This window comes from Theropithecus gelada, chromosome 2 (assembly GCF_003255815.1).
Source record: "Theropithecus gelada isolate Dixy chromosome 2, Tgel_1.0, whole genome shotgun sequence".
In the NCBI taxonomy this organism is placed as follows: Eukaryota; Metazoa; Chordata; class Mammalia; order Primates; family Cercopithecidae; genus Theropithecus; species Theropithecus gelada.
Genome location: NC_037669.1, coordinates 153,598,786 through 153,668,899, shown reverse-complemented (window position 1 = coordinate 153,668,899; position 70,114 = coordinate 153,598,786). Strand labels below are relative to the sequence as shown.

General features: G+C 41.4%; 2 protein-coding genes across 5 annotated transcripts in view; one reads left to right on the top strand and one right to left on the bottom strand.

Moving 5' to 3' along the window:
* The first annotated feature begins 10,237 nt into the window (after positions 1 to 10,237).
* Positions 10,238 to 35,143, top strand: FAIM (Fas apoptotic inhibitory molecule). Of its 4 annotated transcripts, none has more exons than XM_025376182.1 (6): positions 10,238 to 10,473; positions 20,869 to 20,928; positions 22,544 to 22,676; positions 23,662 to 23,890; positions 30,864 to 30,913; positions 34,707 to 35,143. In XM_025376182.1, exons 2-6 carry the CDS (start codon positions 20,885 to 20,887, stop codon positions 34,854 to 34,856), a joined length of 606 nt encoding a protein of 201 aa, XP_025231967.1. In that variant the 5' UTR covers positions 10,238 to 10,473; positions 20,869 to 20,884; the 3' UTR covers positions 34,857 to 35,143. The 4 variants fall into 4 exon arrangements, with proteins under 4 accessions (XP_025231967.1, XP_025231966.1, XP_025231968.1 ...); XM_025376181.1 differs by lacking the exon at positions 20,869 to 20,928 and adding an exon at positions 12,226 to 12,639; XM_025376183.1 differs by lacking the exon at positions 20,869 to 20,928.
* A 21,365-nt stretch (positions 35,144 to 56,508) lies between these two features.
* PIK3CB (phosphatidylinositol-4,5-bisphosphate 3-kinase catalytic subunit beta) overlaps positions 56,509 to 70,114 on the bottom strand; it is a 188,295-nt gene continuing 174,689 nt past the window's right edge. The window contains exons 20-24 of the mRNA XM_025377335.1: positions 66,685 to 66,852; positions 65,556 to 65,679; positions 60,494 to 60,639; positions 58,641 to 58,773; positions 56,509 to 58,023 (exon numbers count right to left, since the gene is read on the bottom strand). Of these exons, the coding sequence (XP_025233120.1) occupies positions 57,886 to 58,023; positions 58,641 to 58,773; positions 60,494 to 60,639; positions 65,556 to 65,679; positions 66,685 to 66,852 (709 nt within the window). The 3' untranslated portion in view covers positions 56,509 to 57,885. The remainder of the gene's footprint in view (positions 58,024 to 58,640; positions 58,774 to 60,493; positions 60,640 to 65,555; positions 65,680 to 66,684; positions 66,853 to 70,114) is intronic.

Genomic DNA, 70,114 nt, shown 5'->3' with positions numbered 1-70,114 from the left:
TTTTTTTTTTTTTTTTTTTTTTTTTTTTTTTTTTTGAGACGGGAGTCTCTCTCTCGCCCAGGCTGGAGTGCAGTGGCGTGATCATGGCTCACTGCAAGCTCCGCCCCTCGGTTCACACCATTCTCCTGCCTCAGCCTGCAGAGTAGCTGGGACTTCAGGCACCCGCCACCACGCCCGGCTAATTTTGTGTGTGTGTATATGTGTGTATTTTTAGGGGTTTCACCGTGTTAGCCAGGATGGTCTCGATCTCCTGACCTCATGATCCACCTGCCTCAGCCTCCCAAAGTGCTGGGATTATAGGCATGAGCCACTGCGCCTGGCCTAATTTCTCAACTTCTAAACTGATTCTTGAATTTTCTTCTGGGTATAGAACTGTCATATTTCTCCCTAGAAAAACATGAGTGTATCATATGTAAATGGTATTTCATGATGAATTCTCAAAGATTCTTCAACTCATAAGTTTTTTAGACTTAGAGTCCTTTATTACATGAATACATTTGTTTCTGCCTTTTCCACAAGAATTTGAATGTCTGGGAGCATGAACCATGTCTTACTAAACTTCATCCTGCAGCACAGTAGGTGCTAAACACAGCTTTGAACTACATTGTTAAATTTGAGTCAAATTTATTCAGGGCATTCACCTTCGGCAGTCATTTTCCAATGTGAAGGACAATACGCAAACAGCTCAGGCAAATATATTAATGACAAATGCTCAATAATCTATACAGAATAACAATAGTTATGTTAATTGGGCACTTAAAATGTGCTAGGCTCCGTGCTAAGCACTTTCATTTTCTAACTTGTTGAATCTTCACAATAACCTTAATATAAGTACTGTTATTATCTGTTTTACAAATGAGCAAGTTAGGAAATAGAAGCCCAAAAAATTTTTAAATGACTTGCCAAGGTCACACACTAGTATATGGCAAAGCCAGGATCTGAACCTAGCATTCAGGCTCCAAAGCCTATGTCATTAACCACTTGACCATACCAGTTCTTGTGATGGACATCTGCTTTACCATCAGATTGGTATATGCATTTATTGCAATTTGCAATTATTTGCTGTGTATTAGTTATTGCTAATGTCATTATTGCTAATATCTGTGTATTAGTTATCTATTGGTGTATAAAAATTACCCTAAAACACAGCAGCTTAAAATAAACATTTAGCATCACAACGTTTCTGTGGGTCAGAAATACAGTAGGGCTTAGCTGCATGGTCTGGACAAGATCTTTCATGGGGTTACAGTTAACCTTTTGGTCAGGGCTACTGTCATCTCAAGGTTCAGGTGGGGCTAAAGGGTTCACGTTCAAACTCGCTCATGCGGTTATTGGCAAACCTCAGTTCATTCCTCCTCAAGTGGGCCTTTCCCCAGGCTGCCTTAGTGTCCTCATAACATGGCAGCTTCCCACAGAGCACAGCCCAGGACAGCATGTGAGCAACTAAAACAGAAACTGCAGTCTTTTTTATAACCTAATATCAGAAGTTACATATCACTACTTCTGCCATATGCTATTGGTCACATAGACCAACCCTGGTAAAATGTGAGAGGACTACATAAGGAGATGAATACCATGAAGTGGGAATCCCTGGGGCCCATCTTGAAGAATGGCTACCACCATCTATTTGCACATATTTTTGTGACTGCCTCCTCCACTAGAATGTGTCATGAGTGGGAGAAATGATCAGTGTTGTTCACTGTTGTATTCCCTGCCACAGCACGTGCCATATAACAGATGGCCAATAAGTACTGAGTAAATAAGTGACATGAATTCCAAAGGATGAGCTCCCTATAATCCTCTCTTACTGACAAACAAATTCCCAGTTGCCATTCATGGTACCATTTAAAGCTATATATTTCTTTCAGAGACATGGTCTCGCTGTGTTGCCCAGACTGGTCTCAAACTCCTGGCCTCAAGTAGTCTTCCCACCTCAGCCCCCCAAAGCACTGGGATTACAGGCATGAGCCCCTGTGTCCAACCCGTTTAAATAATTTTTAAAAGCAGGAGAATATCATGCCCAAGAACACATTCATGTATATAAAATTATAGACTGTGGACTTGGAAGGAACACACAGATTAAAAGATCTGTTTTAACAGCTAATGAAGGCTGTTTTTTACTAGGAGGTCTAACATAGTTTACACACCAAACTCAAGGGAATGTTGGCCTTTTGGAAGGAGAAAAGAGTAACAGTATTGAGATTTTCTTCTATTAAAATTTTAATACTAAATCAATATTTAATGATGGTCAATTCTGGGAGGCAGGAATATGTGTATTATTCTCTGTATTTTTCTATAGCTGTAAAATTTCTCAAACAAGATAAAAAATGTTAAAAAGTCTCGACCAGACCGAGTGCAGTGGCTCACGTCTGTAATCCCAGCACATTGGGAGGCCAAGGCAGGCAGATCACTTGAAGTCAGGAGTTCAAGACCAGCCTGGCCAGCATGGTGAAACCTCATTTTTACTAAAAATATAAAAATTAGCCTGGTGTGGTGGTGCATGCCTGTAATCCCAGCTACTTGGGAGGCTGAGACAGGAGAATCACTTGAAACTGGGAGGCAGAGGTTGCAGTGAGCTGAGATCACACCACATTGCACTCCAGCCTGGGTGATAGAATGAGACTCTGTCTCAAAAAAAAAAAAGGTATTGACCAATTGGAACATGTGTCTGTACTGCCTTCCTTTGCCTCTGCTCTAATTAAGGCTGTACTGTAAATTCCAGTCTCCAGATAACTCAGATCAGTACCTATTTTCTCCTGAAATTGTCCAAGCTGTCCAAGCTTTTCTGGTCTGAAGTTCTACACAATCACCTTGCTTGGCTGCTTGTTCCCTTTCTGTATTTTTGTAGAGAGAGCCACAGCCTCCTTGTGCTGAAAGGGAAGTGCCTAAGCAGTGGCAGCCTGGCCAGCACTGGGAGACTGTGGTTACTAGCACTGGTTCTGACACACAACCCTCTAAGGCGGGCGCAGCAGCCAGAATCCTGGGTCCTGGGCTTGTTTCTGAAGTGCTAATGCCTCTTCCTTGAACACATAGCCAATAGTCATGCTAGACCAATGCTGGAAGGGCACATGGAAAATGTTAAATTTGTAGACATCAGATTAACTTTTCCTTTTTATTTTGGTCTCCATGCTGTTTAAAAAAGTAAGCTTGGAAAATCAACCAAGCTAAGGGAGGTGGTGCATGCCTACAGTCCCACTACTCAGGAGGCAGAGGCAGAAGGATTGCTTGAGCCCAGGAATTCAAGACTAGCCTGAGCAATATAGCCTGTGAAGAAGAGGAAGAAAGGAAGAAGAAGAAAGGAAAAAGGAGGAGGAGGAGAAGGAGAAGGAGGGAGGAGGGGGAGGAGGAGGGGGAAGAGGAAAAGAAAAAGAAGGAAAGGGGAAGAAGAAAGGAAGTAGAAGAAAGAAAAAGAAGAAAAGAAGGAGGTTGGGAGAAAGGGAGAAAGAGAAACAAAGAAAGAAAGAAAATCAGTCGATCCATTAACAATTTCCTTTTCAAAAGGAGGCCCAATGAAAACAGGGACTATTGTGAATGAAAGTGTTTTTAGCTGCTCTCTTAAAATAATCAGTGGTGTCTAAGGGGCAGTTGCTGATAGGCAGTTTATGAAGTCAGAACAGCATCTAGGTGCTTCCTGGGAAACAAGCTAACAATGTGAAAGTGAGATCACCTTCAAAAGCAGGATTAGCCTGAACAAGTATATTTTATATTCAAGTTCAATACCTTCGACAATGTTCTGTTCAGACTTTGTTTCTCTCTGTAACAGTCCTGCCTGTCAGGTAACAAGTTACTATTCCTACCTGATATGGTTTGGCTGTGTCTCCATTCAAATCTCAACTGAAGTGTATCTCCCAGAATTTCCACATGTTGTGGGAGGGACCTAGGGGGAGGTAATTGAATCATGGAGACCAGTCTTTGCTGTGCTATTCTCATAATAGTGAATAAGTCTCACGAGATCTGATGGGTTTATCAGGGATTTCTGCTTTTGCTTCTTCCTCATTTTCTCTTGCTGTTGCCATGTAAGAAGTTCCTTTTGCTTCCCCCCATAATTCTGAGGCCTCCCCTGCCATGTGGAACTGTTAAGTTCAATTAAACCTCTTTTTGTTCCCAGTTTTGGTATGTCTTTATCAGCAGCATGAAAATGAACTAATATGGTAAATTGGTACCAATAGAGTGGGGTGTTGCTGAAAAGATACCTGAAAATGTGGAAGTGACTTTGGAACTGGGTAACAGGCAGAGGTTGGAACAGTTTGGAGGGCTCAGAAGAAGATAGGAAAATGTGGGAAAGTTTGGAACCTCCCAGAAATTTGTTGAATGGCTTCGACAAAAATGCTGATAGTGATATGAACAATAAGGGCCACACTGAGGTGGTCTCAGATGGAGATGAGAAACTTGTTGGGAACTGGAGTAAAGGTGATTCTTGTCATGTTTTAGCAAAGAGACTGGTGGCATTTTGCCCCTGCCCTAGAAATTTGTGGAACTTTGAACTTGAGAGAGATGATTTAGAGTATCTGGCAGGAGAAATTTCTGAACAGCAAAGCATTCAAAAATGTGACTTGGGTGCTGTTAAAAGCATTCCGTTTTAAAAGGGAAACAGAGCATGAAAGTTCAGAAAATTTGCAGCCTGGTGACGCAGCAGAAAAGAAAAGCCCATTTTCTAAGGAGAAATTCAAGCCAGCTGCAGAAATTTGTGTAAGTAACAAGGAGCCTAATGTTAATCCCCAAGACCATGGGGAAAATGTCTCCAGGCCATGTCAGAGACCTTTATGACAGTCACTCCCATCACAGGCCCAGAGGACCAGGAGGAAAAAGTGGTTTCATGGGCGGGGCCCAGGGTCCCCATGTTGTGTGCAGCCTAGGGACTTGGTACACTGTGTCCCAGCTGCTCCAGCCATGGCTGAAAGGGGCCAACATACAGCTCGGGCTGTGGCTTCAGAGGGCGGAAGCCCCAAGCCTTCACAGCTTCCATGTAGTGTTGCACCTGTGGGTGCACAGAAGTCAAGAATTGAGGTTTGGGAACCCCTGCCTAGATTTCAAAAGATGTATGGAAATACCTGGATGCCCAGGCAAAAGTTTGCTGCAGGGGTGGGGCCCTCATGGAGAACCTCTGCTAGGGCCGTACAGAAGGGAAATGTGGGATGGGAGCACCCACACAGAGTCCCTACTGGGGCACTGCCTGGTGGAGCTGTGAGAAAAGGGCCACTGTCTTTCAGACCCCAGAATAGTAGATTCATTGACAGCTTGCACTGTGAGCCTAGAAAAGTCACAGACACTCAACGCCAGCCATGAAAGCAGCTGGGAGGTAGGCAATACCCTGCAAAGCCACAGGGGTAGAGCTACCGAAGACCATGGGAATCCACCTTTTGCATCAGCCTGACCTGGATGTGAGACCTGGAGTCAAAGGAGATCATTTTGGAGCTTTAAAATTTGACTGCCCAGGCCAGGCACAGTGGCTCACACCAGTGATCCCATCACTTTGGGAGGCCGAGGCAGGTGGATCACCTGAGGTCAGGAGTTCAAGACCAGCCTGGCCAACATGGCGAAACCCCGTCTCTACTAAAAATACAAAAATCAGCCAGGCATGGTGGTGGGTGCCTGTAGCCCCAGCTACTCTGGAGGCTGAGGCAGGAGAATCGCTTGAACACAGGAAGTGGAAGTTATAGTGAGCTGAGATCGTGCCATTGCACTCCAGCCTGGGTGACAGGGCGAGACTCCATCTCACACACACAAAAAAATAAAAATAAATAAATAAATAAATAAAAAGTAAGCTAGTTACTTCCTAGACACAATGATGGGGGTACAGTTATTGGGTAAATACAGCCGTTCCAAATGGGGGAAATTGCCCAAAACAAAGGGGTTACAGGGCCCATGCAAGTCTGAAATCCAGTAGGGCAGTCAATTTTTTTTTTTTTTTGAGACGGAGTCTCACTATGTTGCCCAAGCTGGAGTGCAGTGATGTGCAGAGGGGTTCCCAAGTCCTCTAAGAGTAGGCCTGGATTTTTCTTCACGCACAATCAATACTTTTCTAATAACAGGCTACGTTAACATAAACTTTTCCAATCCCACAGGCCTGGCTCCCCATCTTGGTCCTGCAACTTCTGAAGGGCTTTGGGCTTTGGGTCTTTTTGTAAAAGGAGGTAAATAGAATCATTGAACTGTTGTGAGAACTAGAGGCAATGGCATATAAGTCACATAACAAGCATTTTATGAATTATACCTTATTGGTCTTGTAAAAGATATCCAGATTCTTCAAGTTTTTAAGAAAATATCCTTCATTCAATAATGTCTTTGAGCTGCTCCCCAACCAGGGTTTCCTGGTTCTAGCCCAGCAACTCAGGATTGTTTCTCAGAAGAAATAATGACTAGAAGAAATCAGCTAGCTGTTTCTTGTCTCTGGGAATTTCCACTCTGGAGCCTTTTACCTTCCCCCCAATTCATTATTTCAACAACCATTTATTGCAAACTCTCTGTTCAAAACACTGCTGCAGCAGCTGGGGCTGGTGGTTCATGTCTATAATCCCAGCAACTTGGGCTGAGGCAGGAGGATTGCTTGAGGCCAGAAGTTTGAGGCGCCAGTGAGTTATGATCATGCCACTACACTCCAGCCTGGGTGACGGAATGAAACTCTGTCTCAAAAAAAAAAAAAAAAAAAAAGACAAAAAACACTGCTGTAGAAGAAAATACAAATATGAAGTCTTTGTCTTCAGGGAGCCCTCAGTACAGGGTAGCAAACAAAAAAGCAGTGCTAAGTAGAATCCTTGTATCATAATTTGCTTAGTAATCAGTCTTTATCACTTTGCAGACTGGTTAACCTCATCAGTGGGTTGTTTCCTATTGTCTCTTAACTACTTTCTCTCACATACTTGCTTAGCACCTAGAAACTGCACCTATCCTACAAACCCCAAAGATGAAACAGTCCTTTATATTAACATAAAGATGCAGAAAGAAGTTACACAATAGGGCCTAGATGTCCCTATCTTAAGTCCATTTTGGCTGCTGTAACAAAATGCTGTAACAAAATATTTGAAAGGGCTGGGTGTGGTGGCTCACGCCAGCACTTTGAGAGGCTGAGGTGGGTGGATCACCTGAGGTCATAAGTTCGAGACCAGCCTGGCCAATATGGCAAAACCCCATCTCTACTAAAAATATAAACATTAGCTGGGCGTGGTGGCGTGCGCCTGTAGTCCCAGCTACTCAGGAAGCTGAGGCAGGAGAATTGCTTGAACCTGGGAGGCAGTGGCTGTAGTGAGCCAAGATCATGCCAGTGCACTCCAGACCTGGGTGACAGAGTGAGATTCCATCTCAAACAACAACAACAACAATAAATATACAAGAAGGAAAAGGAGAAGGAGAAGGAGAAGTAGGGGAAGGGGAAGGGGAAGGGGAAGCAGAAGGGGAGGGGGAGGGGAGGGGGAAGGGGAGGGAGGAGGGAGGAGGGGGAGAAAGGCTAGGTACAGTTGCTCAAGCCTGTAATCCCAGCACTTTGGGAGGCCAAGGTGGGAGAATTGCTTGAGCCCAGGAATTTGAGACCAGCCTGGGCGACATAGTAGGACCCTGTCTCTATAAAAAAAATTTTTTTTTTTTTGAGACAGAGTCTCGCTCTGTCGCCCAGGCTGGAGTGCAGTGTCCGGATCTCAGCTCACTGCAAGCTCCGCCTCCCGGTTTACGCCATTCTCCTGCCTCAGCCTCCCACGTAGCTGGGACTACAGGTGCCCGCCACCTCGCCCGGCTAGTTTTTTGTATTTTTGTTTTTTTTAGTAGAGACGGGGTTTCACCGTGTTAGCCAGGATGGTCTCGATCTCCTGACCTCGTGATCCGCCTGCCTCGGCCTCCCAAAGTGCTGGGATTACAGGCTTGAGCCACCGTGCCCGGCCTCTATAAAAAATTTTTAAAATATTAGCCAGGTGTGGTGACATGCACCTACAGTCCCAGCTCCTTGAGAGGCTGAGGTAGCGGGATCGCTTGAGCCCAGGATGTGGATCATGGCTGTAGTGAGCTGTGATCATGCCACTGCACTCCAACCTGGAGTAAAACCTTGTCTCAAAAAAAAAAAAAAAAAAAAAAAAAAACCTTAGACTGGGTAATTTATAAACAGCAGAATTGTATTGCTCACAGTTCTGGAGGCTGGGACATCCAAGATCAAGGCTCCAGCAGAGTCATAGTCCACTGAGGGCTTGTTCTCTGCTTCAAACATGGTGTCTTCTCAGTGCATCCTCACATGGCAGAAAGGTCAAACAGGCTCCCTCAAGCCTCTTTCACAAGGGCACCAATTTCCCCCACAAAGGACTCATCCTTTTAATCTGAATGTGTTGGGCGTTAGGTTTCAACATATGAATTTCGGGGAGATACCAGCATTCAAGCCATAGCAGCCCCCAAATACGCTGGGCCCTCAAAACCCTCCAAAATCCCTTCACTTGTCTCTATTCTATGACTGGGCCCACTCTCCACAGGGACCACTCACTGCTCCTCACATGGCCCACTCAACAACTTTTCTCACTCTCTGTAGGCAATATTGTGTCCTCCTTAAATTGAAAATCAAGGCCACCTAAGACACTACCCAGGCCTGCTCTTCATTCATTCATTCATTTAATAAATATTTACCAGAGCTAATATGGGCCTGCGCAGTGCAGATGTGAGACATACAAGAATGAGAGCCAAGCGGCCGTGGTCTCTGCCTTCATGGATCTCAGTCTACTGTTAAGTTACACATTCAACAAAAATTACACAAATTATTGTACACCCTGAAAGGGGCTAGGAAGAAGAATCCCTGGTGCTGCAATCTTTGTGTTTTGTTTTTGTTTTTGTTTTTGAGATGAAGTATCACTCTGTGGCTCAGGCTGCAGTACAGTGAGGTGATCTCAGCTCACTGCAACCTCTGCCTCCTGAGGTCAAGTCATTCTCCTGCCTCAGCCTCCTGAGTAGCTGGCATTACAGAAGCATGCCACCATGCCCGGCTAATTTTTGTATTTTTAGTAGAGATAGGGTTTCACTACATTGGCCAGGCTGGTCTCAAACTCCTGACCTCAGGCAATCCGCACACCCTGGCCTCCCAGAGTGCTGGGATTACAGGTGTGAGCCCCCGTGCCCAGCTGTTTGTTTTTTTTTTTTTTTTGGGGGGGGGTTTTTTTTTTTTTTTGAGACAGTCTTGCTCTTCACCCAGGCTGTAGTGCAGTGGCGCAATCTCAGCTCACCGCAATCTCCACCTCCCAGGTTGAAGCAATTCTCCTGCCTCAGTCTCCCAGGTAGCTGGGACTACAGGCATGCACCACCACACCCCACTAAGTTTTGTATTTTTAGTAGAGACGGGGTTTTGCCATGCCTGCCTCAGCCTCCCAAAGTGCCAAAGTGCTGGGATTACAGGTGTGAGCCACTGAGCCCGGCTGGTTTTTGTGTGTGTGTGTGTGTGTGTTTTTTTTTTAAATGAAACAGGGTCTCGCTCTGTTGCCCAGGCTGGAGTGTAATGGTGCAATCACAGCTCACTACAGCCTCTACCTCCCTTTGGGGCCTAAGCAATTCTCCCACCTCAGTATCCCAAGTAGCTGGGATTACAGGCCTGAGCTGCTAATTATTTTCTTTCTTTTTTTCTCATTCTCTCGCTCTCTTTTTCTTTTTCTTTCTTTCTTTTTTTTTTTTTTTTTTTTTTGCCATGTTGCCCGGGCTGGTCTTGAACTCCTGGACTCAAGCGATCCGCCACTCTGCCTCCCAAAATGCCACGATTACAGGTATGAGCCACCACACCCAGCAATGCTGCAAAGTCTCATAGGCCAGGATAGTATAACCTAAGAAATGATATATGAAGAACACTCACAACAGGGAAGAGGTGAGGAGTGTTCAGGCAGAGGGAAGAGCATTTGCAGATGCCCTAGGTGAGAAGAAACCTGCATCCTTTAAGGACCTAAATGAAGCCAAGCAGACAGGGGCTAGATCACACATGGGGGCTTCATGTCCACCTTAAGTAGTTTGGGTCTTTAAAAAAGGAATGAGACTCCATAAAGAGGTTTTAAGGAGCGAAGGCCATAGCTGCCATGACCAGGTTTCCCTTCCCCATAGCTGCAGAGCAGGCACAGGGCTGGTTTAGCCCACCAGGTTGTGCCCAGCGCGGGGCCAGCGGCCGGCTCCTACCCACACTTGCGGGCGGGAAGACTGGACGCACTGCGGGACCTGGTGATGTCCTGGGTTGGGGCTGAGGAAGGCCTGTGTGCGGAGGGTGCGGCCTTTGGCTAAGGCAGAGGACCGGGGTTGGGTCCGTGGCGGCGGGAGGGGTGGCCTCCTGCACTGGGCGCCCCAGGGGACCTGAGGCGCGACAAACAGTCGGCGCGTTTGGTACTCGCGCCCGCAGAGCTTTCAACCTCCGCGCCGGCTGCGCCTGTTTCTCTGCGAGGGAAGCAAGGCCACGCGGCCTACGTAGCCGAGTCGGAACCAACCGGTTGTTTGGTGAAACCTACCCCAGAGCCTCCCACGGCCCACAGCGCACAGGTGAGGTAGCAGCCCGGGTGGGGTCGGGGTCGCGCCTGCGCCCGCCTGGACGCCTCGGGCCCGTCAGCTCCGCACCCTGGAAGCCCCTGCGCGCAGCCCCCGGCATCCCCACGCCCTCGGCCCTGCTGCGCAGGCGGCGGCCATCTCTGGGCGGCGGCGGCGGCGGGAGGTGTCTGCGCGGTCGGTGAGACCCAGGCGGGTGAGGCGCGGGGTGAGTTCCGGACGCTTCCAGCCGGCCCGCCGGTGATGCCAGGCCTCGGGGCGGGACCCGGCTCCCGCTCACCGCGGGTAAAGGTAGAGGTGCGGCGGGGCGCGGGGCCAGACCGGGGCGGTGCGGGGGCGTCCCTGCCTGGCCGTCCCTGCCTGGCCAGGCCCTGCCCCGCGACCTGCCGCACCCGCCTCCGTCCTGTTCGCGAACTCTAAATATATTTGTCACTGTCGAAAAAAAGAACAGAAAGCAACAAGGAAGCAAGCAAAGCAGCCGTGCCCGTGTTCCCCAGAGACAAGCTGGGTTAACATGAAGATGTATTTTCTTCCAGACGGTTTTTCCTTGTAATATGAGCGGGGCTTATTTTTGCAGAACCTGCATCATAAAGTGCTGAAACACGCTCGCTCGCTCTCGCTCGCTCTCTCTCCTTTGAGACAGGATCTCGCTCTGTCGCCCAGGCTGGAATGATGCAGTGGCGCGATCTCGGCTTACTGCTGCAGCCTCAACCTTCGGCCTCATTGTCTTAATAATACATCACATGCATTTACCCGTATCTTTAAATGTTTTTCTGCGTCCTTTTTATTGGCCACACTAGACTGTACATTCCTATGTGCCAGGTTGACTGCCTCATCTATCCCTGACTCCTGGCATGGCTTTGACTGGAATGTGATTTACTAAAGGTAGTTTCTCCCTGATTGTGAGCGCCCAAGTGGTTTCCAGTTTTTAGTTATTGCAAAAAGTAATTAACTGAGCACCGTTGCATCTGGGATTTTGAGCATGATCATTTGTGTAGAATGAATCCCACAAGATTCGTTCTAAAACAAGATAGAATCTACAATCTATACCACAAGGCTTCTGGTATAGATTGTGACATGAATAACTTCAGAAAAGTTATTCTCATTTTTGTACCTCCAGTAAGTAGCATTTGGGAATACTTGGCTCGAGGAGCTTCCTGACTGACTTTACTGGAGACCCCCCTCACTTCATACGGGGCCGGGCCGGGTATGAAGATGTCAACACTTAAGTGTGACTTGCATTATTGGCTGGTCATACCTGGGGCTTTTGTTGAAAAGGGAACTATGAGCATCCTAGTAACTACTATCATCTGAGTAATTTTTACACTGACTTCGGTTTGTCTTGAGCAAATCATTTCAGTCCCCAATAAGGATAAACCTAAGTTAAAGCAAAATTCAGGTAGGATTAGATGAACATGTTGGTGTTTAAGTCATGCTCTGAAACTTAGGTGTTGGGTTGCTAGGGAAGGGATTTTAAAAGATTGATGGGTAAGTATGAGATACTGAAAAAGCTTTCTTTGAAGTTTCAAGTGCTTGGCATCATCTCCATCAGTGAAAATAAGTGGAATATGGTTTTTCATCTTTTTTATTTACATTTTAATAACATATTTGCAAAAATAGATGGATTTTTTTGTATTTATCATTTTCCAGTTTGGTCATAGAATCTTGAAAATTAAGTACATGCATAAGAGTTTAAAAACAACAGTGGATTAATTTCTTGCTCCCAAGTTTTATTTTTTTATTTTTCAGACAGTCTCCGTCTGTCGCCCAGGCTGGAGTGCAGTGGCACGATCTCGGCTCACTGCAACCTCCATGTCCCGAGTTCAAGAGATTCTTGTGCCTCAGCCTCTGGCGTAGCTGGGATTTACAGATGTGCGCCACCATGCCCGGCAAATTTTTCTATTTTTGCAGAGACAGGATTTCACCATTTTGTCCAGGCTGGTCTCGAACTATTGACCTCAAGTGATCTGACCTCCCAAAGTGCTGGGATTACAGGTGTGAGCCATCACGCCTGGCCACTTTTCTCCAAAGTTTTAAACCAAAGCCTTCTTTGGCAGAGCTAGGACCCTTCCCATTCTGTCCTATGCTGCTTCCCTTTATAAGGACACTCCCATTGTTGTACTATAATCATCTCTTGGTCTCTCCAGACTCCCCCACTCTGAGGTTAGTGTCCTGCCCAGAGCCTGGTACATAAGTACCCAATAACTGTTGGTATGCGGGATGAACTTAGAATATGCCATGTGTTTATTAAATCGAATTTGTAACTTGGAGATCTATGTGACAGATATTTCTGAGTGAAGTGGAAACTGGGGACAAAGACAGATGTTATCTTTTGGTTTCAGGTGTAATTGCATCCCAAGAGACACTACGGCTAGGACACCTGCTTTTCTTTCTTTCTTTTTTTTTTATTAACAACTTTACTGAACTATAACTCACATACCACATAATTCACCCATTTGAAGTATACGCTTCTTTTTTATATAAATAACTTTTTGAAGTGGTAAAATATATATAACGTAGATTTGCCATTTTAACAATTTTTTAGTGTACAATTCAGGGGCATTAAGTACATTCACAGTATTGTGCGATCATTGTCACTGTTTGCCAAACTTTTCAATACCTTAAACAGAAACACAGTAACCATTAAGCAATAACTCCCTGCTATGGTTTGGATATTTGTCCTTACCAAATCTCATGTTGAAATTTGATCCCCAGTGTGGCAGTATTGGGAAGTGGGGCCTAATGGGAGGTGTTTGGGTCATGGGGGCAGATCCCTCATGAATACATGAATAATGCCCTCCTTTGGAGGTGAATGGGTTGTTGCTCTGTCAGTTCTCACTATAACTGTTTGATAAAAAGAGCCTGTACTTTCCCCCCCAACCCCCCCCACCCTACCCCACCCCACCCCCATCTCTCTTGCTTTCTCTCTGGTCACGTACTGTCTACACTGCCAGCTCCCCTTTGCCTTCTGCCATGAGTAGAAGCAACTTGAGGCCCTCACCAAATGCAGATGCCCAATCTTGAGCTTCTCCAGACATGAGAATCATGAGCTAAATAAACCTTTTTTCTTTATAAATTACGCAACCTCGGGTATTCCTTTATAGCAACGCAAAAGAAACTGAGACTTCTCCTTATCCCTTCCCCTTTTCCCAGGGAACATCTAATCTGCTTTCTGCTTCTATGAATGTCCCTATTCTGAGTATTTTATGTAAGTGGAATCGTATTTGTCATTTTTTGTCTGACTGTTTCACTTAGCATAAAATTTTCATAGTTCATCCATGTTATAGCATATGTCAGAATATCACTCCTTATTTTGGCTGAATAAAAAGGAATATCCTTTGTATATGTATGCATTTTATCACTTCTCAGCCTTTTGGCTAAGATCAAGTGTATATACCACATTTTATTTATTCTTACGTTGACGGACAACTTGGGTTGTTTTCATCTTTTGGCTATTGGAAAATGCTACAATGAACAATAGTATACAGGTGTCTGAGTGACTGATTTCAAAACTTTTGGGTGTATACCTAGCAGCAGAATTGCTAGGTCGTATAGTAATTCTCTGTTTAGGTTTTGAGGATCTGTCATATCATTTTGTATGACAGCTTCACCATTTTACAGTCCCACTAGCAATGTACAAGGATTCCAGTTTTTCCACATCCTTGCCAACACTCATTATTTTCTGTTTATCTTTAGTATAGCTATCCTAGTAGATGTGAAGTTGTATTTCATTGTGGTTTTGATTTGCATTTCTCTTGTGGTTAATGTTGTTTAGCATCTTTTCATATGCTTATTGACTATTTGTATGTCTTCTTTAGAATAATGTCTGTTGAAGTCCTTTGCCTTTTTTTTTTCTCCTGGAGATGGAGTTTTGCTCTTGTTGCCCAGGCTGGAGTGCAATGGCACGATCTTGGCTTACTGCAACCTCCACCTCCTGGGTTCAAGTGATTCTCCTGCCTCAGCCTCCCGAGTAGCTAGCTGGGATTACAGGTGCCTGCCACCACGCCTGGCTAATTTTTTGTATTTTTAGTAGAAACGGGGTTTCACGATGTTGGCCAGGCTGGTCTTGAACTCCTGACCTCGGGTGATCCATCCGCCTCAGCCTCCCAAATTGCTGGGATTACAGGTGTGAGCCACTGTGCCCGGCCCCTCTGCCCATTTTTAAATGGGGTTGTCTTTTGTGTTTTTGAGCAGTAGAGTTCTTTATATATTCAGAATGTGAAACATCTATCAGATATATGATTTCCAAATATTTTCTCTCATCCTTGTCTTTTCACTTTCTAGATAATGTCCTTTGATGTACAGAAATTTTAGTTTGTTTTTGTTTTTTTGAGACAGGGTCTATTCTGTTGCCAAGAGTGGAGTACAGTGGTGCAATCACAGCTCACCTGCAGCCTTGACCTTTCAGGCTTAAGTGATCCTCCCACCTCAGCCTCCCGAGTAACTGGGACTACAGGCATGCACCAGCATGCCTGGCTCGTTTTTAAATTTTTTTGTAGAGATGGGGTCTCCCTGTGTTGCCCAGGCTGGTCTTGAACTCCTGGACTCAAGCAGTCCTCCCACCTTGGCCTCCCAAATTGTTGGGATTGCAGGTGTGAGCCACCACACCCAGTCAGTTTTAACTTTTGATGAAGTCCAGTTTATCTGTTTTTTCTTTTGCTGCTATCCTTTTGATGTCCTATCTAAGAATCCATTGCCAAATCCAAGGTCATGAGGATTTACCTCTATGTTTTCTTCTAAGAGTTTTGTGGTTTTAGCTTTTATATTTAGATCATTGAGATAACTTTTGTATATGGTGTGAGATAGGTGAGGTTCAACTTAATTCTCTTGTGTATGAAAATCTAGTTTTCCCCATAACATCTGTTGAAGAGACTATTCTTTCCCCACCAGATAGAGTTGGCCCCCTTGTCAAAAATCACTTGGCCACAGATACGTGGATTTATTTCTGAACTCTCAAATTCTTTAAGGACAGAAACATTTTCTTCAGGCTGGGCATGGTGGCTCATGCCTGTAATCCCAGCACTTTGGGAGGCTGAATTGGGAGGATCGCTTGAGCTCAGGAGTTCGAGACCAGCCGGGGCAACATGGTGAAACCTCATCTTTACAAAAAATTACAAAATTAGCTGGGTGTTGTGGCACATGCCTATGGTCCCAGCTACTGAGGAGGCTGAGGTGGGGGGATTGTTTGAACCCAGGAGGTCGAGGCTGCAGTGAATCAAGATCGCACCACTGCACTCCAGCCTGGATGACTAGAGTGAGACCCTATCTCAAAAAACAAAAAAAGAAGGATTTTCTTCAAATTTCTGACAGCGTCTAGTACAGTGTCTCTTGATAGCAGGCTCAAATAAATGTTGAAAAAAACTGAAAGCTGGACATTTATCATAAGAAAACTTTTGTTGTGAAGGTACATCTCCCCTTGAGAAAACAAATAGAGCATAGCTGCTGTAAATCATACAAACCCATAGAAAATTTTAAAAGACATGTACGACCGTGTGCGGTGACTGTAATCTCAGCATCTTGGGAGGCCAAGTCAGGTGGATTATTTGAGCCCACGAATTCAAGACCAGCCTGGGTAACATGGTGAAACCTCATATCTACAAAAAATACAAAAATGAGCCGGGTGTGGTGGTGTGTACCTGTAGTCCCAGCTACTTGGGAGGCTAAGATGGGAGGATCCTTTGGGCCTGGGAGGTTGAGGCCAGAGTGAGCATTTAGTACACCATCGACTGCACTCCAGCCTGGGCAACAGAACAAGACCCTGTCTCAAAACAAAAACAAAAACATGTACAGATGCTTCTTGACTTGTGATGGGGTTATATCCCAGTAAACCCATTGCAAGTTTAAAATACTGTAAGTCGAAAATGCATTTAGTCCACCTAACCTATCAAACATCATATCTTAGTCTTGCCTACCTTGAGTGTGTTCAGAATACTTACCTTAGCCCACAGCTGGACAAAATCATCTAACACAAAGCCTATGTTACAATGAAGTGTTGGCTGTCTCATGTAACTTTTTGTACTGTACTGAAAATGAATGGTTGTATGGGTACTCAAAGTATGGTTTCTACCAAACACGTATCTCTTCTGCACCATCTTAAAGTCAGAAGATCATTGAGTCAAATCATTGTAAGCCGGTTACCATCTGTATGTGACTTTGGAGTGCTTTCAGAACATTTGGTGGGCATTTACGTATTTGTTGAATTAGTGAATTACATTTGCTCAGGCTGGTATTCCCATCCAGAGAATCACCAGTTGTGGAGGAAGTAAGTTTACTTTTGTATAGGGATATTCTCAAAATGAAAAATCAGCTGATGGTCCAAAGTATCTTAAAGTCTGTTTAAGTAAACATTGATCTCTGTGCTTTAGTGCCTGTTGAGGTTTTAGAATAATTATTTGTATTTACTTCCTTTCAGACATCTAGCCTAAATCTCTATTTTATTTCATGTTTCCCTAAAGACTCACTAGTGGGCATATTTTTATGTGCATTTGATGAGTTGACTAGTGGTTTTTAATGATTTTCCCTGATATGAATGGCCAAAAAACAGATGTCAGTCTATTAACCTGTTGCATTTGTGGCTATCAAGAGTGTTTTCTACGTGTGCTCTCCAGTTTTTGAGCCAGAAGAGCAATTTCAATTAAATTTTAAAGTGGTGAGATTGGAATGGAATGTATAAAGTGACAGAGATCATAAGACTAGTGAAACTGCTGGAATAGGAGATAGGAGAGAAGCCCAAAAGCAGGAGGCAGAGTTGATTTTGGACATTTTTCTTAAACATTAGATGGGATTTGTTGATGGGAATTACTATTTGCGGTAAGATCATTTGAAAAGTTTTCTTTACTCCATGTGCATTATTGGCACCCTCTACAGCTTTGTTAGAAAGTTGGATAGGTAATAATAACCCAGGACTGGCAGTGGAGATGGCACTTGGAGGGATGTGTGTTACTGATTTCCCCATAATGAAGGAGAGAGGCTAGACCAGGTGATTTTATTGTTCTTTGTTTTCCAGTGCTGAAAATTGTATGACTCTCTCATATTTTGGTTAAGGCTGTGTATAAGATAATGGTCACTTTAATCCTTGCATAGAAAGCAGTTTTTAAAGTTAATCTCTGCCTTTTAAAATTGTACAAAATTTGAAGTATTGCAGCTTTTTATAAGCTGAATATACTTTTAATGTTCCAAAGAATAATGTCTTTTGTTTGTTTTGTTGTTGTTGTTGTTGTTTTGCTTTTGGAACAGCGTCTTGCTCTGTTGGCCAGGCTGGAGTGCGGTGGCATGGTCATGGCTGACTGCAGTCTCAAACTCCTGGAATCAAGCGATCCTCTCGCCTCAGCCTCCTGAGTAGCTGGGACTACAGGCACATGCCACCACGCCCAGCTAATTTTTTTTGGTTTCACTGTGTTGACCAGGCTGGTCTCGAGTTCCTGGCTTCAAATGATTCTCCTGTCTCAGCCTCCCAAAGTGCTGGAATTACAGGGCTAAACCACCATGCACACTCCAAGGAGTAATTTTAAAAACATTTTATAATTATTAACCATTTATAAAAATATATTTTTAGTGTTTTGCTTAAAATAATGGATAGCATGAACAAGAAAATTGAAATATTATTAACTTTGTATTAAAGCAGCATTTTTCTTATTTAGTCAGAAAAAGGCAAAGAGAGTAACAGAATTTTATATTGATTTGTAACTTTAAGAAGAAACATAATTTTGATATATAGTTATATAAGTAGAATTAGAATGCTTCAAATTTGCTAGATAATTGCTTCAGTACTTACTTTTATCTTTGTTTATAATTCTCTCCTATCACGTGTACTTTTAATTATTGGAGAATGAAAAATTGCTATATTTTAGGTAGTCCTTCAATAATTGTTGAATGCCTGGATGATTGTTCATAGTTTAGAGAAGAAAAAATGTTTTAATGTGATCATGATTTCTAATCTTTCTTATAATTGGTGGTATTGCCTTTTATACTTCTCCATGAAAAGGTATTATAATTAAGATGTTGTATCTTAGTGTGATTTAGTAGTATTTGGAATTCCTTATAATAGAAAACAGAGCAATTATTTTAGGTTTGAATGCCTACATTACTGAACTTTCTGGAGTCTCTGAAAATTGTAGAGCAAAATTTGAGTAACACCCCTAAATACATTCTGATTTACAAAAGATGCCTTATCGAAGTTTATATTATGCTGTTCGGCTCATTTTATTTATATTATATGTATGTATAATATTTATATATTATATGTATATATTATCTAATGTATATATACTACATATAATATGTATATAAATATACATATTATTTATATGTACTCCAGCTTGGGCAACAGAGTGAGATCCTGTCTCAAAACAGATACGTATATCTATATATATCTCTATCTATCTATCTGTATCTATCTGTCTGTCTATCTATCTATATCTGTCACACAGGCTGGAGTACCTATAATTATACTGTCTTATCTATCTATAATATAGATATATAGTATCTATCTATATAAAATATATATATATGGTTTGAGACAGGGTCTCATTCTGTCACCCAGGCTGGAGTGCATATAATTACATTGTGTATATATATGTGTGTGTGTGTGTATATATGTGTATATATAGTATCTATCTATATTATATTATATATAATAGTATATATAGTAAATATATGTTATATATAGCATATATATAGAGATATCTGTTTTGAGACAGGGTCTCACTCTGTCATCCAGGCTGGAGTGTAGTGGCATGATCACCAGAGCCTCTAACTCCTAGGCTCAAGCGATCCTCCCACCTTAGCCTCCCCAGTAGCTGGGACTACAGGTGCATGCCACCATGCCTGGCTGGCTTATTATATTGCTGTGCATTCTTTTTGTTCTTATTGTTGAAGGATACCCTCTGGTTTCGTAGGGGATAATCCTTAAGAGTAGAAAAATTCACAAATTTGTGTGGTGCTAATTTTTAAAAAGAGGGATTTATTTTAGGTACAAATATTTACCTAGTTTTTATTCTAAAATCCTTAGCTTTTCTGGCCCATTGGATTGCTTTTATGAGTGCTAATGTCTTCTTTAATATCTTTTTGGCTGGGCGTGTGGTGGTTCATGCCTGTAATCCCAGCACTTTGGGAGGCTGAGACGGGTGGATCTCTTGAGACCAGGAGTTCGAGACCAGCCTAACCAACATGGCAAAACCCCATCTCTACTAAAAATACAAAAAAATAGCCAGATGTGGTGGCATGTACCTGTAGTCTCAGCTACTCAACAGGCTGAAACATGAGAATTGCTTGAACCCAGGAGGCAAAAGTTGCAGTGAGCCGAGATCATGCCACTGCACTCCAGCCTGGGAGACAGAGTGAGGCTCTGTCTCAAAAACAAACAAAAAACTTTTTAATAATTTGTGACTTCTGGCTGTTTCCAGCCAGAGAGGGTTAGCAATCTCCTATTTTTAACCAGGAGAGAGCATTCTTGAGCATGTATAGGAAACAGGCGCTAATTAAGGAAAGGGCTAAACTAGGGTAGATCTTGGAAGCAAAACATAGTTGAATTTAGGGTACTTTGGCAGGAGTGAAACTGTGAATCCCAAATCTTCAAATGTGAGGGTTTCCTATGTGAGGGTTTCCTATGCATGTGAATTTGTGTGCATTTCTGATTTTAGTACACCTTAATTAACACTGCGGCCCAGTTACTGTTTAGTTCATTGCATAGTACTGGACTCTAGTTCTGGGTTGGACAGTGCCAGTTACATGAGCCAGCCACATAACTTTTGTCGATTCATCATTGGCACTAGTAAATTAAATGGGCTTAAGTAGGGGGATCAATTAAGTTTGCTCTTTGAAAGCAGACCAGCATATCCCTGTCTGCTTCTTGCAAACTCATCAGTTCTTTGAAGTTATCTAAACAAAGATTTTAAAAATTATGTTCCACCATAGTGTAGCCTTCTAAAATAAAGATTACATTTTAAATTAGTTACCACTTTAACACTGATGCTCCCAGAAGATGCACTGTGTTTATCCTGGAGTTTGATGTATTCCCTGACTCATAGCCTTGGGGCTTCTTGTGCTTCAATTTGAGAAGCATAGGACCCAGAGGATCTCTTAGGTCTCTTGCAGCTCTGATATGCAGTAAATGAGAGTTTGTTCTTTAGTTTTGATAAAGTATACCTTTAAGAAATTATAAATCCATAACAGGGAGAAATATGACTGATTTGCATGATGTAACATCTTTCTCTGAAAAGTAAAGATTGCAGTTCTATTTTATGTGAAAGCTGTTTCATCGGAAACTCCATGTAATTTAATTAATGGATTGCAAAATTAGAAAAACCCTTTGTAGATGTCATCATTGTTGCTTTCAGTCTCTCTTTGCTGCAATTCTGCTTTTTTCTTTCCTGGCTGCTAATTGGATTAAAGACTGTTTTTGCCAACCATGGCATCTGGAGATGACAGTCCTATCTTTGAAGATGATGAAAGGTAAATGTCTTATATTGCAGTAAACTAGCCTTTGACATTTTCAAGATTGTTATCATTCAAAAGAGTGATTTATCCAAGCTACTCTGTTAAGAATACATTCTGTAAAATTTCAGAATACATGGTTCTACTTTTAAATGATTTAGAGCAGGAGTAGTAAATACCTGGCGTGGGGGTAGCCTCCAGTAACATGGCATCCATTTCGGTAGAGCCTTGTTATGAGGTCTCCTCTTTTCTCTCAGCACAGAGTTCTTGGCAACTACTTCAAAATGATATAAAATCCATTTACCATCTTCAATTTAGAGCATACAAAGGGGATTAGGGTGAACAAAGAGGAAGATGTAGTTAAGAGAACAGGCTTTGGAGCCAGAATCCTAGGTTTAAATCCTGCCTCTGCCACTTAATGTCATTGTAACCTTAGGTAAACACTTAGCCTCTCTGAGCCTCATCTGTAAAATAAGGATACTAACAGTAGCCATCTCATGGTGATTCTGCGAGTTAACATATTTAAAGCTCTTAGAACAGTGACTGGCACATAGTAATACTTAATACCTGTTAGCTATGATCATTATTACTGTAATAAATGATACTTCTGTCAAAGCTAAAAAGATACACCAGTATCAAAATATTAATTAGATATTATATATGTATTATATCATTCACACTCAAAAATATATGTTTAAGTATATGCCAGAAATTTCTGACAAACCACAATCCTTTATTTACTTCTTATTTTTGAGACAGTCTCAGTCTTTCACCTGGGCTGAAACATGGTGGTGCAATCATGGCTCACTGCAGCCTCAACTTCCTGGTCTCAGATGACTCTCTTGCCTCAGCATCCCAAGTAGCTGGGACTCCAGGCATTAGCCATCCTGTGTGACTAATATTTTTGTAGAGACAGGGTTTCACCATATTGCCCAGGCTGGTCTGGAACTCCTGGGCTCAAGTAATCTGCCCACCTTGGTTTCCCAAAGTGTGAGATTACAGGCATGAGCCCCTCACCCAGCCCAAAGTCCTTTATTTTTTAAATAAGGTTTCCTGTAATAATGCCAAGAATATTTTTCATAACATATTAAAATTATTTTTATCTTTATTATAGGACATTTCTTCCATGACTTTTTTCTGTCTCAGTATAATTAGAAACTTTTTGTTAAAACAAATCCCTAGTGTTAGTTTAAGTATGGGAGGTTTGGAGAGTTCTTGTTTTAGAGTGATTAGACCTGAAAAGGAGAATAAAATTAAATACCATGGTTTTTAAATGGGAGCTGCTGGGGGAAGAGTAAAGACTTTTTACTGGCCTTTCCATGCACTATACTGTAGCCTAACCTAAAATACTAACCAGGATAAACTGATGCTTTCTTAATCCTATTAATATTCAGGTGGCTTTTTTTAGAAGTAATCGGACTATGTACCCATATATAGTAGTTGTATCTTAAAGGAAGAGTGAATAAGAAGGAGAAAATAGTTACCTGTACTGTGAGTAGAATTTCTTAGGTACTGTCACTTTAATATTTTGACATTTTAGAGGTTTTAATCTAATATTTTCATCTTGGAAGGATTAATTGGTTATTTAATTAGTATTTAGGCCCTGTATAATTGCTTTATTTTATTCCTTTAGCCCTCCTTACAGTCTAGAAAAAATGGCAGACCTCGTAGCTGTCTGGGATGTTGCTTTAAGTGACGGAGTCCACAAGATTGAATTTGAACATGGGACTACATCAGGCAAACGAGTAGTATATGTAGATGGAAAGGTAGGAAGAAAATATGTTACTCTGTAAAATATGATGTATAGAGAAGCTTGATTTTGTTAAAGTAGCATCTTCATATGTGAATTTGGGTTTTTTTTTTCTTATAGTCATGTTTTTGATCTGTATCATTTTGCTGTGTAAATAGTTATAGAATTCATGGAATATAGCATGTAATATTTTTTATTTATTTATTTTTATTTTATTTTATTTTATTTTATTTTTGAGACGGAGTCTCGCTCTGTCACCCAGGCTGGAGTGCAGTGGCCGGATCTCCACTCACTGCAAGCTCTGCCTCCCGGGTTGGCGCCATTCTCCTGCCTCAGCCTCCCGAGTAGCTGGGACTTCAGGCGCCTGCCACCTCACCCGGCTAGTTTTTTTGTATTTTTTAGTAGAGATGGTGTTTCACCGTGTTAGCCAGGATGGTCTCGATCTTCTGACCTCGTGATCCGCCCACCTCGGCCTCCCAAAGTGCTGGGATTACAGGCTTGAGCCACCGCGCCCGGCCAGCATGTAATATTTAAACTTAAAGTGCTTTTATTTTCTAAAACCTTGGCATCATAAATTAATAAAATTATATCCTTTTTTTTTTTTTTGAGACGGAGTCTCGCTCTGTCACCCAGGCTGGAGTGCAGTGCTGTGGTCTCGGCTCACTGCAAGCTCCACCTCCTGGGTTTAAGTGATTCTCCTGCCTCAGCCTCCCAAGTAGCTGGGATTACAGGCACCCGCCACCACGCCAGGCTAATTTTTTGTATTTTTAGTCGAGACGGGGTTTCACTGTGTTGGCCAGGCTGGTCTCAAACACCTGACCTCGTGATCCGCCCGCCTCAGCCTCCCAAAGCTTGCTGGGATTACAGGCATGAGCCACCATGCCTGGCAATAAAATTATATCTAAATGGCATTGCCTTTGTTCACTTTACGTTATTTCTAAAATTAAATATTAATTTTTCTTCCGTTTGACTGTTTAAAATTTTTCTATTTTATTATGTAGGAAGAGATAAGGAAAGATTGGATGTTCAAATTAGTGGGCAGAGAAACATTCTGTGTTGGAGCTGCGAAGACAAAAGCGACCATAAATATAGATGCTATCAGTGGTTTTGCTTATGAATATACTCTGGAAATTAATGGGAAGAGTCTTAAGAAGTATATGGAGAACAGATCAAAAACCACCAATACTTGGGTATTACACATGGATGGTGAGAACTTTAGAATTGTTTTGGGTAAGTTAGTGCTGTTTCTGCATAACTTATTTTTTTATAATGTCTGTTTAATTCCTGTAACTATTCAGACCTTCTATGGAGGTTTGAAAATGAGAGGGAGTGTAAATGCAGGTGTATTTCATTTGTTTAAAAACATTTTAAAAAATCTTTTTGTTTCCCATCTGCTTGGGATTGTCTAGCAGGTGTGTATATTGTCCAGCAGGTGTATTTCTAATGTGTCCTGTGTAAATGAAGCATTCATTTAATCCACCATTTTATATGTAAGCTATCTTAAGCCAGGTTTTATGGTGATGGATTTGAGGATTATAAGTTTAGGTTTTAAAAAAATGTAATATTGCCAGGCGCGGTGACTCATGCTTGTAATCCCAGCACTTTGGTAGGCCAAGGCGGGAGGATCACCTGAGGTCAGGAGTTTGAGACCAGCCTGGTCAACATGGTGAAACCCCCTCTCTACTAAAAATACAAAAATTAGCTGGACATAGTGGCACATGCCTGTAATCCCAGCTACTCAGGAGGCTGAGGCAAGGGAATCACTTGAATCCAGGAGGTGGAGGTTGCAGTGAGCGAGATTGTGGCACTGCATTCCAGTCTGGGTGACAAAGCAAGACTCTGTCTCAAAAAAAAAAAAAAGTAATATTGGTGCAGGTTTTGATATTATTTGGTATTTCTCTTTATAAATATATCTTAAAGACAGTTGGAAATTTAGGATTTATCAGTAAGAAAGCAATATTTTCCTAGATAACAATAGGCTTAGTACTGCATCAGATAAAACTTATCAAAGTTTAGGACTTTTTGAAGAGTTTTGTTTGTTTGTTTTTCTAGGCTTTCCTGTTTGGGTTTCTCTTTTCTTATGGAAAGTAGATATATATCTTTTCTTTACCCATATTCCTATGTCTGTTAGCAGTTTTACTCATGTTCTCTATTGCTTGGAATTCTTTTCATTCTTTGATGTTTTTGAGACAGGGTCTCACTTTGTCGCCCAGGCTGGAATGCATTGGTGTGCATGAACATGGCTCAACTTTGTCTTCCTGGGCTCAGGTGATCCTCCAGCCTCAGCCTCCCGAGTAGCTGGGACCACAGGTCCACATCACCATGCCAGGCTAACTTTAAAAAACATTTTTGTAGAGACAGGATCTCACCATGTTGCCCAGGCTGATCTTGAGCTCCTGGGCTCAAGTAATCCTCCTGCCTCAGCCTCCAAAAGTACTGGGATTACAGGTATAAGCAGCTGTGACCACCCTTCTTTTCATTCTTAACAACAATATTGGGAGTCTGTTGGCTTCCTGTTCTAAATATCCAAGTCTGCTGCTTCATAGCCACCCTAGACTTTCTTTCATGGAACTCTTTTGTTCTTCTAGTTATTGAACCCCTTAACTCCTGCTTTCATCTTTGTTTACTGGAATATGTCCTTAGGTAATCTCCTGATAAAGGGTGTCTAAGAAATAAACATAACTTTGATCCTAATGCTAAATTGATAGTTTTGTTCAGTACAGAGTTTTAATTTCAAACTAATTTTCTCTCAGAATTTTTGAAACCCTTATTCCAATAGCTTTTATTCTCTGTTGTTTGAAATGAGAAGTTTTGTGCCAATCTGAATCTCATTTTTTTCTTTCCAGAAGGTTTTGGGAGCTCATCTTATCCCTTATATTTCCAAATTTCATAGTGATATATTTAGGAATATAGTTACTCAATCTGCAATAAAGTTTTAAAACCACTGGATCTCATTAATAATGGAAATTTTAGTTTTTAAAAGGATTATGATTAGTGTCAACACTCTTGAACATATGGGACTTTAACAGATGATGAAACCAGGCCTTTAGTTAATTTTAGGTACTTAATCAGCTCCTTCGCCAACTTGTAATACAATTGATATTGACTTTTCCTGGGAGAAATGGAAGAGACTACCTAAGCTATGCCTAGCATACAGTTAGTTCTCTTTTAAATGCCCAGGGGCCTGCTTATCTACTTGTGAATTATCTCCGGTCTTTCAAAAAATCTATTTTTCTCCTTTTACTCCTTGTCTGCCTTTACTCTTCCCTATCCATTTGCAATCCCTCATGACCCTGGAAATGAGACTGAGTTCAGCCCAGACTTGTCCCTTTTGCTGTTTGGAAGGGACAAGGGACCAGGGTCGTTTACTGAGGTAAAGGCAAAATTCCCTATGTTATTGATATTGCTTGCACCTCTACTTCCAAGATCCATCAAACTGTGGACTATGCTGACTACAGCCTACATTTTACAGATTAGTTATGAAGAATGCAGGCTCCCGGATCAGAGCTGTGCGATGGGCAAATTACTTAACCTCTGAGCCTTGGTTTCCTCATCTGTAAAATGGGGATAATACGGCGGCTCATGCCTGTAATCCCAGCACTTTGGGAGGCCGAGGCGGGCGGATCACGAGGTCAGGAGATCGAGACCATCCTGGCTAACATGGTGAAACCCCGTCTCTACTAAAAATACAAAAAAATTAGCCGGGCGCAGTGGTGGGCACCTATAGTCCCAGTTACTCGGGAGGCTGAGACAGGAGAATGGCATGAACCCAGGAGGCAGAGCTTGCAGTGAGCAGAGATCACACCATTGCACTCCAGCCTGGGCGACAGAGCGAGACTCCGTCTCAAAAAAAAAAAAAAAAAAAAAAAAAAAAGGGCATAATAATGGTAACTCCTTCACAGAGTTGTGGTATGAGCGAAGCTTAATTGATTTAGTACATGTAAAGTACTTAGCAGTGGTTCTCACATTGTGAATTCTTTAAAAATATTATTTGTCAGCCAGGTACAGTGGCTCACACCTGTAATCCCAGCACTTTAGGAGGCCGAAGTGGGAGGATCACTTGAGCCCAGGAGTTCGAGACCAGCCTGGGCAACATAGGGAGACCTCATCTCTGCAAAATATTTACATATTTGCTGAGTCACGTAGCACATGCCTGTAGTCCCAGCTACTTGGGAGGCTGAGGTGAGAGGATCACTTGAGCCCAGGGATTCAAGGTTGCAGTGAGCTAAATTGCACCACTGCATTCCAGCTTGGATGACAGAGTGAAACTCTGCCTCAAAATTAATAATTTGGCTGGGCATGGTAGCTCACACCTGTAATCCCAGCACTTTGGGAGGCCAAGGCAGGTGGATCACTTGAGGTCAGGAGTTTGAGACCAGCCTGACCAACATGGTGAAACCCCGTCTCTACTAAAAATACAAAAATTAGCTGGGCATGGTGGTGGGCACCTGTAACCCCAGCTACTTGGGAGGCTGAGGCAGGAGTATTGCTTGAGCCTGGAAGGCGGAGGTTGCAGTGAGCCGAGATCGCGCCACGGCACGCCAGCCTAGGTGATCAAGCAAGACTCTGTCTCAAAAATAATAATAATAATTAATTTAAAATATTATTTGTGGTTATTATTACTACTCATGGGCAAAGAATGGGCTTATCTAGGGTCTCCTGGTAAAAGTCACTTATATATATTATGTGGCAAGTTTCAAATGATAGTATTATATGGCTTTCTAAATTTTATATTGAGAAATTAGAGCAAGGCCACGAAAAAGCTTTGAATAACAAAATATTATGATTTACTGAGGTCATATTATGTGCCGGATACTATACTAGGCACTTTATATAAATTATTCCTAACCCTTATAACAACCTGTGGGAAAAGTGGTATCTTCATTTGCCCCTGAGGAAATGGAAGCTCAGAGTAGTGGTGACTTGCCAAAGGGTACTGCTAGTAAAAAGTGATGCTGAGACCTGACCTCAAAGATCATGTGCATTCTTTTTCACCACCCCAAAAATGTGAGGCATATAAGGGCAATGAAAACAGAGTTGGTTAGCATTCTTAGCTCTGGTAGTCTCCACACCACTGAATATCATGGGAGGAAAATAAAACTGGCAGGAGGAAAGTACGTATGAAACTTCATGTTGAAAGGAAATTCTCTTTCTGTTCTGAAAAGTTTCACTTCTCTGGTAGCATTTACAGAACATAACCTGCTCAGGACTCACCTGGGAAGTCCCTAGCTATTGTTCTTGTGGCTGAGGGAATCTGCAGGCAGGTAAAGAGGAGATGCTTCAAGACGAACATGGAACAGCACCTCCCATGAGTCACTGAATCCACCTCTGAGTCATGATAGATTTGACATTTTATCAGCCAGATATATCCTTTTATTAACATATCGTTTTGAATAGGTTACATACTCAAGATTCAGAAATCAAAATGCTCTTAAAAGACACAGTGAAAAGTCTTGCTTCCATCCCTGTTCCCATCTGCCATTTTCCCCCAAGATAACCATTTTTAGTGTCACTCTAGTGTTTCTTTATTCAGATTCAAGCAAATACACATATTATCTCTTATCACATAAAAGCATCTTGCTTTATTCACTTAGTACATTCTGAAGATCCTTTTATATCAGAACCTAAAGAACTTTTTCATGCTTTTTTGTAGCTACAGAGTAAATTTCAATAGTAAATATTTAGCTCATTCCCAACTGATGAATGCTTGAGCTGTTTCTAATCTTTTGCTGTTAAAAGCAATGCTGCATGAATAGCTTTGTTTGCATGCCTCTTGGAATACAGGACACATAGTATATTAGTACACATTTCTGGAAGTAGGAAAGTAGGACTTCTTCTGGGTCAAAGAATAATTGTATTTGTCATTTTAATCGATTTCTGCCCATTTGCCTTCTATAGTACTTTTACCATTGTGTACCCCCATTAGCTATTTTCCCCCAGGTTCTCCAGCAGAACATGTTGCCAAACTTTTGGATTTTTTGGCATTCTGCTAGGAGAAGAAATGGTATTTCAGGATTGTTTTTATTTGTCTTTTTCAAAAGTGAGGTTGAGCATCTTAGGTTTAAGTTTCTTTTGTGTTTCCTTTCTCATGATGCCTGTTCATGCCCTTTGCCCTATTTTCTTTTGGTTGTTGGTCTTTTTCTCCTTCATTTCTCACAGTCTTCACATTAGTAAGTTTAGTCCTTTGTTCGTGCCATGAGTTTGAAATATTTTTCCAAGTTTGTCATTTATTGCATAACTTGGCTAATGTGTGTGCATTTTTCTTCAGTTGTGCTGTGGCTTTTTTACTTTTTTTTTTTTTTTTTTTTTTTGAGACAGGGTCTCACTCTGTTGCCTAGTCTGGTCTGGAGTGCAGTGGTGCAATGTTGGCTCACTGCAACCTCCACCTCCCGGGTTCAAGCAGTTCTCCTGCCTCAGCCTCCCGAGTAGCTGGGATTACAGGTGCCCACCACTATGCCCAGCTAATTGTTTGTATTTTTAGTAGAGACAGGGTTTCACCATGTTGGCCAGACTGGTCTCGAACTCCTGACCTCGTGATTTGCCCGCCTCGGCCTCCCAGAGTGCTGGGATTACAGGCATGAGCCACTGCGCCCGGCCTTTTCTTTACTTTTATGTAGTCAAATTTAATACATTTACTTTCAGGGCTTCTGGATTAGTAGTGTTCTTCAGAGGCATGCTAATACGCTATTGTAGAAACTCTGAGTACCTGCACATGTTCAGTAAGTATAGCAAGTAAAATACGAGTTTCCACCACCATCGTGGTTTATCATGGCACTGTGCACACTGATCATGTCTTGGGACAAGTTGAGTTTACCTGCAACTGTGACTGTAGTGACTTTCTACTAAGGCTGCCACTGAGGTGACCCCTGCCCATATCTCCTGGACCCCTCTGGCTTTCTCTTTTTCCATCTAGCGCACCTCACAGGCTTTTCTCCCATCTCTAAGTGAGGCTCCCATCTCAAGGTGTGGGGATGGAAGGAACCCCCTTTAGACTGTGCTCCTGGAGCAGATGGCCAGGTAGTCAGACCCTGGACTGGTGCCTCAAACCTGACCCCCAGACTCCTTGTGCACATACAGGCCACACTTCCTTCTCTTCTTCGCTATAATACCCAAAGCTCATCTTCCGGCTTCTTGACTAGTGCAGTCTTCTCTCCTGATACTCCCAGGACACTAACATTCGCAAGGGGCTCTGGGGACTCCCCCACCCTAAGGTGAGCTATGGCAAGTTAACTGATGCATTTAAGTGTGTCGGGGCAGCATTTTGTTCCATATTGTTCCTTAGTGTGCAGTCCACCAGCTATACCTATTTTTTACTTGTAATCCAGTAATTTTTCTCTAAAGTGAAACCACTCTGAAAAGAAATAGACATTATTGTACTACCTAGTAAGAAGCTGGACTAGATTTCTAAAGTGGACGTGCTGTCTATCCTGTATAAACCCCGTGGCAGCTACTTTCGGTGGTCCCTCTGTGCCATTATCCAGTTGGGTGAGTGTGGGAGGCAGGGGAGTCATCTGGTCAGTACTGAAGGACATTTTGTGTGGAAAGGTCCCTGCTCACATTCATCTGTATGCATCCTTCTTTTTTGTTTGTTTGTTTGAGACCGAGTCTCACTCTGTCACCCAGGCTGGAGTGCAGTGGTGTGATCTTGGCTCACTGCAAGCTCCGCCTCCCAGGTTCGCGCCGTTCTCCTGCCTCTCAGCCTCCCAAGTAGCTGGGACTACAGGCGCCCGCCACCATGTCTGGCTAATTTTTTGTATTTTTAGTAGAGACAAGGTTTCACCATGTTAGCCAGGATGGTCTTGATCTCCTGACCTCGTGATCCGCCTGCCTCAGCCTCCCAAAGTGCTGGGATTACAGGCGTGAGCCACCACACCCGGCCTGTATGCATCCTCCTTTAAAGGTGGTCCTTTTGGATTTATTTTGTTTCATAAGGCTTCATCAATTTGTATTAGGACCATAACTTTCTCTTAAAAGATTGTTTTGTTTCATTATAGTTTTATGAACAAAGAACAAACACAGCTTCTTCAAATTTTAGGAGAGTCTCCAAGCCATGAAAGCCATGAAAAAGTATTGGGTTTTGGAATATTAATGGAGTTTTAGAGATCTGGTATATCAATCCTTTCCTAAAGTAATAAATAGGAAAAGTTAGCTTTATCTTTAATTCACAGAATTATAACTTAAAGTTTTTATGCTACTTTTACAGAAAAAGACACTATGGACGTATGGTGCAATGGTAAAAAACTGGAGACAGCAGTAAGTTGACTATTTGATGACTCTAAGTGCCATGTATCTAAGTTACCATTGAATTGTTGCTGGATTTCCTAATTATAGAGATTTTATAATGAACCAAGGCCCTGTTGATAAAAACAAAAAAGGGATTAAGTACTCCTGACTCCAGATTCTGAAAACCTTTGCCAGACAGTGCCTGGTGCCATGAGTTTGGAAACAACTTATGTTCTTAGCTGACACCAACTTCGTACTCTCCCTTTCCTGTCCTGGACCAGGCTCTAGCATAGCAAGTAAAATACCAGTAAAATACCTAGCAAGTAAAATACCTAAAAAGAGCCCCTAGTTAAAATTATATCCCCAAAGGTTGGTGTCCTCTTGTGTTTATCCATTTGAAGTGGTGCGTTACATATCACTGCTTCTCAAACTTGCATGCACAGAAATTGCCTGGGATCTCGTTAAAATGCTAATTCTAACATTTCCCTGGGTGCTGCTAGTGCTGCTGGTCCACAGAACACACTTTAGGAATGCTTTATACCATACACTCAAGCAGAGCGTTCTTTTCTGAAAGCGAGATTTTTGTAAAATGACTGATGCGGTATCAGATGACGCGAAGGTAGACGAACAGGAAAGGGCACTCTCACAAAGCCCAGAGAACGAGTGGAATTTTAGACCAGCAGTGCCGATGCAGGGAGAAAGAGGCTACCCCAGTCACTGTGGCCAGGCACACTGAAATCCCCATCTAGACTCCAGTGTGTTTGGCTTTTGCTGTCAGGTGCTTGGATTACTGTGGCTGTGGATGGGATGAATGTAGGAGTGAATTTCAAGGAGGAATGAAACAGTAGTAGTGCGCACAGGGGAGAGAGTGGGAAACAAAGCGTGGGACTAGGAGCTGAAATCACTGGGTGGTAAGCCCCATGTCTTATGGGATCTGCGGGCCAAGCAGGGAGTGCTGTCGCTGCGACCCACCTTCATGCTGGCTCCAGATGTGAACATCAGGGCTAGAGATAATGGGAAGCTGTCTTCTCTGGTCACATTTTGCATGTTGTAGTTGCTTTTATCTCATTTGTATAGTATAGGTATAAGACAGTGAGAAAAGGTGCTGTTGGTAGTTGGAGGAAAGGAGGTCTGGGATTAATTTATTCATAAGACCACCTAGAACCTACTTGGTCTGATAGCTGTTTCTGAGGAGGTGACAAAGCCAGAAATCAAAAATTACAAAGATGAAGCCACACGTGGTAGCACAGGTCTGTAGTGGCCTCCTACTTGGGAGGCTGAAGTGAGAGGAACCCCTGAGTCTAGGAGTTTTAGGCCAGCCTGAGCAACGTAGTGAGACCCCATCTCTAAAATAATTAATCAATAAATTGAAATTTAAAAGTCATAAGGATGAATGCTTTTCTGTTTCTGAGTCCTGAAGAATTTAATTTGGGCTCACTCAAAATTGAGTGCTTGAGCTGCTCTCTGGGTTAAATCTGCTGATAGAGACTTCTTTTATGCAGAGAGGCTTGGAGAGTGCTTCAGTATTTTATGGCCCCCTTTGGAAAAACTCCAGTTACCACTAACATAGATCAGATACCTACTCTGTGCCCAATGCCATACCTGGTGGTTCTTCCTGTTCTTTTTTTCCTAGCCTGGAATTCTCTAGATAGAGAATCAGCACTTTTGAATCTCATTTCCTCTCACACTCGAGAAATTCTCCAGTGCACATGTAAAGAGAATGCTGTTTTATGGTTTTGAGAGTGTGGTTGTACTGGTCGAGGTGACTCATGCATGTAATCCCAGCACTTTGGGAGGCCGAGGCGGGCAGATTGCTTGAACCTAGGAGTTTGAGACTAGTCTGGGTGACATGGCAAAACCCCTCTCTACTAAAAATACAAAAATTAGTAGAGCATGGTGGCGCATGCCTGTAGTCCCAGCTACTTGGGAGGCTGAGGTGGAAGAATTACCTGATCCCAGGGAGGTTGGGGCTGCAGTGAGCCAAGGTTGCACCACAGCACTCCAGCCTCAGTAACAGAATGCGAGACCCTGTCTCAAAAAAAAAAAAAAAAAAATGCAATTGTAACTTTGGGAGGCCGAGATGGGAGGATCACTTGAGGCCAGGAGCTCATGACCACCCTGGGCAGCATGACAAGACTGTATCTCTACACAAAACTTTTTTTTTAAAGTTAGCTGTGTATGTTGGTGTGTGCCTGGTCCCTGCTGCTCAGGAGGCTGAGGCAGGAGGATTGCTGGATCCCAGGAGTTCAAGGCTGCAATGAACTACAATTGTACCCCTGTACTCCAGCCTGGGTGGCAAGAGCAAGACCCTGTCACACACACACACAAAGAATGTTGTTGTGGTTGTAAAAAAGTGAAAATAATATTCATCCACATATCTTTGTTTTGTAGTAATTAACAGGAAACCACATGTGTTTGGAAAATAGCTGTTTATAACACAATTGCTTTCTCATTGTAACTACAACCTAGTTTGCAGGGCAGTTTGGGCAGCTCCATATCTGGGCAGCCTTCCCCAGTACTGTATGTACACACAACAAACTCATCCTGTTGCCTGTGAGTTACAGCTGATTTTCTCCTTTTTATCTCAAAGCATCGTGCCAAAATTATGTATTTGTCCAATTGCCAAGAAGCTGGTTATATAGATTATATTACCTAACCCTTGCCCTTTCCTCTGAAGTCCTTTTTTCAAGGCTCAATATTAAAAATGGGGACAGGAACACACTGCACCCAAGGACATGCTTGTGGTATTCAGCACACCTCCCATAAGGAGCCACTGGCCACATCCTTCCCAGAGCTGGGAAAAGACTTCTCTCCCTGAGGCGCCCTGTGCCTTCTTCGGCTTGGTATTGTTAACTGGGGGGCCTTGTTCTGTCTACTTTGGCTGCCAGGAAGCTCATAGCCAGGGTTTAAATCTGATTTTCTGTTTCTTTGCTTTCTAGCATAAATCATTTCTTATCCTCTAAGCCTCTTCTTCCTTCCTTCCTTCTCTGTGCTAATGTTTTTACTCTAGATCACTGCTACCCAATCAAAGTACCATATGAGGCACAGATACGACCTTCATGTGTAATTTTAACTTACCTAGTATCCACATTTGAAAACATTTTAGATGAAGTTAATTTTAATATTATATTTAATTTAAATCAATATATCAAAAATATTATTTAACATGTAATCAGTATGAAAAGTTATTTTATATATTTTTTGTTTCATACTAGGTGTTTCAAATCTAGTGTCTATTTATATTTAAACAGCGTATCTATTTTCAGACTAGTCAATTTCAAGTGCCCAATAGCCACATGTGGCCAGTGGCTACTGTATTGAACAGAACAGGTATAGATTTAGCGGTGTTTGGTTTTGTTGTCTGTATATTTTATTGTAAGCCACCTTATACCCAGAGGAATCAGATTTTCAGAGTGGCTAAGAACACTATCCCTGGCTGGATGCCGTGGCTCACACCTGTAATCCCAGCACTTTGGGAGGCTGAGGCAGGTAGATCACTTGAGGCATTTATAAATAACTTATAAATGTCATGTTTATCATTTTTATTTTTGAAAACATATGTTATAGACACATAGCCATGAGGTTTATATTCCTCCCCCAAGAATTTAAGATTCTTAAGGATTGTAGGGGTTATAAAAAGGAAACTTTCAATTCATAACAGAAATGTAAAAGCATCTAAGTACAAGCTTTAGACTTTGTTTTTCAAAGCTTATTGTTTAATACATTATTTTATTGTACTACTAGTACTTTTAGATGGTGTTAATGCTCTAGACAAAGAGAAATGTTGGTGCACCACTAATTCCTTCTTCTTTTGTTGATCCAGGGTGAGTTTGTAGATGATGGGACTGAAACTCACTTCAGTCTCGGGAACCACGACTGTTACATAAAGGCTGTCAGTAGTGGGAAGCGGAAAGAAGGGATTATTCATACTCTCATTGTGGATAATAGAGAAATCCCAGAGATTGCAAGTTAATGAATCTTAATCTTAAGAAGTAAAGATCAGGACTTTTTAATTACTGTGGTAATTAAATTGTTCAGTATGTACTTATCAGTACATTTAGTCTGCAATGTTTTTATTTTTTAAAAAGTTACATGAAACTGTAACATTCCAAGGGTCAGGAAAAAAACCAATTATGTATAGTCATAAAAATTACAATGTATGATGCAAATAATGTAAAATGTTTTAAAGACAAATGGAAAATAAGATATGGACCAAAGTCACTAATGTTTTACAACATAACCTTTACTATAATAAATACTGTAAACAAAATCTGCTTGATTTGTGTTTCTATGTATGGGTAAGTCTTTATGTGTTGTTAACCTGTGCAGATAGGCTGTCTCTCTAGTTTACAGCAGTTGGTACATAATGATACAATGAGTTTAACTGAAGAAAATGAGCAACTTTTTTTTATTTGGAAACATTAAGGAAACTTCAGATAGTGAGTGTCACAAGAATTTAATTTAAAATGTAGGTTTCTGAAAATGTGGTTATTTTGTTTAATTAACATGGTGAAGACATAAACCAAAAGGAAAAGAAGCAAACTCCTTTACACCAGATTGTATCAGGGGCTACCTCAGGTGGTAATTAAAAAGTGAGAGTTATGTGTCTGTACCTAGGTGTTGCCCCAGTGTTAGTGCTTCTGTGGCTGAATTGGCCTGTACAGGCATACTCACAAAGACCAGCCAAGTCAGTACATTAAGTGCCTGAGGGTTGTCATTTCAATACTCGGAAAGTCTTTCAAGGCAGGATACAGTTTAATAGTAGACCACATTGGGGCATTTCACATCTGTTATCACTGCTGATCTATGTGAGGGGGCATTCTCCATTTTTTGACTTGCTCCGTCCAATTTGGTTGCCATTAGTCACATGGCTATTTAAGTTAATTAAAATGAAGTACAATAAAAAATTCAGTTTCTCAGTCATGCTAGCTTCACTTCAACTGCTCAACAGTCACATGTAGCTAGTGGCTGTCATACCAGACGGTGCAGAGAACATGTCCGTCACCACACCAAGTTCTGTTGGACAGCACTGGTGTAGATAGACTGTCTCAGGTTGAGTGAGTTGCTCAGTAGTGTCATAGGATTTTAAATCCAGGTTTTTCTGATACTAAGACTTATGCCCTTTAGTACTGTCTCCCTGCCATTAACATATTTCGAAGAGACTTTGGGCAGAACAGAGGCAGAACCAGGTTCTAACAGCAGGAAAGAGAAATCGGACAGGAGAGAGTGAGGGAAGGTTTGGAGAGGCCAGGACCCGGCAGGCCACATGCAGGGTGGCAAGGTGGGTGTGTGGAAAAGCCTTGGCTCCTTCCTTCTTCTAACACCTTTTATTTTGAAGTCTTTACCACTGGCAGCTCAGCGTACTACCTTTACAAAAACGTTTACAAGGCTGGGCTGGTGATTCATGCCTCTCATCCCAGCACTTTGGAAGGCTGAGACAGTAGATTTGCTTGAGCCCAAGAGTTCAAGACTAGCCTGAGCAACATAGTGAGACTCTGTCTCTACAAAACAAAACAAAAATTTAAGTTTTTAAAAGATTTTTACCAAAAAACCTCTCTGCTCTTCCCATTCCACCCCCTAGTTTTGCTTCAATGCCATTGGAAGACCAGGAAACAATCTTAAGAGGGACTCTGAGGCTTGTTAAACTCACATTTGGGTTTGCTTTCATTTATTTTGGAGTTGTGGTTTATTTTCATTTTTCTTGAGTAAAAGTCTTCTTTTAATGGCCATATTTTATCTGCTAGAAAAATATTTTGTGCCATGTCCAAAAGCAAAGCAATTATTTTTAGGCGTTGGGCTTTGAGCTGTAGTTATTGGAGCTCAAAATCTGTGATTTGCAGTGGTTGTCAAGTACCTAAGCAAACACTTGGGAGTGCAGTTTGATTCTGTCTTTATGGAGACCAACCTCCAGGAATATAGTCTTGCCTTTGACATGGTAAATCCATGTTTGTTTTGTTTTGTTAATTCAAAGCAGCACAATAATGTGGAAAAAGTATAGCCTAGATCTGAAGTTTGGCACAGCAAGTTAAGTTCTTGAGCCTCAGTTTCCTCACCTTAAAACTTGAGGCTATTACTTGTCTTAGTTATTTAATTAGATATTTCAGATGTACAAAAAATAGAAAATATGACACAGCTGTATTAAACTAGGTGTACTGATTACCCAGTTTAATAACTAAAGCATTACCAATGCAACTGAATACCCATATACCCTCCCTGTTCTCCTTCCCCTCCCTTGTGCAACTAATAACTATTGTGTATTTGATGTTTATCATTCCCATGCAAGTTTATATTATTTTACTTTTGATATATATTTTTGATATGTATCAAAAAAGTACAGTATTATTTTAAAATGTGAATGTTATCACTTTCTGTGTATCCTTCCTACATCATGGTTTTCCCCCACTCAACAATGTTTTTTGATCTAGGTTGGTATGTGTATCTCCAGTTCCTTTAACTCTTGCATTCAACCATACAAATTTAGCTGCACATACCCCTAGTTTTCAGGTGATCATCAATACATCAGCGGCTCTAATGAACATCTTTGTGTATGCCCCTTGAGTTTAGGTTCAAGAGTTTCCCTTGGGCCTTGGTACTTTAAGTGTGGCCCTAGACCAACAGCAATGATACCACCTGGGAGCTTGTTAGAAATTAAGAATCGCAGGTTCTTCCCCAGGCCTACTGAAGGAGAATCTGTGTTTTAACAAGAGCCCCCCTGGTGATTTGTACATGAAAGATTTAGATTTAGAAGCACTGTTACAGGTCTATCGAGGAGCAGAACTGCTAAGTCAAAGGGTAGGTGCATCTTCAATACTATTAGATATTTGCCAGACTGCCCTCCAGGGCAGTTGTGCTGTTGAATACTTTGGCCAGCAGTAGAGTTATCTTTTCCTAATATTTTCACCCCACTTGATATACGGTCAGGCTTTTAAAGTTTTGCCAATCTGAGGGTTTAAACAATATTGCATTTTAATTTTATTTTTTCTCATTTTGTTTTCTCATTTCATTTTTTGAGTATCTTATATGTTTATTGTCGATTCAGGTTTCCTTTTCTGAGAATTGTCTTTTTATTTCTTTTGCTTATTTTTCTGTTGAGTTGTTTGACAATTTCTAATAGATTTGTAGTAGTTCTACATATATCACAGAACTGACCGTTTGTTGCCTTTCCCTTACAGCAATATGAAATGTGCAATATATCAAGTCTCCCAGGCATCCCTTCAATTTAACACACAGTACCTACTTCCTCTAGTGAGTTCTGAGGGTAGGGACCACATACCACTGTCTCCCCCAGGACCTGGCATACCCCTCACAGATGGCAGGCAGTGAGATTCATATTACTGCAGCTCAAAGGAGAGGGCTGGGCTGGAGATGTACATGTGGACATCATGAGCACATGCAGGAGATTTAAAGCTATGGGAATGGGTAAGTTCAACTAGACAGCTTGTAAAGAAACTAGAAACGGAACCTAAAATTAAACCCCAAACAGCTACAACATTTCTGACTGGCTAAGGCCAATAAAAGCCTTAATTAAGTCAGGAAATTTTGAAGCTGTAAAACAAAAGACAAACATATTTGACAATCTAGCAAGTTTGTATGGCAAAATATACCATTAAAAAAGCCAATATACAAACAATAGATTTGGGGAAAATATTTGCAATGTAGATGAAAAGAGTCAACATACATATAAAGGGCTCTTTTTTTAAATTTATTTTTTATTATACTTTAAGTTCTAGGGTACATGTGCACCAAGTGCAGGTTTGTTACATATGTATACTTGTGCCATGTTGGTGTGCTGCACCCATTAACTTGTCATTTACATTAGGTATATCTCCTAATGCTATCCCTGCTCCCTCCCTCCATCCCATGACAGGCCCTGGTGTGTGATGTTCCCCTTCCTGTGTCCAAATGTTCTCATTGTTCAGTTCCCACCTATGAGTGAGAACATGCGGTATTTGGTTTTCTGTTCTTGCGATAGTTTGCTGAGAATGATGGTTTCCAGCTGCATCCATGTCCCTACAAAGGACATGAACTCATCCTTTTTTATGGTTGCATAGTATTCCATTTGCCATTCTAACTGGCGTGCGATGGTATCTCATTGTGGTTTTGATTTGCATTTCTCTGATGGCCAGTGATGATGAGCATTTTTTCATGTGTCTGTTGGCTGCATAAATGTCTTCTTTTAAAAAGTGTCTGTTCATATATCTATAGAGTCTTAGAAGTCCACACAATGCACACTTTACAGGGGAGTTAGTGACTGGAAGGTGGCATGAAAGGAACTTCTGAGATTGGTAATTTTCTATTTTTGATCTGGGTGCTGGTCACAAAGACAATTCACTTTGTGAAAAATAAGCTATATTCCTATGTGATTTTTATGGTATGTTCTAAAAGAATGTTAAACTTCAATAAAGATTTTAAAATGTACTTACAATAAAGTTTTTAAAAATATGCCCCGCATACCTTCTTCCCTTGGGAATCTATTCCATGAGAAGAAAGGCATTAGTGTTAGTATATAAGGATATATACAAGGACGTTTATTGCAGCATTGTTCATAGTGGGGGATAAAAGAAACTGGAAATTGTAAATGCCCATCTACAGATAATTGAATAAATGATTATATATCACGAGTTACAACTCAGCCATTCAGAAGAATGAATTGGAGAGGTTTCCATGACGTATATTTGAGTCAAGAAAAGGTAAGCTGAAGAGTGGGTATAATGTAGTTCAATTTTATAAAACAATGGCAGAGCATCCTATCTAATGTATGTATGTGTGTCTTTACAGGTTTTTTTTCTGTATGTGATTATACAAGCATGGAGAGAAACAGAGGTCGCAAACAATTATAATGACATGAGTCGCCTGGTAGGAATGGGCGTGGGATTGATTGAGAGAGGTGGGGAGTAACCAAAATTAAAAAAAGAAAAAAAAGGTTTCACTTAAAAAATAAGCAGTTATGATCACATTTATACATTTACATAAAATTGTTTATAAGAAGCAAACAAAGAAAAAATTAAAATTGGATAAAGGAGAGAGTTAGTGAAACATTGAACCCAGGAGGCGGAGGTTGCGATGAGCCAAGATCACGCCATTGCACTCCAGCCTGGGCAACAAGAGCGAAACTCCATCTCAAAAAAAAAAAAAAAAAAGTCAAAATATAAAAAGTGTTGAAGGTATCATAAAGCTAAAAATAAAGCTAAATAGACAATCTAAGCCAAGACGTAGCAGAAGATGGAAAACCAGAGAGATGAGCCAAGCATTTGGAACCACTTAACCCTGAAAATGTTTGTTTATTCCAGAACAGGAGGTCAAGAGTCTAACCCTCTAAGCAGTACTTATAACAGCCTGAAGGAAAAAGGAGACAAAAATTAGGGTAAGGGAATGCCAAGGTTGGGATACTCCAGCAAAACTTACACATTTTTGGCAGGAACCCCCAAAGAACAGTACTTAAGGAATAAGAATAAACAGTTTATCTGCCCTCGAAATTAGAGTTATCATGGATGTAATTATCCAGCATAAATAAATAAACATGCAAGCAAATGAGACTGGACAACACAAATGGGGTCAGCAGAAATAATAGAAACAAGCACATAGGTTGTAAATTGAGAGTTAATTAGATGTACAGCTTAATGTAACTATGTTTGTTTGGTTCTTTTTTTGTTTTGTTTTTTGTTTTGAGACGGAGTCTCGCTCTGTCGCCCAGGGTGGAGCGCAGTCACGTGAACTTGGGTCATTACAAGCTCTGCCTCCCAGGTTCACGCCATTCTCCTGCCTCAGCCTCCCGAGTAGCTGGGACTATAGGCGCCCAACACCACGCCCGGCTAATTTTTTATTTTTTTATTTTTTAGTAGAACCAGACTTTCACCATGTTAGCCAGGATGGTCTCGATCTCCTGACCTTGTGATCTGCCCGCCTCGGCATCCCAAAGTGCTGGGATTACAGGCGTGAGCCATCGCGCCTGGTCTGTAACTATGTTTAAAATGTTCAAGATGATTAAAAAAAAAAAAAGGTCTGAGAATATCAGCATGGAGTAGTAAAATTTTAAAAAGGGCATAGCATAACAAAAGAACTAAAGAGAAACTATAGAGTCAAAAAGTACAATAGTGAAACTAAGAACTCAAAATCAGAGAAACAGTAAACTGGAATATAGGTGAGACATATGTAAGAAAAATACAAGAGATTATAGAGAAGAGAGTAGTAAATATAGGCTATATAGTTAAAAGTATGTGTAATTATAGTTCCAAAGGAGAAAGAATGATGCAGAAAAAGGTTTAAAGAGATAATGCCTTGGAATTTCCCAAATGATGAAAAGCATCAAGCTACAGATTTGAGCCCTGCAGACACCAACCAGGAAGAAGACACACAAAACCGTTTCTAGACATATCATAGTTAAACTGCTGAAAACCAAAGACAACAAGAAAATCATTAAAAAGTGGCTAGTGAGAAAAACACACACCAAAACATAAGGCTAACTTTTCCATAGAAATGACAGAAGCAAGAAGACAATGGAAAAATACCTTCAAAGTGCTGAATAACAACTAACTAAAATATCTACACCCAGTCAAACTACTGTTTATTACCAGGTAAAATAAAGTTGAGGAAATTCATCCAGAGCAGACCAACCAAAGGAAATATTAAAGGATATTCTTTGGTCTAAGAAGAAAAAATGATTTCAGATGAAAGTTTAAAAATGCAAGAGAAAGGATGAAAATGGTAAAAACGAACATAGATCTAAATGAACTGTGGCTGTATAAACAATCTCTTGTGGGGTTAACATTGGGAGGCCAAGGTGGGAGGATGACTTGAGCCTAGGAGTGCAGTCTAGGAAAAGACTATTTGACTTTGCCCTATGTTTTCTTCTAGTAGTTTTAGAGTTTCAGGTGTTTTTGTTGTTGTTTGTTTGTTTGTTTGCAGAGACAAGGTCTCACTATGTTGCCCAGGCTAGTCTAGAACTCCTTGGCTCAGGCGATCCTCCTGCCTGATTACAGGTGTGAGCCACCACACTTGGCTAGTTTCAAGTCTTATGTTTAACTCTTTAATCCATTTTGAGTTTATTATTGTACACAGTGAGAATTAGGGGGCCTACATTCATTCTTCTGCATATGGATATCCAGTTTTCCCAGTACCATTTATTGAAGAGGGATCCTTTTTCCCATGTAAGTTCATGGCACCTTTGTCAAAAATCAGTTGGCTGTCAACATGTGGAATTACTTCCAGGTTCTCTATTGTGTTTCATGGGTCTATAAGTCTGTTTTTGTACCAGTACCATGCTGGGTTTTTGTTTTGTTTTTTTGAGATGGAATCTTGCTCTGTCCCCCAGCCTGGAGTGCACTGGTGTGATCTCAGCCCACAAAACCTCCACCTTCCAGGTTCAAGCAATTCTCCTTCCTCAGCCTCCTGAGTAGCTGGGACTACAGGCCATGCCACCACACCTGGCTAATGTTTTTGTATTTTTATTAGAGATGGGGTTTCACTGTGTTAGCCAGGATGGTCTTGATCTCCTGACCTCGTGATCTGTCCACCTTGGCCTCCCAAAGTGCTGGGATAACAGGCATAAGTCACTGCGCCTGGCTGCTGTTTTAATTACTATAGTTTTGTAGTATATTTTGAAGTCAAGCAGTGTGATACCACCAGCTTTTAATTATTATTATTATTTTAAAGACAGGGTTTCATTCTGTCACCCAGGCTGGAGTGCAGAAGTATGATCACAGCTCAGTGCAGCCTTGACCTCCTGGTTCAAGTGATCCTCCCACCTCACCCTCCTGAGTAGCTGGGACTACAGATGCATGCCACCCACACTAATTTTTATTTTTGTGTGTGTGTGTATGTGTGTGTGTGTGGAGATGAGGGTCTTACTATGTTGGCCAGGCTGGTCTTGAACTCCTCAGCTCAGGTGATCCTCCTGCCTCAGCCTTTCACAGTGTTAGGATACAGGCATGAGATATCATGCCTGGCCAGTTTTGTTTCTTTGCTCAGTATTGTTTTAGCTACTTGGGATCTTTTGTGGTTCCATAAGAATTATAGGATGGTTTTTTCTATTTCTGTGAAGAGTGTCATTGGCATTTTGATAGGGATTGCACTGAATCTGCAGATGGCTTTGGTTAGTATGGTCATTTTAACAATGTTAATTCTTCCAATCCATGAGCATGAGATGTCTTTCCATTTGTTTGTGTCCTCTACAATTTCTTTTTACCAGTGTTTCATAGTTTTCCTTGTAGAGTTCTTTTATCTCCTCAGATAAACACATTCCTAGGTATTTTGGGATGGGGGATAGTGATTGTAAATGGGATTGCTTTCTTTTTTTTTTTTTTTTTTGAGACAGAGTCTCGCTCTGTCACCCAGGCTGGAGTGCAGTGGCCGGATCTCAGCTCACTGCAAGCTCTGCCTCCCGGGTTCCCGCCATTCTCCTGCCTCAGCCTCCCGAGTAGCTGGGACTACAGGCGCCCACAACCGCGCCCGGCTAATTTTTTGTATTTTTAGTAGAGACGAGGTTTCACCGTGGTCTCGATCTCCTGACCTTGTGATCCGCCCGCCTCGGCCTCCCAAAGTGCTGGGATTACAGGCGTGAGCCACCGCGCCCAGCTGCTTTCTTGATTTCTTTTTCAGCTAGTTCATTGGTGGTGGATAGAAACACCACTGACTTTTTAATGTTGATTTTGTATCCTGTAACTTTACTGAATTCATTTATCAGTTCTAAGAGCTTTTTGCTGGAGTCTTCAGGTTTTTAAAATATAAGGTTAATTTATATGCTAAGAGGGACAATTTAACTTCCTCTTTTCCAATTTGGATGCCTTTTTAAAATTTCTGTTACCTGATTGTTCTGGCTAGGACTTCCAGTACTATATATTGATTAGTAGAGGTGAAAGTGGGCAACTTTGGTTCCAGTTCTTAGAAGAAAGGCTTTAAGATTTTCCCTCTTCAGCATGATGTTAGCTGTGAGTTTGTCATATATGGCTTTTACTACATTGAGGTATGTTCCTTCTATGCCAAATTTGTTTTTATCATGAAGTGATGTTTAATTTTAGCAAATGTGATTGCTGCATCTATTGAGAAGATTAATATGGCATGGCTCTATGTCCCTACCCAAATCTCATCTCAAATTATAATCCCCACATTTCGAGGGAGGGACCTCTAATCCTCACATGTTGAGGGAGGGAGGTGATTGGATCATGGGGGTGGATTCCTCCATGTTGTTCTCATGCTAGTGAGTTCTCATGAGATTTGATGGTTTTATAAGCATCTGGCATTTCCCCTGCTTTCACTTCTCTCTCCTGTTGCCATGTGAAGAGCTTCTTGCTTCCCCTTTGCCTTCTGCCATGAATGTAAGTTTCCATAGGTCTCCCCAGCCATGTGGAACAGTGAGTTAATTAAACCTCTTTCCTTTATAAATTACCCAGTCTCAGGTTTATTTATAGGAGTGTGAAAATGGACTAATAACGAAGATCATATGGTTTTTGTCCTTCATTCTGTTGGAAATGATGTATCATGTTTATTGATTCATGTACATCAAACCATCCTTGCATCCCTGGGATAAATCCCACTGGATCATGGTATTATCTTTTGGATGTGTTGCTGGATTCAGTTCGCTAGCATTTTGTTGAGGATTTTTGCATTTATATTCATCAAGGATATTGGCCTGTAGTTTTATTTTTTGTTTGGTTTTGTCTAGTTTTGTATCATATTTGTATTTGGCTTTATAGAATGAGTTAGGAAGAATTCCTTCCTCTTTGATTTTTTGGAATAGTTTGATAAAAGTTGGTGTTATTTCTTTTTTTGTGTGATTTAGTTTTTATTTCATAATCATAAACTTAACTCTGGAATCCAACTAGGCATGGAAGGGAACAAGGAAAACATGGAACCCAAAGGGAAATGCAGCGAGAGCACAAAGATTATAGGATACTGTGAGCAAATGGGGTGGAGGGGTGCTCTCCTGAGCTACAGAAGGAATGGTCTGGTGGTTAAGATAAAACACAAGTCAGCTGAGCACGGTGGCTCACACCTGTAATGCCAGCACTTTGGGAGGCCAAGGCAGGTAGATCGCGAGGTCAGGAGATGAAGATCATCCTGGCCAACATGGTGAAAACTCATCTCTACTAAAAATATAAAAATTAGCTGGGTGTGGTGGTGTGTGTCTGTAATCCCAGCTACTTGGGAGGCTGAGGTAGGAGAATTGCTTGAACCAGGGAGTCAGAGGTTGCAGTGAGCCGAGGTTGCACCACTGCACTCCAGCCCGGGGACAGGGTGAGACTCCATCTCAAACAAAACAAAACAACACAAAAAAGATAAAACACAAGTCATTAGAGTCCACAGTCAGCAGTGGTGATATTCTTGCTGGTCTTGCCATTCCAGGACCCAAAGTCCACCGTGGCCTCCACAAATATTCATGCTTTTTTTTTTTTTCTGAGACAGAGTCTTGCTCTGTCGCCCAGGCTGGAGTGCAGTCGTGTAATCTGAACTCACTGCAAGCTCTGCCTCCTGGGTTCACGCCATTCTCCTGCCTCAGCCTCCTGAGTAGCTGGAACTACAGGCACCCACCACCACGCCCGGCTAATTTTGTTTTTGTATTTTTAGTAGAGATGGGGCTTCACCTTTTTAGCCAGGATGGTCTTGATCTCCTGACCTCGTGATCCACCCACCTTGGCCTCCCAGAGTGCTGGGACTACAGGCATGAGCCACCACGCCCAGCCATTCATGGCTTCTTTCACCTTGCCAAAGACCACATGCTTGCCATCCAACCACCTGGTCTTGGCGATGCAGATGAAAAACTAGGAACTGTTTGTGTTGGATCCAGCCTTTGCCATGGACAAGATGCCAGGACCTGTATGCATCAGGATTAAGTTCTCATCATCAAACTTTTCCCCGTAGATGGACTTGCCACCAGTGCCATTATGACGTGTGAAGTCACCACCCTAACACATAAATCCTAGAATAATTCTCTGAAAGCAGGAACCGTTATAACCAAATCCTTTCTCTCCAGTGCTCAGAGCATGAAAATTTTCTGCTTTGGAAACTTGTCTGCAAAAGGTTCAAAGGAGACACACCCCAAGGGCTCACTGTCGATGGCGATGTCGAACCGACAGCTCACCATCGATGGCAATGGTGGGGTTGACCATGGGTGGTAATATGGGGCTCCCGGTGGCGACATCTGCAAAGTCGGTGTTATTTCTTCTTTAAAAGTTTGTTAGAATTTAGCAGTAAATCTGGTTCTGGGCTTTTCTGTATTGGGAGAGTTTTTTATTATTGCTTCAATCTTATTACTTGTTATTGGTATCTTTGAGTTTTCTGTTTCTTCCTGGTTCAATGTTGGTAGGTTATATGTGTCCAGGAATGTATATATTTCCTGTAGGTTTTCCATTTTTGTTATTGTATAGTTGCTCATAATTGTCTCTAATGATCTTTTGTATTTCCGTTGTATCCGTTGTCATGTCTTTTTTTTTTTTTGAGATGAAGTTCTGCTTCTGTTGCCCAAGCTGGAGTGCAATGGTGCGATCTCAGCTCACCATAACCTCTGCCTCCCGGGTTCAAGTGATTCTCCTACCTCAATCTCCCAAGTAGCTGGGATTACAGGCAAGCACCACCATGCCTGGCTAATTTTGTATTTTAGTAGAGACAGGGTTTCTCCATGTTGCTTAGGCTGGTATTGAACTCCCGATCTCAGGTGATCTGCCTGCCTCGGCCTCCCAAAGTGCTGGGATTACAGGCGTGAGCCACCGCACCCAGCCATGTCTCTTTTTTCACTTCTGATTTTATTTGTTTGGATCCTCTCTTTTTCTTGGTTAGACTAGCTAGTGGTTTATTATGGTGTTTATATTTTCAAAGAACCAATTTTTCATTTTGTTGATTCTTTTTATTTTTTTTCAGTTTCTATTTCATTTTGCTTTGCTTTGCTCTGCTCTTTATGCTTTCTTTCCTTTTACTAGTTTTAGGTTTAGTTTGTTCTTGCTTTTCTAGTTTTTTGAGGTGGATTTTTTAGGTTGTTTATTCAACATCTTTCTACTTTTTAGGTATAGATGTTAATTGCTATAAACTTCCCTCTAAGCATTGCTTTTTCTGTGTCACAAAGGTTTTGGTATATTTTTCCATTTTCATTTGTTTCAAGAATTTTTACTTTCTTTCTTTCTTTTTTCATTGACCCATTGGTTATTCAGGTGTATGTTGTTTAATTTCCACATATTTGTTCCCAAAGTTCCTGTTGTTGATTCCTAGTTTTCAGTGTGGTCTTAGAAGATACTTGATATGATTTCAATTTTTAAAACTTTGTTGAGGCTTGTTTTATGGCCTAACATATGGTCCATCCTGGAGAATGTTCCATGTGCTCATGAGAATTTATTTTCTGTTGCTGTTGCATGAAATGTTCTCTAAATGTTAGATCCATTTGGTCTAAAGTGCAGTTTAAATCCAGTGTTTCTTGACTTTCTGTCTAATCTATCCCATGCTGAGTGTGGGGGTGTTGAAATACCCAACTATTGTGGTATTAGTCTCTCTTTTTAGCTCTAATAATATTTGTTTTATATATCTGGGTTTCTGATGTTGGGTGCATAGATACTTACAATTGTTATATCCTCTTGCCTAATAGATTCCTTTATTATAATTTTCTTGTTTCATGTTTTTTTTTTTTTACTTAAACTCTCCTTTCATGTAAGTGTAGCTACTCCTGCATGCTTTTGGTTTGTTTGCATGAGGTATTTTTTTCCATCCTTTCATTTTCAGTCTATGTGTCTTTATTAGTGAGATGAGTTTCATGTAGACAGGATATATTTGGGTCTTATTTTTGTTAGCCATTCAGCCAGTCTGTATCTTCTAGTTGGGGGAGCTTGAACTTTTACATTTCAGCTTGTTATTAATAGGTGAGGACTTCCTGTCATTTTGTTGTTTTCTGATTGTTCTGCATATCCTTTCTTCCTTTATTCTTCTTTTTACTTTCTTTTATGATTTGGTGGGTTTTTTTTAGAGTAACAACATTCCTATTCCTGTTTTGTGTATCTGCTCTGCCAGTGAGTTTTATTACTTTTGTAAGTTTTCATGACGGTAGATGTTGTCCTTTTGTTTCCCAGTGTAGGGCTCCCTTAAATATTTCTTGTGGGGCTAGTCTAGTGGTAATGAATCATCTCCATTTTTGTTTTTCTGGGAAAGACTACTTTCCCTTCATTTTTGAAGGATAACTTTGCTGGACATAGGATTCTTGGTTGACAGTTTCTTTTTTTCTCTCTCAGTACTTTGACTATTTCATTCCTTTCTCTCCTGACCTACAAGGATTCTGCTGAGAAATTCATTGTTAGTCTGATGGAGATTCCCTTATATGTGGTTTGATGCTTTTCTTTTGCTGTTTTTAGAATTATCTGTTTTTGACTTTTGACAGTTTGACTACCATTTGCCTCTGGGAAGTCCTCTTTAGATTGAATCTATTTGGGACTCCTTGAGTTTCCTGTTTCCAAATGTCTATGTCTCTTGCAAGACCTGGGAAGTTTTCAGCTATTATTTCATTAAATAGGCTTTCTATACCTTTGCCCATTTCTTCTCCTGGAACTCCCCAAATTTGAATTTTTGTGTCCCATATGTCACACGGCTTGCTTTACTGTTTTTTATGTCTGACTTGGTTATTTCAAAAAATATGTCTTCAGTTCAGAAATTATTTCTTCTGCTTTATCTTGTCTTATGTTGTCTTCAATAAGATAAGGTTATGTAGGTTGTAGTGGGACTTCACTGGGGATAGGGACACCAGGTGAGCCAGTCCTCCAGCACCAGTGGTGGCAGCAGAAGGGTAGGTGGGCCAGTCCTCAGTTGCCTGGGTGGTGTACTTCACGTGGCAGGCTCAAGTGCTGGCAGTGGTAGTGGCAGGCCAGGCAGGTGGGTCCTCGGGGCCCTGGGTAGCAGTTGTGGTATTGACAGTGGCAGTGATGTCAACAGGCTGGCCCTCAGGCCCCTGGGTGGTATGCATGAGTGCCAGTGGAGGTGTCAATGGGCTAGCCAGTGCAGTCCCTAGGCTCCTAGGTAGCATGCATGGGTGGGTGTTGGCAGTGGCAGTGGTGGGTGGGTTGGGCCTGTCCTCAGGCCCCCAGAAATGCATGCAGGCACGGACAGCAGGAGTGGACTTGACAGGCCTGTCCTCACACCCTTGGATGGTGAGGGAGGGAGGATTGTTCCTTAGGTCTCTTCACAGCATGTACAGGTATGAGGTGGCCCTGCTGCTGGAAGGGCAGGATTGCAGTTGGTGGCAGCAGTCTCGGGCAGTCAGCTGCCAGGCTGCAGGGATGTACACTTTGGCCCCGTTTATCCTTGGGGCAGCCTTCCTGATGTACTTCACCACCCATTCTCTAGGGTGTAGGATACTATGTGGGCTAGAGTGCTGAAGAACTGGCCATAGCACTGGGTCCAGCTGGCATTGCAATGCTGCAGTCCTCTAGGTGGTTGTGGGAGGATGTCAGTGGGGCTCCAGGAATGTGGAGTTGCAGGGGCTGTTGAGTCCCAGGGCAGGATGTAGTCTGGTGGGGGCTGAGCCCTCATAATGGCACCATGCTGCAGTTGCTTCGGTGTTGGGGGTGAGTGGGATCCAGTGTGAATTCCCTTTCTTGAACAATGCAGTTTTGTGAACTCCAAGCAGCTCCCTGTACTAGGCTCAGGGCCTGTTAGGGCCAAGGGGCTCTCCAGTGGCTAGGACTGCAGGCATCCCTGGTGGGAATGTGGACTGCTGGGAATCTTCCCCTTACCTTTTCCTAGTAATGGCAAGTTCATCCCAGCTCTGAGCCAATTCCAGCTGGACTAGGTGCTTCTTTGTTTCTCTCTCCTTCTGTACCTCAGAGGTGCCCTGTCATTTTCCTGGTGAATTCTAGTGTTCTCTCTTAGTCTACTTGACGTGTGGTTATCTACTTGCTGCTTTGGTCCCGCTTTGTGGAGAAGGTGAGTGCCAGGCACCTCAGCAGCCATGTTGGTTACATCTTCCCTAAAAGAACTTGACACAGATCTTAAAAGGAACTTACGGGCTAATATCACTGATTAAAAAAAAAAAAAAAGATGCAAACCCCTCAAATATTGGCAAATCAAATCCAGGAATACACATTTAAAAATACTTCACAATCAGCCAGGCACATTGGCTCATGCCTGTAATCCCACCACTTTGGGAGGCCAAGGCTGGCGGATCATTTGAAAATCAGCAGTTCAAGACCAGCTGGGCCAACATATTGAAACCCTATCTCTACTAAAAATACAATAAATAAATAAATAAATAAATAAGCCAGGTTTGGTGGCAGTCACCTGTAATCCCAGCTATTTGGGAGGCTGAGGCAGGATAATCACCTGAACCCAGGAGATGGAGGTTGCAGTGAGCTGAGATTATGCCACTGCACTCCAGCCTGGGGACAAAGCGAGACTTCCTCTTGAAAAAACAAACAACAAAAAAAAACAACAATCAACTTGGCTCATTGCTGGAATGCAAACTTCGTTTAATGTTGAAACATAAATATAACTCGCCAAATGAGAAAAACCTTAGGATCACTTGAATAAAATGCAGAAAAATCATTTGATAAATTTCCATATCCATTAATTATTTTTTAAAAAGTCCCTTAGCAAATTAGAAAGCTAAGGTAGCTTCTTTAGTCTCATAAAAGAGATCCACCCAGGTATTAAGCCCAGTACTCAATAGTTATCTTTTCTGCTTCTGGGCTTAACACCTGGGTGATGAAATAATCTGTACAACAAACCCGTGACACAAGTTTACCTGTGTAACAAGACTTCACATGTACTCCCAAACCTAAAAGTTAAAAAAAATGTTTTTAAAAGAGAAAAAGAGGAACACAAAAATGCAGTATTAAATCATAACTGCATAAAATTAACTGTAGCACATGATGTACTACTTAAATATTTGCAGCCTCTCTCATCGCTATTGTGGTGAGTTCAAGTGTTGCCAGTATCTGCTTAAAGTGCTGTGTGATGGTAATCATCTCTGTGTGAGTAGTTTGTCTCTCCACTATTTAGTGAAATTATGTATCATGGTGAAAAAAAAAGATATCCACAAAAAAAATCGACAGAGAAAAACCATACTTAGTATTGAAAACTTACCCTTCAGCAAAAGGTTGAATATCACCTCTATTCAACCTTTTACTAGAATTCGGAACCATTGCAGAAGGGCAAGAAAAAGAAATAAAATGTTGAAAGGAAGAAATACAGCCATAGTTACTTTCAGGTGATACATGCAAAATCAAAATAATTTATACAGGCTGGGCTTAGTGGCTCATGCCGGTAATCCCAACACTTTGGGAGGCCGAGGCGGACAGACTGCTTGAGTCCAGAAGTTTAAGGCCAACTTGGGCAACATGGTGAAATCCCGTCTCTTAAAAAATAAAAAAATAAATCAATAAATTAGCTGCGTGTGGTGGTGCATGCCTGTGGCCCCAGCTATTCAGGAGGCTGAGGTGGGAGGATCACCTGAGCCCAGGAGACAGAGGCTGCAGTGAGCCGAGAGTGCACCACTACACTCCAGCCTGGGTGACAGAGTGAGACCCTGTCTCAAGAAAAAAAAAAAAAATTCATACAAATAAATTGTTAGGATTAATTAAAAAGTTTGGTAAGTCTGCTAAATACAAACATCAAATGTATTTGTATGGACCTTTGCTCTGGAACTTTATTAAAATACAGGTTTGGCTGGGTGCAGTGGCTCATGCCTGTAATGCCAGCACTTTGGGAGGCTGAGGTAGGTGGATCACCTGAGGTCAGGAGTTCAAGACCAGCCTGACCAATATGGCGAAACTCTGTCTTTATTAAAAATACAAAAATTAGCTGGACATGGTGGTACGTACCTGTAGTCCCAGCTAAACTCAGGAGGCTGAGACATAATTGCTTTAACCTGGGAGGCGGAGGTTGAAGTGAATCGAGATCACACCACTGCACTCCAGCCTGGATGACAAAGCGAGACTCCATCTCAAAAAATAAATAAATTAACTAAATTAAATACAGGTTTTAGGGCTCTACCCCCATTTCTAAATCAGTAGCTCCAGGGCAAGGCTCAAGAATGTGCATTTCTTTTTTTTTGTTTTTTGGTTTTTTTTTTGAGACGGAGTCTCACTCTGTCACCCAGGCTCGAGTGCAGTGGTGTGATCTCGGCTCACTGCAACCTCCACCTCCTGGGTTCAAGCGATTCTCCTGCCTCAGCCTTTTGAATAGCTGGGATTACAGGAGCCAGCCACCATGCCCAGCTAATTTTTGTGTTTTTAGTAGATACAGGGTTTCACCATGTTGGCCAGGCTAATCTTGAACTGCTGACCTCAGGTGATCCCCCGGCCTCACCCTCCCAAAGTGCTGGGATTACAGGTGTGAGCTGCCGGGCCCCACCAAGAATGTGCATTTCTAGGGGTATCAAAAAATAGTAAGAATGAATAAGATCTAGTATTTGATAGCACAATAGAGTAACTATAGTTGATAATTTAATTGTTGATCTTAGAATAACTAAAAGAGTATAACTGGATTGTTTGTAACACAAACGATAAATGCTTGAGGTAATGGATACCCCAATTACCTTGATGTGATAATTACATGTTATATGCCTGTATCAAAATATTTCATGTACCCCATATATATACCTACTATGTACTCACAAAAATTAAAAATTAAGAATCTGCATTTTTAATCAGTTCTCTCTGGTGATGCTGATGCTCTTCATCAGGGGACCACACTTTGAGAATGATTGCTATAGATTAACAACAATGAAATTTACAGTAAAATCACTTACCCAGGAATCTAACAAATGATGTATAATATGTAAACACAGAATACTATAAATCACTGTGGATATAAATTAAAGAGAATCTAAATAAATGGGTATTCCACTTACATACTTTGGAAAACTCAATATTCTGGAAGTGACAATTTGTCTCAACCTAAAATGCAATTTGATTCAAAATTTCCATAGGTTTCTATTTGTGGAACCCAATAAATCTGACATGTATATTGAGACATTGTGAGTAAAGAGCACAGATAATTGAAACAGGCTTCTTACTTCCTGGGTTTGAATACTGGCTCCATCAACTACTCTGTGACTATGGACACGTTACTTAACCCTTCAAAGAAAACTGAGGAGGCCGGGCGCGGTGGCTCAAGCCTGTAATCCCAGCACTTTGGGAGGCCGAGACGGGTGGATCACGAGGTCAGGAGATCGAGACCATCCTGGCGAACACGGTGAAACCCCGTCTCTACTAAAAATACAAAAAACTAGCCGGGCGAGATGGCGGGCGCCTGTAATCCCAGTTACTTGGGAGGCTGAGGCAGGAGAATGGCGTAAACCCCGGAGGCGGAGCTTGCAGTGAGCTGAGATCCGGCCACTGCACTCCAGCCCGGGCGACAGAGCGAGACTCCGTCTCAAAAAAAAAAAAAAAAAAAAAGAAAACTGAGGAATGATACAATTTGGTGCCCATATGGGAAAAACAATTGACTTGAACTTCACACTGTAAAGAGCAATTCTAGGTAAACTACAGATCTAAATGGGATGGGTAAAAATATAAAGTGTGTGGAGGATAATCCAAGAGAATATCTTCAAGATTTCAGAGAAAAGAAATCTAAACACTTACACATGGGTACTAACCCCCCCAAAAAAGAATGATACATTTTACAACATTAAAATTAAGATCTTGTGTTATCAGAAGAAACCATTAGGAGAATGAGAAGGAAAGTTACACACACAGTGGGAAAGGATTTTTAACACCTATGACTGACGAAAAGCCTGTATCCAAAAGAATATATAGAACTTCACAAAACAAACAAAAAAGCAAAATAAAAAAACCCTTCTTCAAAACAACTAAAACCAAAAACCAACAACCCAAAAAGCCAAAATGACAAGTAACCCAATAAAGAAATGGACAAAGAATTTAAACAGGAATTTCACAAAGGAGAAAATCCAAATGGTCAAAAACAATAAAAAACCCTTAATTTTATTACTAATCAAGGAAACGAAAATCAATTGATTCTATACTCCAGAATGGCTGAAAATTAACTGGGTTTTGTTGAGAATGTAAAGCAACAAGAATTCTCATGTACCACTGGAAGAGGAAGAAATTGGTACAACCACTTATTGTAGCATTACCCAGCCAAGATAAACATACACATAATCCTGTGACATCCAAAGTATATACATCCAAAGAAATATGTACATATGTGAACCAGGAGATAAACTATAATGATAGTGGCACGTATTATTCCTAATAGCCTCAAACTAGGAACAAACTGTATGTATCCTAACTGTAGAAAGGGTATAAAATTATGTGACAGCCACAAAATGGAATGCTATACAATAAATGAGTACAGCTACTTGCAACTATATGGCTGAATCTTGAAAACACAACACTGAGTGAAAAAACCTGACTAAAAAAGTAGGCAGCATAAATTCTAACATAAGGAAATAAATAATTGCCATAAGAGAGGGTATAGTGATTTCCTTGGCAAGGGGGAGGGACTCCTGACCAGAATGGGAGCCTGAAGGACTTCTGAGGTGTTGGTAATGTTCTTGACCTGTGTGGTGGTTACATGGCTGTTTGCTTTATACATTAATGTTATTGTTAAGTGTCTATGCACCTTTCTCTATACTTTATTTTTCATAATTAAAAAAAGGTAGGAGAGAGGAAGATAGAGAGGGAGGGTCTGGAAGGCTAAAATTTCTAAGTTGTTGAACCTAGGCTTTGTCAAAATTGAAAAGGAATCATGGGTTCTAAAATGTTCGTATACATCTTAGAGTAGGAATAGCTCAGAAGATAAGTCAGATAGATTTTCCATCATTGGGGATAAAACTGCCAAATACAGAAGGAGGAAGCAACTCCATGAGGATGGGGCTAGCTAGATCCCTGAGAAGAGGTGTAGTATTCTGGAGTAGAGGAATGGGAAGGCAGATGGAAAGAAACAATTGTTGAGCATGTTAGTGCCCATGAATCCCGCTTTTTCTCACCTCCAAGCCTGCATATATGCTGTACCTAGCCAGCTCTTCCCATCACTCTTCCCCTCCAAGGAACTCTAGCCCTTGCCCCCGCCTTTCTAAGAGCTGCTCATCCCCACTCGGCAGGGTTACATGGCATGGTACCTATCTGCTCTCTATTCCACAGACCAATATTTCACCTTCTGTAGACAAGTGACCCCTATGTTACAGGCTGTCTGGCCGAGGTCTGGACAAGGAAGAACTAAGAATACCCTGGAGGGTCTCCCCAGAGAGGAGACAAAGATAGAACACTGGATGGGGCTTTCCTCCCCAGAGTTCCTTCCCTCAGTAGTCTTGGAGAGGGGTGAGCAAGGAAAGAAGTGAGTTTGAGTTGGGGCTCAGCACAAGTTCCTATCCCTACTTTTAACCCAGGCCCTCCCTACCCCAGAGAAGTTGAGTGGGGTAGGTATTAATAGTCTCATTTTATCAATTAGGAAGCATAAACCCTGAGAAATTACTTAAGGGTAACAAAGGCAGAGTTGGATTACAAATATTGGTCTCTGGAGTCCAGGGTCTGCCTATAGACAGGAGGTGAGCACTCCAGAATTACTTTAACAGTCATCTTCTGCACTGCCTGCCCCTTCCCAGCCCCTACACCCACCAGATACTGTAGACACAGATGCTATCCTCAAGTATGGAAATGTACAGTTTCTAAGACCTTGTTTCAGGGGAACATGGGAAAGGCTCAAAAGACAGGAATTAAAGTGTTTTGGGATAATATCCATTGTTGGTCAGAGTGCTCAAGAGGCAAGACATGGGGTAACCAATCCTACATAGGAAGCTGTTCGCGCAGTCTGGAGTCCTAACGTCCCGGAGCGTAGCTATCCTTCTGCCTTCTACCTTTTCCTCTCTGGCCCCACCAGAGCTCCTGAAAGTCACAGACATGCAATTCAAAAAGTCTGTAGGGAGTGCTTGCTAGGAATGCTCAGTAGCTACTAAGCAACGCAGTCCTGGCTACACTGGAGTGGGGGCCTGTAGAAGAGGTCAGAGGGGAGAGGGTCAAGAGTTATCCTGGGTTCAGGCCCAGGACTGTTTGGGGACACACATAGAAGTTCATTTCCCTTTCTTGCTCTTAAAGACATCCACATTCACTGATTTGGCATGTATTTATCAAGGCCTTCCTTTTGGCTGAGGAGACCCCTCTGGAAAGAATGGTATCCATTTCTTCCTGGCAGTGTTCACCATTCTCCAAACCACTGACCTGCGGCCTGGTTCATGAAGTGGTGGGTGGCTACTAGACAAAGATCTCTGAATAAACCTGTCCTTCCACAGTCCTATTCCTGGAAGTCTCAGTGAGTCTATACCAGCCCTGGAAATGAGGAATCCAGAGGCCAACTCCCATCCTCAGCTGAGTTATTTCCAAGGAACTGGACTGCTCCGGCATCTGCCCTGTGAACAAGAGCTCCAAAGCAGCACAGTCTGGCCTTGGTTCAGGTGCCAAGTAACTACCTAGACCTCAGGGCACCTGCCACATGCATGGCTTCTTACCTCAGGCTCCCACCAAAGTCCAAAGGGCCTCCTACACCATGCCTGATGAGGCTGGAAAACAAGGGGAGAAGTCAGGGAAGAGGCCATAATAGGCCTTAGCCTATTCCTGAGGTTGGTTTGTCTACCGACTTGGCCATTTCTTGGAGTTCCAGTGCAAAGTTCCAAAGGCCCACTCTACCCATAAAGAAGAGGCTCACCCATCCCAAGAACAGCCGAAACCAGCTCACTCATTTATTTGACTGAGAACATTAAGAAGGACAACAAAATTAAACATTCTTTAATAAAATTCCTATAGAAAACTCAGTCATAGGGCAAATACTCAGTTCTCTTTCCCATATCACTGAGGATTGAGAGCTCCCAATATTCTTTGGAGAATAAGCAGTAGTTTTGCTGGATGTTGCCAGAACTCAGAGAGATCATCCATTTACACATTCAAACCAGTAGTTCCTATTGCACATATTAATATTACTTGCCCCTAGCACCCTAAATATATGGTACCTCAACAAATAACTTAAAAGATTTCCATGTGGCCTGAAACCATTTCAATTTGAACTAATATTCTTGAAAAAAATCACATTATTACAAGTTTTAATAAATACAGTTAAGAAGAGCTGGCATTTTTCTAAAATATTGAATTTCAGATCTGGAGTTTATTCCATAAATAGGTTCCTTTTCATTTGCTTGCTTTCTTGGATACATTTGCTCAAGTATTATTCTCTATGAAGTGAACTCTTTCATAGATACCATATAAAAACTGTATTAATATGTGCCTCATTATAGAAGCAGCTGGAAGAACTGGATCACACAGTTACCTAACTGAAAAGTAACTTAGGAAAAAGCTCTGCTTTTTGTAAAACTTTAAATCACAGGCTGAAGAATACCAAAGAAACATTTATATAGAACTCCCACTAGAAATTTTATAAATATATATGTAGCATATTTATATATATTATATTTGCCTCACCAGTAGATTTTCAGCAAGTCTGGCTGGAATGATGCTATCATGGAAATAAATATTAACAAAAGAATTAATGAGTATCCACAGGTTTACAAGATTTCTTCTGGAAAATAATCAAAAATTCAAATTATATTATAATTTGCAGTTTACACAATTTTAAAAGGGAAGAAAGATGCCTTTCTTTTTAGCCTCATTTGGAAAGTAAGAACAGCCACCAACCCCCAGGTGTGGAAAAGTTGTTGGCTGAGTGACAATACTTGGTCACAACATTGAAAAGAAGTATTTACACCATTCTGGGAAAGTACCAAATATTAGAAAGAAACAAACAAAAACAGAAACAATCTCTAGTAGCATTCCTTGGCGTGCAAAGTCAGCAGGAAATGATTATCCATTGACAGTTTTCATGATAAGTCTTGGAAGCATTCAAAAAGCAGAGGGAATCATCGGGGATTGTTCAGATTAGGTTCTGTGGGATGCCTTGTTCTTAATTTAACTCTGAGTTTCAGGATTTCATTCCCTTTATTACATCTCTGACAGGGTCATGTTCAATTTAGTGCAAGTGCAAAATGAAAACGAAATGAAACCAACAAATACATTAGGAGCGAAGGCTGATCGTTAAGATCTGTAGTCTTTCCGAACTGTGTGGGCCATCCAGTTCACTTTAGTAGTCCAGCTTTCCCTGAGCGCCTCATCAAATTTTTGCTTAAACTGTTTGAGTGCTTCTTCTTCACTCTTCCCTAATGCAAGAGAGTCCTAAAATGGAAGGGGAAAAATATGATTTTATATAACTTCAGTAGAGATGTGCAAATAATAAAGTCTGCAGGAGGCTGGATTAGTTGTGCCTCCCCAGCCACCATCAGGCAGCACGCTTCATGTTCTTATTTAAATATCATCTGCAGGAGGCAGAACCCCAAGATAGGGAGATAATATGACTCTTTCCAAAAGGTTTTTGAAGATGAAAATAATTTATAATTACTGCAGGACACACAGCTGCTTGCCACTACCACCCAAATCCAGTAAGATGACTCAAGACCTACTAAGACCCTGACAAGAAAAAGGCAGGCTGTTGAAAATCAAGGTGCCAACCCGCGCCTGATCTGCGGTCTTTCAGTAATGTGAGTAAGAAGGCTATAGCCCAATACCAGTCTACTTTATGCCCCTTCTACTGATGGGAAAATCTTCTGGGTTACAAGCTACTCTTCAAAATTCCTCCTTTATGTGAACTTCCCAGATTCTTTCCCTCCTGACTAAGAACCATCTTAGAGGAAATGACTTTGTTCTACTCCCTTCAGCCACTTGAATAAAACAGGCAGCTAAAACTGAGCTCAATGCCCACAAAGTCCAAGACAGAAGGAAAAGTGGTTTTATACCTTAAGATACTGTATATCCTTGACTGATGTGAGCTCAGGAAGCCCTGCAGTCAACATCAGCGCAAAGAGAGTGATGAAAAGATTCCCATGCCGTCGTAAAATCAGATATGCATCCTCACAACACTGGCGGAACCTTTGGGTGATGCAGCAAATCACATGAGCACAGTGTTAGAGGGGAGACAGCACATTTCATACAGGAAACTAAGAAAACATAGCTAGATTTTCTATTAGAATAAGAAAATTCCTACTGAACTAAAGGTTCATTTCTGATTTTTACTTCTGTGAAAACTGTCCCAGGACTAAAATCTACATAATACAATCAATCTCTCTAACATCACAAATATATTTTTCAAAAACACAACTAAATAGAAATTCTATGATGAAAAGCCATTACATTTTTATTAATAATCTAGACATTTTAATTCTATGAGACGCAAGAACTGATTATTAAATCAGTTATAATTATAATCCACAAGGATTTCTGAACATACTTCTGGTTTCTGTATTTGTGGTCTGATTCCAGAAACTAATTTTTTTAATGTACCCCCAATCAGTGTCAGTGCTTTTACTCCTTCCTGTCATCCTGCCTTCCCTCTCTCTTCTCTTCAAGATGGTCCTTCAAGAGGATCATCCAATGTTGTTTTTTTGAGATGGAGCCTCACTCTGTCTCCCAGGCTGGAGTGCAGTGGTGTGATCTTGGCTCACTGCAACTTCTGCCTCCCAGGTTCAAGCAATTCTCCTGCCTCAGTCTCCTGAGTAGCTGAGATTACAGGCATGCGCCACCACACCTGGCTACTTTTTGTATTTTTAGTAGAGATGGGGTTTCACCATGTTGGTCAGGCTGGTCTTGAACTCCCGACCTCCAGTGATCTGCGTGCCTTGGCTTCCCAAAGTGCTGGGATTACAGGCGTGACCTACCATGCCAGGCTGAGGACCATCTTATTTTGCCAAAGAGAAAACCAGACCCACTGAGGTATATTCTGAGGAAACCCAAACAGAACTATAAAGGATAGTGACAATCATTTGTTAAGTACGTGTGGGTTACATGATATGTCTCTAATCATCACAGTAGCCCTTAATTTTATATTTTTGTCCCCATTTTAAGATGAAACAAAGGCAAAAAGACAAGTATTATGCTTGGGAACATGTAGGTAGTCAGTAATAGATCACAGATTTAAAAATTTGCCCTGAGGCCGGGTGCGGTGGCTCAAGCCTGTAATCCCAGCACTTTGGGAGGCCGAGACGGGCGGATCACAAGGTCAGGAGATCGAGACCACCCTGGCTAACATGGTGAAACCCCGTCTCTACTAAAAATACAAAAAACTAGCCGGGCGTGGTGGCGGGCGCCTGTAGTCCCAGCTACTCGGAGGCTGAGGCAGGAGAATGGCGTGAACCTGGGAGGCGGAGCTTGCAGTGAGCCGAGATCGCGCCACTGCACTCCAGCCTGGGTGACACAGTGCGAGACTCCGTCTCAAAAAAAAAAAAAAAAAAAAAATTTGCCCTGAATCCTGGTTCCCTTACTGTACTCCATACACAATGACAGCAGATGTCTTTTCAGCATTTTCCTATCAACTGTCTTAATAGTTTCAGAGAATGTTCTGAAACAGGTAAAAGGTAGTATATTATTGGAAAAAAATACAATAACTATTTTAAATTTCTAGCATTCTGTTTCTCCTCTCTGAGAATTTCTGAACCAGCACAATAATCTGACAGGCAAATTCCCCCAAAAGCTTCCTATAATCAGACTGAATATCTCCCAGATCCACATATACTACAGCTAAGAAATGCTAGACCAGGTGTTCAGATGAGAAAATGTTAGAAGTGTTCAGCCTTGGCACAAGGGCAGTACTCACCGGCCAAACTTTTCTGTATTTCCTGTTTTTCCTTGTTGAATGACATGGATGAAATCATAGGTAAGAATAAAAGGCACTCGCTCCCTTTTAATGCCAAACTTAGATTTGAAATTTCCAAGAATATGTCCAAAGTCAATGTGGAAGAGCTGCAAAACAAATGGGATTTAATTTTCTTCATTTTTCTGGTGGGTTCCAAATATAAAGGCAAAACCTCCACAGTCCTAGACCCCCAGGAACTATACCCATCCTCATCTGAGCCCTTCTTCCTCTGTTTATAGTCCACTGAGCCAGGTGAGAGCAGAGCATATCTAACACTCTTAAGACTTTTACAATCAATAATAAATAACCCTGATATTAAACTGTAGATATCTAGTGGAAAAGGAGACTCTTTAGAAAGAAAAATACATCCAAAGAATTAAAATTCTGATTTTTAAAAAGTAAAATAGTTCTATAAAACATAACAAGAAAAGAGTACAGGTTGGGTGTGGTGGTTCACGTCTGTAATCCCAGCACTTTGGGAAGCTGAGGCAGGAGGATCATTTGAGCCCAGGAGTTCAAGGCCAGCCTGGGCAACATAGCAAGACTCCATCTCTACAAATGAAGGAAAAAATTAACCCGGCATAGTGGCACACACCTGTGGTCCCAGCTACTCAGGAGGGTGAGGTGGGGCAATTGCTTGAGCCTGGGAGGTCGAGGCTGCAGTGGGCCATGATCATGCCACTACACTCTAGCCTGGCTGACAGAGTAATGACCCTGTCTCAAAAAAAAAAAAAAGTACATCCTTGCCCTACTAGCTCCCCACATCGAGTGCTACTCTTTAGAGGTAACTTCTTACTCTTCTCACTAGGTGTTTTTCCTGGTGTCTACCTCCATTTTTCTAAATAATATGTTTATACTCATTTTTGCTCCCTAATTGTATATTACTATTCTTACTGTGGAAGATAAAGATTTAGTACTTTTATGCTAACATAATGCTACACACTGTGGCACATTATGTCATAATTTCTGGTTACATCAATTTCAGTGTTTTTATTTTTCACATGTTGTTCACCTTTTTTCCTTGAGAAAACTGTATGCATGTATTCATTCATTCATTTAGCTTAGTGTCCTATGACCTTAGCATTAATTCTTCCCAAACTCTCCTTAAAAATCTACAAATCAAACAACAACAACAAATCTACAAATCATTTTCAAAACTGTTTTCAAGACAGTCAGGTAATCTACTGGTTTCTAGCTGGGATGGTTGTTCTCTGGTGCTGCTGCAGAGCCATCATCCTGGGCCTTCCCTTTCCTCTTCTCCCATTTGGAGCCTGTTTTCTGTGTCCCCCATTACATTCTCTTTTGGTTGAGACCGGGGCTTCTCAACACTGGCACTACTGACATTTTAGGCCATATAATTGATATGGGGTTCTGTCCTCTATGGGTGTTTAGCAGCATCCCTGGCCTCTACCCACTAGACTACCCCACCCCCCAGTTATGACAACTAAAACTGTTTTCACATGTTAACAAATGCCCCTGAGGGAAAAATCACCCCACTTGAGAATTATTGGTTTAGGCTCGTTTTGGTAGATGCCCTTATTCTGGCAGTCTCTGAGAAAAGATGCAGAGGAGTGACAAGTTTTGTGACCCTGCAAGTTGGAAAAATGTCTTCATTCTACCCTTTATACTTGATTGGGCATGGTAGCGTGTGCCTGTGGTCCCGGCTGCCTGGGGAGGCTGAGGCAGGAGAATCGCTTGAACCCAGGAGGCGGAGGTTGCAGTGAGCCGAGATCGCGCCACTGCATTCCAGCTTGGGCCAGAGCAAGACTCCATCTCAAAAAAACAAAAAACAAAAAACAAAAAAAAACCCACTTTGGTTATCCAATTTTAGGTTAGAAATCATTTTCCCTCAAAATTATGAAGGCTAACGTGCACTGTCTTATAATTGCCAATGTAGCTATTGAGGAGCCAAGTCATTTTGACTTCTAAACTCTGTTATGTGGCCTGCTGTGTCTCTGGGAAAGTTTTAAAACTTTCTCTTTATGTCTGATGCACTGAAATTTTCATAGTGCAGGTCCTTAGTAAGGGTGTTTTTCTTCTGTTATCAGATAATTTTTGTGCTATTTTGACTAGATATTCATGAACATTGGCTCTGGGAAATGGCTTAGTATTATTTGCTTAGTAAGTACCCTCCCTTGTTTCCTCTTCTCTTTTACTTCTTCTTTTTTTTTTATTTTTTTGAGACAGAGTCTCGCTTTGTCACCCAGGCTGGAGTGAGTGGCGTGATCTAGGAGGCTCACTGCAAGTTCCACCTCCCGGGTTCACGACATTCTCCTTCTTTCTGGAATTCCCATTAGGCTGAGAGTATACCTCCCTAGACTGAGTCTCTATTGTTTCTGGATCTTTTCTCTATTTATCATATTTTTTTGGAGACATTAAGGCATGGCGGATTAAAAAAAAGAATATGAGCCAAACCGCCAGGGTTAAAATCCTGACACGTCTATTCTCTGTTGCTTTAATATCCTCACTTGTAAAATGGGGCTAATACCACCACTCTATAAGGCTGTCATCAGGCCTGAAGGCATTAGATTATATATAAAGCACTTACAACTATGCCTGCTACAAAATATTTACACTATTACTATTTTAACTTTTTGTTTGTTCCTATTTCTAAGTTTCAAGACCTCTATGTTCTGACTATAAAAGACAGAATCCTATTATTACTTTAAAGATACAACGTATTTTTTTGCTTTGATTTTTAAAATCACCCTCTGTTTACTGCAGTTACCCTGTTTTCCCAGAGTTCTTTTCTTTTCTTCCCTATTTTGCTTATTTGGTTTCTATCTTTCATGGTAGAGGCTTCCCTTAAATGTCTGTTAATCCAGTAGAGAGTAGAATGGTGGCTGCAGGGGCCGGGGAGATATTGGTCAAATAATACAAAATTTCACTTAGATAGGAGGAATAAGTTCAGCAGATCTGTCTTACAATATGGCAACTATAGTTAACAACAATATATTGCATTCCTGAAAACTGCTGAAAGACTAGGTTTTAAATGTTATCATCACAAAAAAGATAAGTATGTGAGGTAATACACAGGTCAGCTCAATTTATCAAGTCCACAATGAAGAGATATTTCAAAACAATATGTTGTACATGATAAACAAACAATTATTGTCATTTTTTAAAAGTATATTAATCCTTAACCATTCATATTTAACAATGAATCACTAAAAAGCTGAATGAGAATTCTATGTACGTGGTAGGCTTGCTTGTTGATTGGCGGACTTCCCTGTAGAGAAACTAGGGAGAAATCTCAACTGTCGGATCTGTAGGACTTTTCAATGGAACCAATCAGATTTCTAGAATAGAATCATCTAGTCTCTCGCTGAGGGTCAACTATACATCTGGCTGCCAGTGTTCTTAGAATAAAGCAAGTGGAAGTGGCTGTAGATTGTACCATTTACTATGCTGCCTTTCACTCATCTCCATTTTTAATATGGGACCCTTTCCTGTAGCCTCTGTGGAAATAAGTGTGCTTGAGTCAGAACCAGTTTGTTCAGAGAATAAATCTATCTCCTTCTTAGTATAGGGAAGGGGACTTGAGTGCCTAACTGTTCCATATATAAACTGCCAACTAGTTCTGTTTCAGCCTCTTTCTATATCCCTCCTTGAACAGGGATACATGGTGCCTCTGATTCCAGAGCTTTTATGAGACTTGCATACCCCTTCACAAGTACTTTCTATTAAGTCACTGCCGCTTCTCTATCTCACTTTCTATCACCCTCAAGTCTGGTAATATGTTGCACCCACTGTGGCCTATTTTCCTATCATCTTTGACTTCTTGAGTTTACATATTTCTTAATTCCTTATTATTGTTTTAGAGGTGTATCCGAAGAAAATGGAGATAAATCTAAGTATTCAATGTGATTGGCCAGAAGTCCCAGGGAATCCTTTTAAGTATGGACACAAGATTCCTCAATCCTACATAGTGCATTCATGTATTATAGTGCATTACAAATTCATTCCACATCAACTCTCAAAGCCCAAGCCAGAACTAATCCAGATTTCCCAGGAGATACAAAACTCTGGGTCCCTCATGGAACCAAAGTTCACACAGTGACCCAGAGAGACTTTCATTCTAGTATGCCGCGAGTGTGGGAATTCCTAGGGTGGCTAAACTGAAAAATTATCTAAGATATCTCATCTGTCTTTGCTTAATACAAAAAATGTTTGCAAACATGTCACTCTGAAAAATGAAATTTTCATTTGAAAACTTAAGCACTTTATAAATAACACGGCCTACATTCCCTAGGTACCCCAGAATGCTATTACTCACATGACTGTTCTCCCTTCTCCCATATATGATTAGGTATGATGTTCTAAAAGAGAAAATAACTCAAGTGGGGTTCATCCCAACTTTTTTTTTAAAGCATTGGTTATCTTTAAATTTAATACATCCAGTACCTTATCTGCTCCTTCTGTTAGGTACAAATGTATCCCAAATACAATTTCTTATATTGAAAGAAAAGGCCACTTTAACTACAAAAATTTTTTCAATAATTTTTTTTTGAGATGGAGTTTCACTCTTGTCGCCCAGACTGTAGTGCAGTGGGGCGATCTTGGCTCACTGCAACCTCCGCCTCCTGGGTTCAAGTGATTCTCCTGCCTCGGCCTCCCAAGTAGCTGGGATTACAGTCGCCTGCCACCATGCCTGGCGAATGTTTGTATTTTTAGTAGAGACGGGATTTCACCATGTTGGCCAAGCTGGTCTCAAACTCCTGACCTCAGGTGATCTGGCCTGCTTGGCCTCCCAAAGTACTGGGATTACAGGCATGAGCCACCACGCCCAGCCTTCAATAATTTTTTAAACAAATAAATGCTTACCATCTAACTTCAAGCAAGCAAACAAATTAATACACGTAATAGACTGTATATGAAACAAGAGGCGGTGAGAAATGGAAGTAAAGACAAAGACATGACACTGAGAATCACTAAAGAATCTGGCTGAGTTACACAGGAGATTATGCTATACGTAAGTAATGGCATTACTAAGGCCCTTGGCAAATCCTGAGGAGCAGCTCACCTGGCCAGTTTTTTTGACCATGATGTTGTCACTATGTCTGTCACCAATCCCAAGGACATAAGAAGCTACACAGTAGCCAGCACAGGACAGTGTAAATTCCTCAATGGCTCGGTCCAGGTCATCCCTGAACAAGAGAAAAGAATAGAAGCAAAAACGGTTTTCAGCCTCCAAGCATGTAGAGTGAGACCCAAACCATACCTCTGTTTCCTTTTTAATTGTGAGGAGAACACAGAGCTGCCAAAACCATAGGAGGGAACATGTGGATCAGCCAAGGGGAGTGTGGGTGGTCATCACAGGGGCTGGGCTGAGAGAGCTGCCTTCAAAGACATTAAATAACTGGGCCTCAGACATTCAAATGTCCTGGGAGCTGTGTTTCAGTGGGGCTGTGAGTGGGCTCGTGTAGAGTAGTTAGAAGAGACTATGGCTTTGCTAGATCATGCTGGGGATTGGGAACATTTTTGTTAGTTTTGACCAAAGACTGACTACAATTTCATGTTTAAGACTTAAGCACTGCAGTTTCAACCATTTAAGTCACTGACTTCAATTGGAAGTAAGTAATAGAGATTCCCTGGAGACAAGGCCTTAAGATCAAAATTTAGAAACTGATTTTCATATTAAAAAAGTCCTCGATAAAATGTGTCTAACTCTGAAGTCTTTAGCCAAAAACACTTGCAGACCATTTCCCCGTCACTGTGAAATTTTTTTATTTCCTATACATTAGTGCTTTTCTAACACCATAGCCATAATTCCAAGCATTGCATTTTTTAGTTTAGAGAAATCACAATCTACAAACTCATTAAAAACTCACTTAGGTTCATATATTCACATAATTAGAGAAGCTGATGCACTTGAACAAAGGCTTTAATATGTTATCTTTAAATACTTAAATTCATAGATTGTAACTTTACAGCAGAGCTCCAAAATTTGATCTAGATAAAGTAGAATTCAATATTCACCAACTACAAGACTTTAGGAAGGGTTATGTGTCATTTTGTTCTAACATGAAATTGAAGAAATAGATAAAAAACACTAATATTTCCTCTAACACACTGATGACTTCTATTGGGAGCATATAGTATTTGTTTGGTTGTTTGTACAGAAAAATTATAATTAAACAGAATAAACTAACCCAGAATTGTATTCTTTAAGCCAGTTCAGAAGGGCATCTTTGTTGAAGGCTGCTGCAGCAGCCACATTGCTACTGTTCAGCTGAATGTCAGCAATTGTTTCAGAGGTGCTCACAACTTCAATGAGGCCAGAGCGATCTCCTGTTGCTAAACAGCCATAAGGCAACATCCTGGAAGGAAAAAAATGGGCATAAAGAGTCATATTTTCCTTAAAATGAAACATTAATTTGGTAAGATTTTCCCTTTAATTTTTAAAAAAAGTTTTATTATTATTGATATACTTGCCATTACTATATTATTGTCATATGGAAAAACACAAGTTCTACCAAAGAAATCTCTTGGCCAACAGGAGTAATTTACAAGGATTCCAATGTGCCAATTACATATAAAATTTTTTATCTAGTTATTCTGGTGAAACATTCTATTTGCTTGTGTAGGTGGGCAGAAGTACATGGATCAAAGTCTTTCACTCTTACTCTAAATTTCAGGGAAATAAACTACTCTTTATGGAATACCCAGTAAGTGCCATGTGCCAGACTAAACAGTTTACATATTATGTTGGTTAAGGGAAACTCCATCCTTCTGGTTGTTCAAGCCTACAATCTTTTTTTTGTTTTTGTTTTGAGACCGGGTCTCGCTCTGTCACTCAGCTGGAGTGTGGTGGCATGATCTCAGTTCATTACAGCACAACTCAATGGCCTCCAGCCATCCTCTCACCTCAGCCTCCTGAGTAGCTGGGACTACAGGCATGCGCCACCATGCCGGGCTAATTTTTAGAAACTTTTGTTGAGACACGGTTTGGCCATGTTGCCCAGGCTGCTCTTGAACTCCTGGACTCAAGTGATCCTCTCACCCCAGCCTCCCAAAGTGCTCGGATTATAGGCATGAGCTACCACACCTGCCCAAGTATGGATCTTCACTGTTGTATCCTCAGTGCCTGAGAATAGGCCTAGCACACAGTAGGTGCTCAATGAATATATTAAAATGAATAAACAAATTGAATAATACAATCCCTATAAGGTAAGTTACCAATTTTACAAATGAGTAATGTAAGCAATTTCCCAAAAGTCACACATTTAACTAAGTGGAAGATCTAAGACTTAAAGTTGGGCCTTAGATGGGTTTTAGATTAAAAAGATGTAAAAATGTCTTTACAAAGACAGTCACTGATTATGTAACAGGCTGCTTCTTGTGAGTGAAAACAGATAGGGAGGCTGATTTAGATGAAGAACTGCTACATGTTTTACAGTTCACAGTGACTGAGCAAAGAGTTAAACCGGAGCAGCAAAAGCAATACGACATCAGTGGGTCTTCATGCTGACTTCTCATTTCTTGAGTTGAGATTTTACCTCCCCAACTGGACTGCAAACTCCTTGGAGACAGCAACTTTAACTGAAAAGAGGTGACTGGATATTTACAAAGGACTAGTCGTCTGTCAGAAAGATGAGAATTGATATTCTAACTAGACCAATACATTCTGAAAAATAGATTATCAATTAAATTTTTTGCTCAACTAATAGGTGGCAGTTTGCTTTGATTTGCACTTATTTGACGCCTAGTAAAGATAATTATTCTCAGATCTCCTTTGGCCATTTTTTTTCTTTTTTTTAAGAGTCAGTGTGTCTCTCTGTTGCCCAGGCTGAGTGCAGTGACACGATCATAGCTCACCATAGCATCAGACCCATGGGCTCAAGGCAATCCTCCCCTCTTTGGCTCCAGAGTAGCTGGGACTACAGGTGAGTGCCACTATGCCTGGCTGGTTTTTTTTTGGTTTTTGTAGAGATGGGGTCTTGCTTTGTCGCCAAGGCTTGTAACTCCTGGCTTCGAGTGATCCTACTGCCTCGGCCTCCTAAAGTGTTGGGATTACAGCCATGAGCCATTGCGCCTGGATCTTTTAAGCATTCTTTCTTTTGTGACTTAGCTATTTACATTCTTTGTCTATTTATTAGGGCTTTAGACATTTTCTTCAGTAACTTATTTGAGCTCTTTGTATATTAATATTACCTTTTTTCTCATTTTGGTTGCAAATATTTTCTCTAATTTCTATTATAATAAGAACACTAAAATGGAATGAGATATCTTGAAAGGTTCAAAGATCAGGTAGCTACAGAAAATACAATGGATGGAATTCATGTACTCAATAAATACTTGGGTACAGCTAACCAAGCATTGTGTTAGATTCTGGAGATACAGAAATAAGCAACAAACAAACAAACAAGAAAACCAAAGAGCAGCAGTTCCTACATTCACTGAGCTTATAAACTGCAAATGTACAATGTGCATGTGTGACCTCTGTATAAGGAAGAAGTGCCAGGAGAATATGGTAGGAGTCAAAAAAGACTTCCTGGCTGGGTACGGTGGCTCACGCCTGTAATCCCAGCACTTTGGGAGGCTGACGCAGGCAGATCATGAGATCAAGATATTGAGATCATGCTGGCCAACATGGTGAAACCCTGTCTCTACTGAAAATACAAAAATTAGCTGGACGTGGTGGTGTGTGCCTGTAGTCCCAGCTACTTGGGAGGCTGAGGCAGGAGAATCACTTGAACCTGGGAGGTGGAGGTTGTAGTGAGCCACTGCACTCCAGCCTGGTGACAGGGCAAGACTCTGTCTTGAAAGAAAAAAAAAAGACTTCCATGTGGAGGAATGACAGCAGGGCTGGAGGAGAGCACAAGGGCGAGCACAACAGAAAGATGAGGAAGACAAAATAAGTGTTGAAAGGACCATGCAGGTCCCTGTTGGCCATGTAAGGACTTCTGTCATACTCCTAAAAGCACTGAGAAAGCCTCTGAAGGACTTTATGAGCGACAAAGAGAGGCTGTGTGTGTGTTGTGGGGAGGAGGGAGTATATGAGTGTGTTAGCATGTATCACAATCAGATAGTTTCTAACATTAAAGTTTCTAAAACTCCTTCCAAAAAAAAATTAAATTATTTTATGCTTTTTTAAAAGCACTTTTCAGCCAGGAACAGTGGCTCATGCCTGTTATCTCAGCACTTTGGGAGGCCAAGGCAGGTGTAACACCTGAGGTCAGGGGTTCGAGACCAGCCTGGCCAACATGCTAAAACCCTGTCTCTACTAAAAATACAAAAAATTAGCCAGGTATGGTGGCAGGTGCCTGTAATCCCAGCTACTCGGGAGGCTGAGGCAGGAGAATTGCTTGAACCCAGGAGGCAGAGGTTGCAGCAAACCGAGACTGCATCATTGTACTCCAGCCTGGGCAACAAGAGCAAAACTCCATCTCAGAAAAAAATAATAATAAAAACACTTTTCTAGTTCTAGCAAAACGAGGTTGGGAGCAGAACTGTCAAAATACAAAATAAGAGAATGAAGCATTCTTCTAATGCAGCATTAATGTTTTTTTTTTTTTTTTTTTTTTTTTTTTGGGGGTTTCCCCCTTTTCCCCCCGGGGGGGGGGGGGGGGGGGGGGGGGG

Coding starts and splice junctions, on each gene's coding strand:
- FAIM (XM_025376181.1), top strand. CDS start 12,560: ATGCTGCTTCCCTTTATAAGGACACTCCCATTGTTGTACTATAATCAT. Junction 23,891..30,863: donor GAACTTTAGAATTGTTTTGG/GTAAGTTAGTGC, acceptor CTACTTTTACAG/AAAAAGACACTATGGACGTA. Junction 30,914..34,706: donor GTAAAAAACTGGAGACAGCA/GTAAGTTGACTA, acceptor TTGTTGATCCAG/GGTGAGTTTGTAGATGATGG.